At 41.5% G+C, this 56022-nt stretch overlaps 1 protein-coding gene across 2 annotated transcripts; it reads right to left on the minus strand.

The window, feature by feature from the left end:
* Positions 1-12319: 12319 nt before the first annotated feature.
* NAMPT (nicotinamide phosphoribosyltransferase) lies at positions 12320-41963 on the minus strand. Of its 2 annotated transcripts, XM_042872404.1 has the most exons (12): positions 32484-32520; positions 31908-31999; positions 31391-31547; positions 30079-30182; positions 27505-27633; positions 26885-27043; positions 26392-26528; positions 24108-24333; positions 22897-23016; positions 17387-17527; positions 17111-17245; positions 12320-15211 (listed from the first exon to the last, which is right to left on the minus strand). In XM_042872404.1, exons 1-12 carry the CDS (start codon positions 32503-32505, stop codon positions 15098-15100), a joined length of 1536 nt encoding a protein of 511 aa, XP_042728338.1. In that variant the 5' UTR covers positions 32506-32520; the 3' UTR covers positions 12320-15097. The 2 variants fall into 2 exon arrangements, with proteins under 2 accessions (XP_042728338.1, XP_042728339.1); XM_042872405.1 differs by lacking the exons at positions 31908-31999; positions 32484-32520 and adding an exon at positions 41839-41963.
* Between the last annotated feature and the right edge of the window lie 14059 nt (positions 41964-56022).

The following is a 56022-nucleotide window of genomic DNA, read 5'->3' on the forward strand; positions in this document are numbered from 1 at the left end:
AGTTCTTTTATCTTATTGAAATTATTACTGTTATTATTAAGGGAAAAAAAAGCAAGGAGGGGAATGTCAGTAGGTTTTGTTGTTTTTCTCCACTATTTGCACCACCACCAGAGGGCTTCATGCTCTAGGTTCTGGAGCAATCTGATTGAAGAATAAGCTGAAGGTTGGATTTCTTGTTCCCACTTCCACTGACTGCTCCAGGAGAAAGGGGCATATGCTGCAAGAAGGGCCCTCAGCTAATCCATGGCACCAGAAGATTGCCATGACAGCATGCTTCTGGGAAAGGCATTTGGAGCAACCAAAAAGAAGGCATTTAGGATGCAATTTTGCTTCTGTGATGTTTTCCCCCTGCCTTTCCCATGACAGAAGATGGGGTGAAGTGTCGCATTGCAAGGTGGGATGATACACACAGCTGTGGTTTTGCACAAAAATAAAATGCAGAGCGGTGAAACAAGCTCAGACAGGAAATCACTTATTTCCTTGTGCTGCTGCTATGACAGCAATGTTGATGTTGGATCTTCCCTACATGAAAAATAAAAAGCAAGTTCAACCAAAATAGGGCCCGATTCCTGTAAGGATGAGCCATTGCCTCCTCTGCAAGGTAGTTTTCTGCAGCCCCTGGGCACAGAGCATCAGCCATGCAAACTGTCAGAGGTGGATGGTAGTACATTTGTCATCCTTTATCTACAAGATGCACAGCTCTGAGTGGGAAAAAATTGTGATTTAATCATTTGGTTGAACACAGTAAGGAACAAGGAGGGATTTTCCAATAATACTTGAGGTGGTTTCATTCTTATTGCCCTTGAGACAGAGATTTATTGTCTTGTCACTTGATGGCAACTGCTTGCACTCTTAAGTTCTGTGGCACCTTGGGAAAGAGGGTAACAGTTTTTAATGACCAAAAAATCTCATGTCATTTCATAAGGGAACACTTAGGATTTCCTGGCACTGGAGTGCGCTCTGCTGTAGCTTTCACTGCAGCCTCTGTGCTTCCTCTGAGAAGATGCTGTGTGCTCTTTGCTCAGCCCATTGGCAAAAAGGGTGAACCTCATCTTGATTCTTCTTCCCTTGCAACTTTCTCTCGTTGTGTTGCCTAAGAAAGACAAGTAAAAAAGAACTATTGTTTCATCAGCCTTTTTTGCAGCACCACAGGCAAATTTGAACTTTCCAACAAAGTCGAAGCAGGGAGTATTTGCGAGGTTGTGTGGCAGCAGTTGACGGCAGAGGACAATCAATACTCCCCATCAAAACAGCTCAATAGCCTCATGCGCACCCACAGAGGTTTTCTTTCCAGATGCTATACTTTGTCCTGGTAACATTTCCAGTTGTCATCATGAACCTGAGTTCTTATTTCACCTGCAAACAATTTAGCTTGGTTGGTGTATTTGCAGACTCGGGTCAATCCACCTTCTTAAGAATGTGTGGAAGAGCAGACCTACACCAAAGAGCTGGCGATTTTGTGAAATAGTATACAGGGGACTGCACCGGTGTGCATCTACTGACTCAGTTTTAAGGCCCAGGAGAACAGTGGGCTGGGCACCCTGTCCTGATCTCCCATGGACCTTCCTGGAGCAGAAGCTCCGAAGCAGCCTTCCAGCTCCAGCCATTCGGTGGTTGTGTTCTCTCTTGTGCTGGGTTCACCAGTGTGAATCTGTACCAACTCAAAATATGAGTAATTTAAAATCAATGTAGTTTAAGTGAAACACTTTTATTTTTTATTTCTTCTTTCTGGAACAATCAGAAACTCAATCTTAACCATGAGGAGTACACTTTTCTTTTTTTTAAATGAAGGCTGAGGTTTTCACTTTGTCTCAGGTTTATGGCAAATGCAGCTCCTGCAGTAGAGCTGTGCTGGCACAGGACCATGCTCAGGCATCTCAGTGCTCAGCCCAGCCATGATAAACCTGCCTGCATCCCCTGCAGACAAGGCAGTCATAGCCAGTGACTGTGTGGGTTGGGAGATGCATGTCTGCCGCAGGAGAAGCACATGTCCACACAGCTCAAACTAACTGCTGCCAAATGCCAGCATGTCGACCACACCGCACACCTGGGTGCCATCCAGCAATCTTGCTGAGAGTGTGCGCAGCCCACTGTCTGTGTTACCAGCAAGGACGTTAAACAGTGTTGGTTCAGTACTGACCCCCAAAGAGCACCACTTGTCATTGGTCTCCACTGGGACATCAAGCCACTGACTGCAACTCTTTGGGTGTTACCATCGAGCCAATTCCTTATCCACCCAGTGGTCTTCGTCTTCCTATATCATCTGGATGAGTTAAAGGATGACTTTTACAAAGTTACAAAATATTTCACATTTGTAGACCTAATAAGAGAAGACTTGCAAAACCACCAGTAACAGCAACAACCAACCAGACAAAACCCAAGGGATTCCAACTGAAAGGCAAAGCCAAGCGTGAGACAGAGTACCTGTCACAGCTGAGCATTCTAAAGCAGAGGGAAGCAATCAGATCAGCCCCAGAGATGCTAGGTTGGCTCTAGTGTTTTTATAGCAGATTGATTGTCCTGGGAGCTTTGTGGCTCCTACAGGGTGAGTCAAGTTCATGATAGAAAGTATCAGCAATGAGCTTTTATGTCATGCCTTTGGTGTGCCATGGGGCAGAAGTCCAAAGGCAGCATCATTTTGTACAGCTGGGTAGAGCATTTAGCACCTCTCCAGTGCCAACTCTGGGAGGTGTTATTCCAGGGTGAAGCCTTTTTTTTTTTTTTTTTTTTTTTTTTTCTTTCTTTTAAAAAACAGTTTTTTGGTCCAAAATTGGAGTGAATGTAATTGGCTTTGTGTGTTTTCTCAAATCTTTCTCTGGTGTGGAAAGTGGAGGGTGAAAAGAAAGGAAAGACAGTTTACTCACTTATCTTTAATGATTTCCTTTGGTTTCCTCCACCCGTCAGTCATCCCCACCATATTTCCTGAAAAAGGACACTTTTAGCAGCGGGCAGGATTTTGACTGAACCTCGCACTAGTTTTAGCCCAGCACATATCCTTTTGGGGGATAAAAATCAGTAGGAAGACTGTATTAAGCCTTCTAACTTTTTAGCATAACAAGACATTTTTTTTAATTTGTTTTTTGTGGAAGGGGAGAGAGCCAGAAATGCTTCACCTGTTGCTTTGAAGCTGCACTATTCAGAGGAAACAAAACAAAACCATCGAACAGCAGCAGATCGGTGTAACAGGGACAAACAAGAGCAAGCCAACATCTCACCCACCCTCCCCGTGCCACGTAGGCTCAGACAAACCATCCGGTGGCTGTGTCCCATCTTCCAGCTGCGAAGGAAATACTAAGGCAGAAGGACTGCCTGATATCTTTTATTTTTGCTTCAATGTACTGGAAAGTACCGCTGCTGCTCAGTTTTGGCAGCTTTCTGTGCACCTCGGGATGCAGCCTCCCTTCTGGTCCCCACTCTCCTCCTAGGGCTGCTTACAAACCTTTTTTCTGCTCCCCAAAAGCAAAAATAACAACACGTTTGACTTCTGTCAGTTTAAACATTTTTGTTTTAAATTATGAAAAAATACCTCATTTTTATTTCAGATCCCTTTACCACTTTTACTTGTTCTATTTTCTTTTAACTAGCTGTGAATGAAGTTTCTGTCTGAAAAGTTGTGCTGACGAAGCCAGCTCAGTTCTGCAGTCTCAGAACTTATCTAACAGTGCACCAAATGGGCAGATTCATTGAAACCAAGCCTTTCTGCCAGCAGTTCTGTAACAAACTGGCATTTTTTAAGGAAAAATATGCTTCACAGGAGAAATTCCAGTTCTTTTTGCCCAAATCATTGTATAAAGGCTTTCGTAACAGTCAAAAGGTCAGTTTGTTTTTTCGGATAAAGAAAGTTCGTATTTTCTTCTAATCGTCTCTAACAGAAAGGGAAGTAAAAACAGGTAAGCACATTTTCGGTAGCTAAAATTGCACATTTAGATCCTTCATACATTTGAAACACTGTTGAAAAAGTATTTAAGTAGCTTAAGGTGTTCGTACCTGGGCTGGGGCACCTGGAGATTTGCCCAGGGCTCTGCATTTGGGCAGCCACAAAAGTGTGCAGTGCTTTCAAACGATTTGTTAACAGCTGGGCTCATGTAAAATGCACAGAACGTGATCTGCTGTGGGACGCTTCACACCAAAATCCATGCATCACCTAATGATGTGTGGGGGAATTACATTCTTTGCATGAAGCAAGAAGCTTCTTGCTTGCAAATGGGGCACAGGAATTGGCTTCCAGATGGACAGACCGACAGAGGGAGTGATCAGTTCAGTCTAACGAAGACTGGCCTTCCCCTGGCTCCATGCTTATTCATCTCTGTCATGGAGGAGCAACCTTGAGGGTATTTCCAAAGCAGCTGGTGGTGCTCTGCTTGCTGAGGCCTGTTTTTCAAGCACTGTTTGGACCCTCGCTGGCAGCACAGGGTATGTGTGCACTCCTCACCACTCAGCATGTTCCCAGCAGAAGGTTCCAAGTCACAAACAACTGAAAATAGCAAAATGATCTCATAGATCAGTTGCTAAAAATATAGAGAAGACTCTAGTTACAAACACTGTGGTCTGCTGGTTTCTTATTCAAGTGACAGAAGAAAGCATCACAGAATCCTGGATTCTGTCCCTTCTAGAATAATTTTTCCTTTCTGGTGTTACTTCTGTCCTTTCCTAAGCAACACTGAGGTCACACTGAGACTACTACAGAGGCCCTTATGCAGAAGGCAGTGCGGGGAGTGAGGTGGGCACATCTCACATGGCTCACCACTTTCACCCAGAGGTACCCTTGTTGCAGTCCTGCTCCAACAGCAGAGACCTCACATGCAGATCTGAGATGGCCGGTGTCTTCCCAGAGGACATAATCCCTATAAAACTTCCATGGGGGCAATAGTGTTGGCCAGCAGCCTGATGTCGCTTAAGGACCCCATGAAATTTTTGCATGCCTGGTGGTGGGAGAGGAGTCACTGTGGAGGTAGCTCCTTGCTTATGCTGGTCCCCAGCTTGGAAGCTGAAGGGTCAGTAGCAAAAGCACGCTGTGCAGAACTCCTTGGCTTTTCTGAGTCAAGCAGAGGGAGCTTGACTACAAACACAAATGCACCCTGCCAGGGCAGGTTGGCATGGTGGGACATGTTATGCTAGATGATTTCCCTTCCCTGCTCACACCTCATGAACAGGAGGTTTCCACACCTGGGATGGATCTAACTCACCACCTTGAATTTCACCCTGGTGTCAGCCATACTCTGTCACTCACTCTGGCACTGCCAGTGTCACAGTGGTACTGTGGCACTCTGGCCCCAGATCTGCCCACTGCTGCCTATACACTGCTGGAGCTCAGGGCCTGGCAGGACAGCACGGCAGGGCCTGCACAGTTGGAAACTGCTCCAAGCAAGAGCCTGTAAGGGATTTCACAGCCTCCAGGGAGATGCACAATGGGGCTGTTGTGGGTGTTCGAGCTCTTCTGCAGGAGAATTAAATTCCTGGTGATTGAGCAGCCCATGTCCCAGGACCCCCTCCAGTCTACCTGGTCTTCTGGCTTGGCAAGGTTGATCCAACGCAGGCATTTGCCCAGGGCGAGACAAGCTGCGAGGTCAGAGCTATGCTTGACAGCCCTGTGGTTGTGGTCTCCTCTTCCCATGTGACATTATTGAGTGAACTAAGGCTGACAAATATTTTCAGCACATTCTTTATCTAAAGGTATTTCCTTTCATAATTACGAATTGCAGCAGAGACAAGGATTTGGCCAGCAGCGCTTCCTGCTCAAAGCTAAATGGAGAAGGAGATCCTAAATGGGGAATATCATCTGTAGCTTTCCAGTTCAGAGCACTTTAATGGCCAGTAGTGACAAAGGGAATTAATAGAGCGTGGGTCTGAAAGCTGTTGTCTTTCTAATATTGGGAGTACATATCTGTAGAATAACAAAAACCATCAAGGTATGATGTTAATTCCTCCAGCGCATTAATAAAGTATTATGTTTTAAAAACTTGTGCAGTATGGAGTTATCAAGGAGTTAACTATAATGGGTTTAAAAAAGGTTCTTTCACTGATATCTCATCACTGATTCACATATCGATCACTGGAGACCATCAACAAGCATAACCACTTTATCAGAAATGCCAGAAGGTTGGCATCTTTTTGCTACAGTTCGGTTTATCAGTGAACTAGACAATGACGTAAAACTTCTGCTGGCAAAAGCTGTGGAAGAAGTGGAAACTGGGAGGTAGTGGAGAAGGAGAAAGATGGGTTACTGATATGCAAAATTGCCTTGTCTGGCCGCAGTCCCATGGCACCCACTGGCAGGTAGCTAAATTCCAACTTACGCAACACCAGAGGCAGACACGCAGACTGTCTTGGCAAGCAAGAATTCAAAGACAGATTTAAGTGTAACCATAGATGATCACTTCAGCATAAGCTGCCAGTCAGGTGGCAGCCAAAAAGGCTGATTACACAACTCTTCATGTACAAAATGAAGCTACTAGGAAGAAATGGGGCAAGGATGGATCCCTTTTCATGTTTGTGAAAGATCACAGCACGTGAAAGATCACCGTTAGAATGTCTTTAGTCTTTATAGACTTTTCTTCTATTTATAGAATATTTGTGAATCTATATGCGCCCATCTCTTGAGATACAGAGAGATTTGCGTATCTGTGTGTGATAGATACATATATATACAATTATACGTCAGTGATCTCAATACAGCCTGTATACATAAAAGAAAGATTTTCTTGTCCCAAAGGACTCTGCCGAAATAGGAGACTGCCGCCGTATAAATAAAACGGCAGAATTTTACCAGAATGTTGCCATTTACTACTGAGAAGTTTATTCTAATATAGCAAAGATAGCAGAAGAACAAGGATCAGTGTCACAAATTCCCTGAACTTTCTGAAGCTTGATTTTCCAATATTCAAGGGGCTTGTGATCTTGCTATCAAAGGCATAGAAAGGCCAAGTGGTTTGAAGTTGGACAAACTCAAGTTTGAAACTCTAATGGTAGGAAGGAAGTTACTGGGATGACTGCACACAATATTTCAAGAGGAAGTCAGTTCTCTGAAAGAATCAGCAGGTGTGTGCTAAGGGAGATCCTATAATGTAACTTATACTTTAATTCCAAAAAGGCATCCCACAAGATTCCTTACAGAAGTCTTTAAAGGATTATAGAATCACCAAGGTTGGAAAAGACCTCTAAGATCATCCAACTGCCCACCTACCAATATTTCCCCACTAAATCACATCCCTCAGTACAATATCTAAAGGTTTCTTGAACGCTTCCAAGGACGGTGACTCCTCCACCTCCCTGGGCAGCCTGTGCCAGTTCCTCACCAATCTTTCCGAGTTTTTCCTGATATTCAGCCTGAACTCCCCTGGTGCAACTTGAGGCCATTCCCTCTTGTCCTATTGATAGTTACGCAGGAGAAGGGTCCGACCCCGGCCCCCCCAACCAAATCCTCCCTTCAGGTAGTTGTAGAGAGCAATGAGGTGTCCCCTGAGCACCCTCCAGACTAAATAATCCCAGTTCCCTCAGCCCCTCAGCCCCTGTGCTCCAGGCCCCTCACCAGCTTTTTTGCCCTTCTCTGAATGCATTTCAGGGCCTCAACGTCTTCCATGTACTGACGGGCACGAAACTAAGAAGCTAAGAAGTTTTGTAAAATGAGGGGAGGTCTGTGGATCCAAAGATAGGAAATAGAGTAGAAAAAGTACTCAGCTTTCACAGACAGGAGTGGAGTTTCTTAGTGATCTGTGCTGTAACTCATGGTGCTCTGCATGTTATGAAACAGTCTGGAGAAGGATGAGTATGATGATAAGGAGATGCTGGAGTTGCCGAGTTATTTAAGGTAATAAAGATGTGTACCAATTGGGAAGAATTGCAAAAGGATCTTATGAAATGTTGTGACTACAGATTAAATTTGGAAATGAAATCCAGTGTAGAGAAACATAAACTGATGGGCATAAGACATAACCCTACTTTACATATGAAATGATGCATTATGAGTCATCTACTACCAGTTATACACAAAATCCTGGAGTTAAAAAAATAGTGTTATTAAAATGTCAGTACAAAGCTAACGAGCACAAAAAACAAGCAAACAAAAAAAAAAACCTGAGCAATTCAGATGCTACAAAAAAGCAGACGCTGTAACACTGAACTTAAAGCCACCTGGATTTCTGTTAGAAAAGGTTTAGAGAGAGACAAGAAGAATACAGAGCGGTGAAGAGCTTCTGTACAAAGAGTAACTATGTGGGTTGGGACGCTTCAGCCTGGAGTGGGACTACAGCACAGATCTACGTATGCCTGGATGGTGCGGATGGGTGAAACGTCCTTTCCTTTTCCAAAGGGGAGAATCAGATGGCACAAGAAAGTAGCAGTTGGCAGATTCAGACCAAACAAAAGTACCAGCTCTTAACACAGTGTTCAGTTGTGTGATTATCATGGATTGTTTCAGGTGCTGAAACACATTGATTTAAGGAGAGAAATTCAAATTCAAAATAGATCATTTACAAGTTACTAAACACAGTGTTTCCTGTGGCTTAGAAAATAAATGATCTGTGAACAAGGGGCAGTGGAGAAATGGAAGATGGCACTTCATGTTTCACTGTCAGCATGAGCACCATCCTGGCTTTTTTGCTTTGCTGGCTGTGGCTCACTCCACTTCAGCTGCTTGAGGCCTGCAGCACACTGAGCTCACCATGGAGGTAGCCACATGAGCTACAGCAATCTCTAATAAGCACAGCTTCAGATGGCAAGGCAGAATATCTAGTGTCAGCCTTTCTTATTTAGATGAAAGATTTATCAAAGAAAGTGTTTTAGGAAAATGGCACATGACTGCTTGGTGGAAGTGCATTTCATTCTCTTTCCTAATTCCAGGTGTTCTAAGGAGCTAGGGGGAAGTGAATTAGAGGCAGCCTTAGCCTACACACATCTCAATAGCCTTGCCTTTCCTGAAGTATAACAATCACCTCAATGATTGTCATTGTGCATAATTGATTGACTGGGGAGGGAATTATTATTTACCATCATATCACGACCTGCAAAGTCACTTCCATGCTCTTCTCACGCTGGTTTACAGCATACCATATATTCAGAGACTGTATGTGTCAAAGTGCCTTTGGGCTGGATCCCCTTGTAGCATGGGAGAAACTAACAAAACTCTTTCCACATCATCCCCAGTTCCATACAGACTGTACTGATCAGGGATGGAACATGAACGTGCTTTCTTACACAGGTAGAAACAGAGGCCCACCAAAAACGCAATTATGTTTTGCTCCAGGGATCAGGATGGCAGCAGGACACACATTTCATATAGTGTGCTGTACTTCCACAGTGGATACAAGACTCAGCATTGCAACCTGTGAACACTTGAGGACTTTGCCTTGCTGTTCTGCATGCAGTGCAGCCTCATTGTCTGATGGGTTCTGCCATGGGCGCAAAGCCTCTGGAGTCTGGCTGAGACAGGTGAGTTAAGAAGCAGCTGCAGAAATCAAGCTAAGTGAGCATTCAGCTACATTGTAGTAGTCCCTACAAGGATTATAACTGTATGTTTTGACATACGGCATCACTGCATGTATAGTTTTCAAGAAAACAAATACTCTCAGCTTTGCCAGACCCAGGTCTTCATTAGCATGTTCATGACCCTAAGTCAGGACATGAAAGGCTGCACAGGGACAGCTTTCTTTTCTGGTTTCACTGTGTTAATCTATTTGCTTTGGTCTGAAGGTGTGGTGTAAAGATTGCAAAACTTTGTATGGAGGTGAAATCTTTCTTTTATCTTGTGCAGATTTATTGATGCAATAAAAACAGGTAGTGGTCTTCAAGCAACAGTGCTGCAGGTGAAGCTGCAAAAAAAGACAGCATGGGATGAATGGCAGCTTTAATGAAGTTTGTCATTGGCATTTGGATTAACAAGTTGCTATAAGCCTTGAAAAATGGATTAAGGCTAAACTGGTGCACATTAACAGACCACTGCTTTGTTATCGCAGGGACGTGGCCACACTCTGCTTCGGTTGAACAGCCTCAATGCTTTGCAGTAGATTATAGGATAGACTTGAACCAGCTCAGCTGAGACAGAAATCACAGGGAGGCACCCTCACCAGAGGGAGATTAGCTGTCAAGCTCTGACCCTTCTGTGATTTACGGACATATCCCTACCCAAAGCCATTTAACCCACAGTTTATCCTCTTAAATTGCAGGAAAGGCCACCGTTCTGGCACCAAAAACCAAGCTGCAATTCCTTATGCATAAACCAGGTAGCATCTTTTGGATCATGGAAAACTCCCTGAAAGGGAAGTGTGCTCACTGCTGTCACTTCAATCAGCTGAGGAAATTGCATCACGGTGACCCTTGGAAAACAGCTTTCCTCTTTTCCCTTTTGCAGAAAAGGGAAGGAAGTTCAAGACTGATATTCTTCACTTTCTCTTAGAATGAAAGAAAGCCTTGCAAGACTTAAGAGTTCTCTCAATTCACCTGACATGAGAGTAATATTTTTATTAATCTCTTGGTGATAGGAATACTCAGTCTTCATAAAATAAGTTTCCTTGTCATAGAATCATAGAATCTGTAGAGTTGGAAGGGACCTTTAAGGATCTTGTAGTCCAACTTCCCTGCAATGAACAGGGACACCACAAGCAAAGTGCCAAGAACTGGATCATCAAAACTCCCAGGATTCATCAATGAAACATAAGAAAATACACACAGTTAAGTATACAGACTGATTAAAGTATGCTTGTGTAATTGCATGTAGAGATGCAGAAACCATGCTGTTTCAGATACAATCCCAATTGCTAAAGTTGTACAGCCCAGATGTTCTGACTTTTTTTCTCAGATGTAAACCAGCAATGAAGTTCTGCTACTGCCCTCCTCCTTGGAAGATTTGCAGGAAAGGGAAAAACAAACATTGCTGGAGATGCGATGGGCTCTTTCCTCCTGCTCCAGCCACGAGTGGGATAGAGAACTTCAGTCCTGAATTTAGGAAACTTCATCATAAATCGAAAAGCTTAAAAAATGTATTTAAAAAGCCGTTATGAGTAACCAGATAAAGAGCTGTAAGGAAATGCTACAAAGTACGTTACTTGAGAAGAGTTCTATGGCCTTCACTCCCAAATCCGTTTAATTGCTCTGCGTTGTCTTACAGCAGAAACCAGCAAAAATAACACTACAGGAAAGGAACTTTTGGAGGAGCTCTATGGCTGCAAGTTTTTCATCTCTTCCCATAAAAAGAAGCATTTCAGATAAATACAGCGAGTATTTTTAAATCATTAACAAGGCTGGCTGTGCTATCAGTAAAAAGAGGATAAAATGAACGTAATACCTGCAGAACGGTAGTGCTTCCACTAAGCATGACTTTACAGAGCATCTTTAATGTCAGTGTTTCCATACTTCTGACGGCTAGGTTCTTCAGGAGGCACTATGGTGTTCCCCGCATAACTTGCCTTTGTCTGTCACATTTAAGCCACGGGGGATCACCATGCACTAAGCTGCTCACCAGCTTCAAAGCAGGTGCGTGCCTACAGGATGCTGTTGGGAGTCTCATGGACAAGCAGAAGTACGCAGTGTTGCATAGAGATACAACTACCATTAATTAAATATCAGCAAGGCCCTTGCTGCAGGCTATAGGTGCCCTTTCCTGTATTCCAGTGTGATGGGAAGGGAAAAGCAACAAATAAAAAGAAATAATCTTTACACTTGTATTACAGATTGCATTTAAGGGACATTTTGTCATTTGAAGTTTTGTAGAAACTAACAGTGCAATTACTTCCAATTATGAAAACCCCATTCAAAGGGACTGGAGCTATTCGCTCCACTAAGAGATATTTTCAATAGATACCAAAACATTTTCACATGGCCATGTGAAAATTAAATCATCAGTCTTTATTTGAGGAAGGATTACGTGAAGTGTAGACAGTGGATAGGACCTTATAGCGAGTCCAATCACAAGTGCTCCATCTTCCCCATCCCTGGAGGCATTCAAGGCCCAGCTGGATGTGGCTCTGGGCAGCCTGGTCTGGTGGTTGGCGACCTGCACATAGCAGGGGGGTTGAAACTAGATGAGCATTGAGATCCTTTTCAACCCAGGCCATTCTACAACTCTATGCTCTTTAAGCAGAACACACACAATAGTGAACCACAGATACACTTGCACTCTGCAAGAAAAATACTGAGAAGGAAGGAGAGTTCAGTTTTCCTTCTCTTCTTTAGAGCAGAGTTGACCACGAACTGCACGGCAGCTGTCAGATCAGTTCTACAGCAGACCGTGACAGCACAGCTATGCTCCCATCTGTTTGGCAACAAAGAGCACATGAATGAAGTCTGATGCCCAACATCACAACTTTAAGACACAGGCAAATGGCTCTTATTTTCACTGCCAGAACTAAACTTTATTTCCATGTGTATTACATACTGGTATTTGATGCCAAGTACATTAGAATTACTTTAACAGAGGATTTAAGTGAGGAATATTTATTCTCACTGAACAGGTTAAGAAGGAATGTAAAAACCTACAGGAAAAAGAAAATGTTTCAACTTAGTTTTGATTTTGGCAATCCAAACAGTTAAGTACTCTTCTATTCTCTCCTCCCATCCTTTAAAGTAGGAAAAAAACATCTTTTCATAATCATGCAGCTCAAGAAAAATAGTTTTATAAAATCCATTTCTTATGCTAAATATGGTTACAAATAAGGTATTAACACAAAACTCCCAGTTCCTATTTTTAAATACAAATACTGTGTTATATTATGAAATGGGGATAATTAAAATATATCGATGACTACAAATCTAGTAATTTAAAGCAAGCTTAAACATGCTGTTTGCTTTTATGTGGAAGAATTAGGATACTGTATGGTTTAAGCACTGCAGTAACTTCTGTCAACTCCTTGATGCCCAAAACGACAAACCGTCAAACAGAGAAACACGTATTTGGGTCTGAATAGCACCGGGTGTTTTTCTCCCCAAGTCCCCTCTTTTGAAATATATCAGCAACTACCAAGATGAGTGACATGACAACTTCCAAGGGTGACGTGCACACACACAGAATTTGATCTAAGACTCCAACAAGCAAGCTACATTTGAGACAACACTGACAAATACTGATGCACATTGTGATACAAAAGAAAACAGTGCTTCCACAGCGTATCCTCAGTTCCCAAATACAAAAATATCAGTTATGGGTAGTTAATAGTTATCAAAATTTTTATTGGTACAGAATGAAAGCAGCATTTCTTTTTTTTAAACTGTACATCATAAAATTCCCTAGTGTGGAGGAGCAAAATAGGCTCTGTACTATTTACCTGCTATTGGTACTAAGTCCAGATTTAAATCCCTTCTTGGCCAAATACAAACAGTATCACTAATAGCAAAGGGAAGGCAGTTCCTCAGTGTGAAAGGTCAGCATTTAAAATTTTACTAAAGCGCTATTTTTGAAACAATACATCACTTAAATGTATAATTACATACACTAACAGTGGAAAACAAGTTTTCATGAACAAGAACTATTGAGACCGGGCATAAATATCTTAACCACAAACCCTAGAGAGATTCTGAATGCTTTGATGTGGCCCTTTTTGGTGAGAGAATAAAAACAATGAAGTATGGCTTTTCAATCTTCCTTTAAATGCATGTTTCATATAACTTTTGTAGGCTTAAATTATTTCAGAGGACTTCAAACATTTTCCTTTACTGTCATTTCCTAATTAGAAGCATTAATTATATAGTATATGAACTCATTGATCATTAAAATACAGCAGCCATTTGCTTTTGCTGTTGTATTTGCACGTTTGTTTAAGTAAGGGAGGTATTCCTTCTGTAGCGAGAGCCAGCCTACAGTACTAACGTTTCAGAGGTTACTACATAGCTTCTCAAATGAAATCCTCAACAGTTTTGTTTTCCAGCAGATATTTAAATCAGGCATATGCAGAGAGCTCGTACAATCAAGTGCAGACAGTTCAGAAATCTCTCAAGCACTGCTTACAGTTACCCTCTGCAGAATGAGAGCCCCTCCTCACCCCAGTGAGATGGGGGAGGAGGGGAAACAGCTCTGCCATTCGTGTAGGAGTTTGGCTAGCATAAAGTTTTATTAAAGTTGTTAACAAAAATAGTTAAACATTTTTTACAATTTAACATCCAGTCTGACAAAAGGCAAATCAATGAAAAAAATACAAAAAAGTAAAAAAGTGCACTACCGAGTCCAGTATTCTGCTTTAAAGTCATGTCACTTACAGTATATGAAAAATAAACCCAGAAGTGTAATTACTTTAAAATACACCGCTTCCATATTTCAATATTTTACACATATATTCTATAGTGGAAGAGGAGATCTCTTAAAAACTTTACTATTAAAATATTGAGGTGCATACGCCAAGTGGGATAGACTTGGCAAGTTAAGTTGCAGTAGAGAATCCTTTCAAATTTGGCATTCCATTTACATACCTCACTGTGCCAGCAAGGCCTGTAAGTACCTAAACCTTCTAAAAAGAACAGTAACTTTCTTTGATGCAGATTAACTAATACAGACAACTACAAGAAACGGTGAGGTCAGCAATTCTAAAGGATCTTAAGGAGATACAAGTCCTGATTTAGTCGTCAAATGGTACAATGTCACAACAAACTTTAAGGCCGTGTTTTATTTGCTGATTAATGGACAAAAGGCAATGGATTCCCCCCCCACCAAATATTTTCTTGAAAGTCTGTGCTCATAAAAATCATGAAAAGTTGGAAAGACTTACTTATTGAAACTTTAAATATATTTTACACAATCTTGTTTGTACAAAAATACAAGTTAAATATAAACATAAAGCAATCATGATAATTTTATGTAAATCCATTTTGTGATATTCTGTTATATATAAAAAAGTTCAGCTCTGTCTCATTTGTGAAAAGATCAATACCAGATTGAATCACTACTGGCAAAGGGCCCTAAAAAGCACACTTTAGCATTAAATATGTTTTACAATGTAAGTACCATTTCCTGATTTTATCTTTTCTAAAGGCTGGCAAAAGATAGGGCAGTATGTCCATAAACCAACAAATAATTTGGCTACAATGTCATAAAACACAAACACACAAATCTGTACAGTAAATCCAGTAGCTATGCAGTACATACTTGTTACACACATACACAGACGTGGAATGAAACTTAGTGAGACGCTGTTTCTAGTTCACTGTTCTTCAGCCTGGCATTTTGTCTTACTTCATCAAATGAATATGACTTCGTTACTTTCCCATTCTTAAATACTGTATGAAGGAGATCCTGCAAGAAACACCACCGATTTAGCAACGGTCAATGCACAAACAATACAGGTTACACAAATTACACAGAAACTCAAATGCAAGGACCCAAATCAAAACTGATGAGACTAGAGCTCGTGCCTCCCATCACACCCAATCTTTTCACCTTCTGTCTCTCATTGCCACACAGAAGAAAGGATTTAAGTTACCCTACACACAGACAGAAGTTCAGTGCAGAGTAGTCCCCGAAGTAAGCTGTCCACACATGGCTAAAGACAGAACAACATAAGCTAAATAGACTCTGCTAGATTAGCTAGGAGAGGAGGCACCAACCAAATCTTACGTACAATTCAACTGCAGAAATTTAGATGAAGTCTTTGTTTTCTATACACAACTATGAAAGATATCTTTCTTGACAGTCAGTCTCCTTTGCATAAAAATTCTGTAATACAGCACATCGAGAAGTGCTCACAAACAGCACACTGAAAGCAACAGGCAGAGCTTTGTGCAGAAAACTTAGCATAAAGCAACGTCAGGCAGCTGCTATGCCTGCAGACCTATCACATAGACCCATGGCTTTAGGGAAGCAGGGCCTGCAAAAGAGTGCATCTCTCCATCATTCCCCAGGGAGCCACAGAACCTGCACCACACATACAGCCCTGTCCAACATCCCATTACAGAAAACATCTTTACGTTATGACAGAAATGAAGGAACCATATACTGTCTTATTTCAGGCCCCAAGTCTTATGACTGAGTTGAAGAGATTTCTCAACTCTCTTAACAGAGATTCTTACTATTATCTAATCTAGACCTCCCCTCTTTTAGTTTAAAACCATTATCACTTGTCCAATCATCATACTTCCAGAGAGTCTGTTTCTTAGGTCTTTGCATCCACTGCATGTTATCTATGGAGATTGTCTGCTTTCTGTGTTTACATTTCTCAGAGATGTCAGTTTTATGATTATTGTTGCATAAAAACTTTGTGCCTAATAGTATTCCTCTGACTTGTAGCACAGAAATGTGTCTCCAAGTACCAGAAAACACAAGAATCTTCCAGCTTTTAATGGCTGAAGTACAATTTGATAGCTTGCTTATTTTCAAACCTCTTAATTCAGGAAGAGACACGCAGTTAAACAGTTTAGTGCTCATACAATGAAAAATTAAAGAGATTTCCAGCTGAAAGCCTGGAGACTGGCCTAAAAAGCATGTTTATTTTACTGAAATAGCACTTAATTTTGTGATTGCAAAAAATTAACAAGGAAACTGAATTTGTGGATTAATTTACATCTTTGAAAACTGGGAAAATCCAGGCACAGAACATTAACACCTGAAGGAACTGTTTTACAAATCTCAAATTGGAAAGCAAATATAAGTTCAATAAAAATCTACCCTTCTCCCCCTTCACCTCAGGATGTTACTTGAATTGCAGAGCATGGCTCATACAGAAGTACTTGGCTAGCATAACACTCTCACAGAACATCTCAAGTGGGAAAGGATCCAGAAGGATCAGTGTCTTGCCCTCTAGACCTTTCACCATCTTTGTTGTCCCCTTTTGGAGGTTCTCCAATAGCTTTATATCCTTCTAATGTTCTATTACATTAAGTAGATATTACATTAATTATTATAATTATATATTACATTAAGTACATTAACTAGTTTTGGGAAAAAAACAGTATCTCTTGTTTCTGAACAGAGGTGGATAACTGTACAATCTGGACATTCTAACAACATCCTAACATTTTACTGGTACTGAATTTTGCACTGGAGATGCTTCTGAAGTACTGAGGACAGAAGTTGAACTGATTAAAAATATAAAATTTAAACTATTAAAAACATAATTTCACAGTTTGTTTTCAATTAACTTTCTTTCCAGTCTACTTCTGCATGAAGAGCAATGTAATAAGCCTTGAAAATTCATACCTGCCCATACTCTTCAAGATCTCCCTTTCCTTCTTCAAGTGTCACAAAATCTCCAGCAGGTGTCCTGTGCAAAGACAGTCGGCCTTTCTTTGACCTTTTGTTTGGATCAGCTACCGGATCCTTGAAGACATTTACCTAAAATCAAAAGTACATTGGGCTTTGTTGGAGTTGCGTACCTTGCGTAGATGGCAGTAATCTAACAGGAGGTATGAAAAAGTTTGTCAAGTGGGGAGGCCCTGGCTGAAAACATGATGGTAGAAGTAGTATAAGACATACCCCAAGACCGTTGGTTACCACGTAGCTACATTTGAAGGAACAGTTTAAGAGATCTCTAGTTAGCTTCTGCAACAAAGCTCCACCAGATCCAAAGGCGATATTTTCAATACTCCATTTATTCTTCTTCATTCCCTCCACAATCTAATAGAAAAAGAAAATTATGTTAGAATATGCTCTTAGCCATGCTGTTTTTCCATCAAAATAACACACTACTTAAACAAAATGCTTTTTACAAACAATTGAACCAACTAACATTCAGTTTCCAGGAGACATACGTAACAATCCTGTCAATACTTGGCATGCAGCAGTTCACTTAAAATTTAAAAATCACAGTGTCTAGAATTAAGAGTAGCAATCTAGAAATGGAAATACATAAAGCTACTAAGAACATGTTTTGGCACCTTCTCAAGCAGATACAGATTAATGTGAACTGCACTGGTATCAATAAGTCAACTTAAAGCTTACTACAGCATTCCCCTCATCCCATTCTACCTATACAAACATGACATCCCCTAGCCTAGAGTCATGGGTGCTAGTTTAGTCACACTCATAAATGGCCAAGATTTGTTTCCCTTGTTACCCCTACGTAAGGCTAAAAAGGTAATGACAGCCCCACTAAGAATGTTTGATCTCATATCTCCTAAATGTTTCACTAATAGAAGTACAAGTGAAAGCTTCAGATCCAAAGGCAACATTTTCAATACTTCATTTATTTTTCTTCATTCCTTCCACAATCTAATAGAAAAAGAAAATTACAACAGAATATGCTCTTCGGCCATGCTATTTTTCCATCAAAATGGAAATAGCATGGAAATGGAAAATGGTTAAATAGCGAAGTCCCATCCATCCAGATAAAAGGAAGCTGAGGAACAGAACGGAAGGATATAACCTATGGGCAACAGTGCAGTTTCAGAAACCAACATCCTGAGAAATCTGGTAATTTTTTGTGCACCAAAAAGAAATTCCACAGTAACAGATAATACCACTGTTCCAGGAGATGCTGATGTGAAGTCATTTCTTTTAGAGACAGCTAAGGTAAAATGAAGCTTTCTAAAGGAAGGGAGCGGGGGTGGAAAGAAGTGACAACTTTCATATAGTAGTAAATGGATAGCTAATGTAAACAGAGTATATTTATCCATTTTGTTGCATGTAGGCTGTCTCAATGGATACCCAATGTTACCAAGGCCCTTTGGGCTGCCAGGGCACACTGCTGGCTCGTGTTTAACTTGCCATCAGCCAGAACCCCTGGATCCTAACTACGAGAGGGACTAACTACAAGAAAACAAAAAACAAAACAAAACAAAAAAAAGCCAACGGAAACCCACCTATGGGCATTTGCACTTGCTTTCAGAGACCTAGATATGAGAGAATATTTTGAACAATCTTCCACAAGATATTTAACAGAGATTTATTCCACAGAGATCTTTCAATAGGCTTTCCTCAATCTAACAGTAGCTGCTTACTCAGCCTCATCCAAGGTAGCAAGTAGAAGGACTCTCAGGCCCCACTCCCATGACCTTTGCCTAGGGAAGGAACCCTTCAAAAACTGTGTCTTGAGTAAACAGTGCCTGTGGATGCAGAAATCCTGTGCAATTTAGTAGTAGTTACCTCATCATTCTCAACAGCAACCCTGTATAAGAACGTGTATTTTCAGGTGATTAGGTTCTCCTGGAAGCAGTTTTGAAAGGAGTATCCATAAAGGACAAAGGGCTTAAGATCATTACAGTGCAAATACAATTCTTCCTGATGCATTTCAGAAGCTACGTACACGACAAAGAAAGGATAATAAAGAGAACTTTCAATATCCTCTCATCATGCATAATACCCAGTAAGACAGAAAGAAACTAGCCTTGACTCACAGATAAGGACTCTGCTTATTTACTGCTGTTTTTTGATAAGGCAAATGTTGGTAAACCCCACCTGGACTCTGATCCAGTTCTATCCTTCTGTTCTGAAGCCTTCCAGAGGAAAAACCAATGGAGAACAATAGAACAGTTCTGGTGTTAAGGTTTTGACCACCTCCTGCTGACCATTATGAGCATGATTAACAATTATGACTCCAGGTTAGAGGATTTTCTTCCTTTATAACCATTTAAAGACATCTGGAAATTGAATGTTCAAAAGGAAGTCCTTTGAGAGTGTAGTATATTGTGGAGTTAGCAGATTGGAATGATTTTTAAAGTGAAAATACTAGAAGAAAGTCAGAAAAGGTTCCTTACCTGTTCTACCAGCATTCCCTATTAAAACAAAGAATTTTAAAATCCAGTTTATACTGAGTTGTTTTCTATATTTTTCTTTCAGCTAGTTAAAAAGTTCTGATCTGCAATTACTCATTTTAGCTTTCCTCTTACACCCATTACTCTCACTAGATCCATAACTGGTCATGCCTAGAATCTAAGGCTGATACGGAATAATTAGAATGATCACTTCCATAGGGGTTTAGAGTGAAAAAAAGACAGCCACAACAGTGCATTTGTTTATGTAAACTCCTTTTTAACAAGTATGAATTATATTTCAAGATTTTTTTTGTTTAAATAGCAAGCTATTATCCATTCTTTCACAAGTCAGCATAGTAACCTTGGTTTTGCTGACATAGAAGGAAAGAAAAATCCATGAAATTTTAAACATGACTAAAATAGGCTGCAAGCTTGTGGTCTTTTTGCTCCAACGTAACTTGCTGCTGCCAAATTAGAAGCGTTGCTTTCCTCCTTTTCTGCTTCCCCTAGCTCAAGACAACAGTTTCTATTTCTCTTGTATTGTGCCAGTGATTATTATCCTGTTTTATAGGACAATTTCATGCACTACAAAAACAGAAAAATTGATTCCTTTCAGCCAAGTTGGTTTGCTGCTACATTACAGCATAAATTAGTTCAGTGGTCAGCAGTTCAACAATCAAAGCTGATGTGAGGTGCACAGCAAGATTACAGTTAGACAAGATGAGAAGGTGGCCAGTAAGCAGCAGTGAGTTACACCTATTCTGTGAGCCCCATGGAATTGGACACTTTATCCACTTCTACACATTACAGGTAAGACTTTCCTCACAGTCAGCAACAGTTTGAGGAAAATATCAGCAAAGAATCGCTCCTTCTGCCTTTTATCCTCTCCCATTAGCTACTGGAATTATTTTTCTGCTCTATTATAGAACTCTGAGAGCAGTGCATTTTATCCTTTAACATAAGTAACTTTAATAATGGTTTTGGTATTCCCAGAGACTGGCTGAGGTTAGCAGGGAATTCTGATTCCATCTGGCCCAGCCCATCCAAGCAGGGAGGCTCGGAGCAGGGTGCCCAGGGCCATGGCCAGGCGGCTTTGGAAGACCGCTAAGGAGGCTCCACAGCCTCTGGGTGACCTGCGCCGGGGCTCCATCACTGCACAGTAAAGAAATGCTTCCTGGAGCTCAGACACAACTTCCTGTGCTCCACATTGTGCCCACTGCCTCTTGTCCCGTCACTGGGCACCACTGAACAGCACGGCCCTGCTTTTTTCACACTCTCCCTTCAGGTATTTATAAAATCGATGAGATCCCCCCGAGCTTCCCCTTCTCCAAGCTGAACAGATCCATCTCTGTCCCTCCTCATATGAGAGGTGCTCATGTCCCCAATCACCTTTTATCTGAATGCAACCAATGCTCTATGAGCTTATTACCTCTTAGAACTTTGTCAAGTATAATTGACAAAATGAAAACTGAGTTCCTACAAGAAATAATGGTCCAACATTTTTTCATTCAGATTTTCACGAGTCTGTGACACATGTACGTATGTTGCCTAACAATAGCACCAGGTTGTATTTAAGTTCTGTTTTAAAGCCACTGAGAATAGTAAGCTTATTTATCAAGCCTCTTCCCTTAGAATCTAACCATAAGACTTATTTCTCATGCCTTGCTTCCTTAAGAACATTAGCATGGATTATTCTCGCAAAGCTACAGGAATAAAATTTGCTTTCAAGGCTATGGGGAGCAGGAACAAAACTGTGGTGTATGACTGTACTATCAGCAAACAACCTCAGTGTGAACTCTATTTTGAGTGACAAACATCTCAGAGTTCCATGGTTGAGGTTAACATGATGCATACATGTTAAATATGCAGATGTTTCCTAACAGAGTTGAAGTTTCAAGCCAGCTAATAAGAATCTGAAAATGTATCAACCTAAGATAAGCATCAAAATTAATTTTATTGGATTTAAGTTTGTCCAACATATTTCTGGTTTTGAACTGTTACAGTTAAAGATGAAAAATGCAGAACAAACCTTATGAAGTCAAGTCCACCTCCTCTTACTTATCCTCCTTATCTACATTACGTTAGCTAGAATCTCCTTCTAGCAAACAGCAATGAAGTTTTAACTAGCTTCTAATGCAGCAACCACTAAATAACTAGATTTTTGTCTTGCTGAAAGGGCACTTCAGTGTCATTTCTCAAAGACTATGTATATTTACCAGATTCAGGCATCAATGATCCAACATGGTCACTCTGACTCAGACCACAGCCTAATCTGTGTTCATTTGGGCTTTCAACAATCCTTACTCCATTAGTCACCAAACCAATGGACTCCTTAACCTCCCCTTACCTTTGTTTTTAACAAGTCACCTTTAAAATCCACACCTTCAAAATTCCAAGTACAAACACTCATCAGAGCACACATAACTAATGAACCCAACCAGTTAATTAGTATTATTGCTGTAGCACAGCAATCACGCAGCATGCTTTAGCTGTCAATGAGAGGACCAAATACTGTGTCATGGTTCTATGTTTTTATGGTTTCAGTATTCCACATCAAAACATCATGTAGTGTATGGGGCATTAAAGTGTCACTGCCCCAATCCCAAGTACCTATCCCTGTACATTACAGCAGTCACAGGATCTGGCCTTTCCAGGTGGGGGGGGCGCTCTCTTGCTGCCTGGCAGTGGGTGCTGGAGGTGCTTTCCTGGCCATTCCAAGCTTTTCAGGTTTGAATCGGTCCCGGGAACTCTCTCTCTCATCTTGTCTGATTTATTAATCTCAATTTCCATTAAATTGTATATATTGTGTTATCTTGTATTCCAGTATTATAGTAAAATAAGTTTTCCTCCATAGATTGTTGGATTGTTGCCGCTGTTTTTTTCCTCCCTTCCTTCCTTCCCATTTTTGTGGGACTGGGGTGGGGGGGGAGGGCAGAGGCCTGTCGCCCCTGTCACAGACATAGATTGATCTGGTCAACTCCATGACACACTGCCAGATTTTTATCTGAATAAGGTTTGACAGCAGGACAAAAGCAAACAAAAACGAGACAGCATGAGCAGAAGGGTTACAACACTAAGGTTAGGATATGCCTTTTAGCTATTTATCCATCTTAATTATTCTCTGTGAGGTTTTAACAAACGTGTTTTACACAGGAGGATATCACAGCCAGTGTCTGGGACAAAGGGCAGGGAGGGGTCAGTAGCAAAGCTGCAACACCTAACTAGTCATAACAGATTCCAGATTAAATAGCAACATGGCCAGTACCACCCTGACATGTGAACAGGATCTCTCACCTCTTGCAACGTGTTGATATCCACACCATCCCCTTGAATAACTCTGAGATAGGGTGGCAGCAATTTGTAGCCTTTAGAGTTCTCTGTGATGGGAAACTTCTTCCCTAAGATCTCCAAGACCTATGGGAAATAAGGTTCAAAATAAAAGTAAGAAAGTAAAAAAACAAATATATCTACCATAGGCACACAAACAAAACTCACACCAGCCATTGTGGCAGAAGCCATTAGCTCAAAGCAGTCATAGACCATGAAGCTTTTATAAACACGTATCCAAAAGCTAATCCAATCCATGCTTCCCTTCTTTCTCTCTTTGGTTGCTGTCATTTATTGCTATTCAGATGTCATCTGACTTTTTTTTTTTTTTTTTTTTTTAAATCACCTTTAAGATGGCAAAGGAGGCTTTCAGTTTTCTACAATTTTCTTAGCCAGCACTAACTTAAATGCAACTCTTCAGATGGGATTTTTCTTACTTACTATGATGAAGATAATTCAAAGTTCCTATTTGTGATGTCACTTGCCCAGAAGAAAGAAGTGTTAAAGCTGCATGGATTTGAGAGAATACCAGTATCCCCAGAGTCTACCAAATTTAATAAAACAGTGTGGATAGCTACTCAAATTCAGAGGTACCAACAGCTTTTATTATTTTAAAACTTCAACCATTTCTGCATACAACTAGACAGCCAGAAGTAATTTTCAACTTACAGTTCATTTGTCATTGACTTACATACAATTCTTACATATATACAAGTCCCATACAGGAAGAGAGAAGGGTGTTTAACTCATATTTACACCTTAAAATGGTAAATTATTCTAATACAGGACTCCAAGATACCTAATATTGGAGGAAAGAAGTCTTACCTGCTTGGCATTTGTATTAATACAAATAAAAAGAGGGAAATAAATAACTTTTTTTTTTTTTTTTTTTTTAAACTGATGAATCTTTCTAACATCATTAGAAGAGCAACACTGGTAACTGTTACAAAAGCTTCAAGAAATGGTATGCAAGAATGCATTTAATGAAAACAACGAAGCAATTTAGGCTGCAAAGGAGTTGCCGTATCTATATGTAAATGAGATACAAGTTCAGATTTTTCATAGGTATGCTTTTCAAGGCACACTAAGCTAGAACATTATGTTTACTGGCCAGCCAATCATTACAAAACAAACAATTGTCCTTCCTAATCTCATATATAGAGAACTTAAAGCATTACCTTTAAAACAGTGTCAAGGGGATTCCCAGAATCTGGTCTAATAATAAGTGGTGCCTCTGGACTTCGGCCTTCAATTATATGCCTTAAGTCGTCACCCCATATTTTTTCACAAGCATTGTAAATGTCGTAGCTGTCACTAACCACAGATACAGGCACTGAAGAAAACTGTGTCACTATGTGTTCAAAAGCATCTTTTTCGTGATCCTTCCCCCAAGCTGTTATGGTACTGTGAAGTCAATTGAAAAAAGAAAACGCATTAGAGCAGCATTTGTGTTAAACCACACGTTCTGCATTTCCTAACAGAAATAAACCAAGATAAGAATAGGCAGTGTGATTACAGGACAGCACAAATTACGTTCTTATGTGCTCTGTCTTGCGTGGATAGCAAATGTACTAACAGCAGCACAGATTCATCTCTGGTAGCTTAGACAAACACTGGATATGTAAAGCTTCTTTAACCTGTAACTTAGTTTTACTTATTTACTCTCTGTATTTGTGAGAGTTTCTCTTAGATCTGAAATGCAAACAATTAAGGAATTATAAATGCAAGAACAGATCATCTGCTCTGGAACTTCAGACTATCAAATGGGAAGTAGAGAATTAGCAGCATAAATTAGAAGAATCTTAACACTTTTTTTTTTAAATTTGATTTTGGATAACAATTTAAAACCACTAAGATCCCTATCACAAAGCTTCTTCCAGAAGAACCTCAGAGCTTTACCCTTGGTACAAGGGTACAGGCAAGCACATGAAACAGAGTTGCTAAAAGAAGGAGTAAGTTACTGCATGCCAGCTGATCAGCAGACGCCGTCTGTATGTGGCTGGCATAACTTACATCAATAACTTGTGTGTGAACAGATAAAACACTTGTATAAAACATAGGTGTGCAGTAAGAAATAACCTGCGTTGCAATTTTTCCCCAAAAATGCTAGCGTTAACTTTTAAGTGGACGAGCCCTGGCTCACAGGACCAAAGAGAGAAAACAAAATTACTTTCCAGGAGGCTGGGGCACCCACAGGAACAACACCTGGTGGTGGTGTGCCAGAAGGAAGCACCACACACAGCACCACCTCAGATTGGAAGCTGGGGAACAGCAGAACAATTCTGGAGAAATCCAGGTCTTTTGCAAAGAGCCACTTCGTGAACCAGCTTGAAAACAGAGACTGGTCTGCATTAGGCAGCACACACTCAAACAAAAGACAGTTTAAGACAAAGTATGCTCTCACACTACCCACTTCCGCACACTGTGCAAAAGATGCTTCCATGTGTTTTCTGTCATTATACAGAATTTTACAGTCACTTGCTCCATTGTTTGTTTGTTTGTTTTTTAAATCAATTGTGGGGTTCAGCCAAGAGATGTGCCAGGCAAATTTTGTTACTTCTATATCAAATAGCAGTTCTAGAACAGCATTACAGCAAGGATCCAGGAAGTGAAATGAAACAAAGTACCTTTAAAGCTGATCACTACCCTATTAGAACTATTCCTGTAACCTTTTCTGTTATCTTTCTTGCAATTCTGAATGAAAGCTTCTATTCAAAAGAGCTATATTTTGTACTAGCTAAGAAAAAAAAAAAAGGTCTTTCCTTCCTTTGTGCTCATTTCAGTATGCAGATGTACAAGTAATACCCAAAGATGTGCACTCAGTCTTGACTCTGTAGAAGATTCCAATATCAAAGCAGAGATCTTAAACAGGCATTTCAGATGAACTCCTTACTCTCAAATTCATTCACAACAAATAGAGGATTATACTATTGGCTGAATCTGTTATGTTGATAGGAAACTTTAGAATAAGGAAAATAGAGTGGGAAAGTTGTACCTCATATAGTTTTTCATTTTATTTTAAACAAAATTGTAAATGTGAAGTTCATAACACACATCCTCAGTATCTTTTTCTTGTAAGCTTACAGGTTCCATTTTAAAAATAATCATGTACGTTTAGAATCATATAATACTGTGAGTTAGAAGGGACCCACCACCAGGATCATCAACTACTTCACTCTGTTGGGAAGTTTATAGTTTAAAAACACTTGCAGTTAAGAACAACCACACCACTGTTGAGCCCCTAGAATGTACAGAGGTGTCAGTACAGAACTTTAGCTTCGTCATCTGCATCAGTCAAATACAGCATGGAATAAATGAAACAGCTTAAGATGAAGTGAAGCTTCCACTTTTCCTTTAAAGTGGAAAAAAACCAAACGCACATTCCTAGATATAAAGATGAGTAAGTTTAACCAAATGTACTTTTTCCTATTAAAAAAAAAAATTAATTGTCAAAAATCCTACCTGTGTTCAGCAGCTGGAACAGAATATCCTGGAACTGGATCTTTTGTTCCATAGTACTTCTTAATTAATGCAATTCCAGCTACAGTGTCTGTTCCTTTGAAGTTCACCAAATGAGCTGAAGCTCCTATTCCTGCAGTCTGAAAAAAGATGCAGCTCTCAGTTGCCAGGCCAAATATAGAAGCCTAAAATCAGTTACTGGCTAGCACCGATTTGAAACAGCAGAACTCTGACTTGGTTCCTCTTTTACTAATGCACTCTTCATGCATTTACAGGAATGACAATTTCCAAGGTGAAGGAAGCTCTCCCAGTCTAATTCTCAGAGTTCAGGCACACTCCACGCATCCAGATCCACTCCCTCCACATAAGTCCAAACACAGCACTCTATGAACTCACAATTTCACCGTTGCACACAGTTACCACTGTTAACAAATACACACTGCTGTCCACCATGATTGAGATCAAACTTCCCAGATTATTAGAAAAGCTGTATTACCTCTTGTGAAGAAACTCCCCTGTAGCCAAAGTCATGCAGTTTATACTCCAGTCCCTCCAAGCTGCCAGAAGTCTCCAGCAAATATTTGGCCAAAATCTTTTTCTGCTCTCTAGAATTTGTAGCCACTGTGATTGGATACCACGACTGAACAAGAATAGTCTGAAGCAAAAACCCAAACCATTATTAGGCACGCAGTGAGTGAGAATTTTTGAATCCTAAGTAAACATTTGCTCAGAAACAAAAGGGCTATTTATTTTCATCACCCATTCAGAAAGCCTCCAACAGTTTACTTTAGGTTAAAGTAATTAGTCTTTATAATACCTTTATAAGGCAGGGTAGTACCAGCCATCTCAAGAGTTACTGCTCCCAAGCTATGGACATACACGATTCCCTTCCTCCTCTTTCCCTTACAAAGGAACTACTGCTATAAAATTATTACAATCGCTTGCCAGGTAGAGAGGAAAGGTCTATGTATGAGTACTAAAGAAAGAATCGAGGCTTATTTGAAGCAGAAAATGAAAGCTGTCACAGACTTCCCTTAAGACAATATGGGATTCAACCCTTAATTTAAGTGCATTAATTTTTATTTAGAAAAAAATATGCTACTTTCCAAGACTGACCTCAATCCAATTTGTGAGCCAGTAGCATTCCGGATCTGTGTTTTCTACTGTGAAGAGAACATTTCCTCTGGGAATGACAGAGCCCTCGGGAACAGCTTTTATTTCTATAGGAAGATGGCCATCATATTTCTATGTGAGAAAGAACAATGTCATTAGGCAACAGGAAGGATACATATTATTTCTCTTACTTGATTGCAGATAATAATCAGTCTGTGAGTTTTCTGACTAAGCCACTTCATCAAATCAAACGAAGGTTTTCAGTTGCATTCCTTGTGCAAATTGAGACAAAAGGGTTTAAATATTACCTAAAAATACATAGACTCATAGAAATAAGAAATACTAGGTATTCATTTTTCTTCAGTGTTTTTGATCTGAAGAAAAAAAGTTTAGCTGCTATCTAAGCCTTCAAAAAGCTGTAGTAGTTTTGCTCAGTGCAGATTAGAATCTACTAGAACCTATTTGAAAGAACATTTTATCACCTCAAATATTCACTAAACACAAAATCCAGTTTTGAAGTATCATTCTTCTGTCAAATTCAGTCTTTCATCCCTGAAAGACTGAATATTCTATGGAATATCCCTTCCACAAAAAGTCGTGCTCAGTAGCTCCAGAACAGTAATTATAACTTTCTGAAACAACATTGCCAGATAAACCAACAACACTTAAAACATTTGGAACATCAATACTTTTTGACAAAAAGCTTCATATGAGATATTACTTCTTTAAAGGCAACAAAGGTTGCATAACTTCAGAGAAATTACAGAGATTCTTAACTGCTATCAATACATATTCTCCAGTGCCCAAAACACATTTACAAAAATCCCCTACACACTGCAGTTAAGGTTTCTTCTGAAGTGCACTATGCTGTAGCTAATTGCATTCATGTGCCACACAGGTTGGGGTTCTTCAGACTTGGAGATGATTGTGCTAGTTTAATAAATAAAGGACAGTAAGACCGTCCAAAAGGCTCAAAAATATTCAATAATGATTCTATGAAGACAGAAGTATAATTAAAAGGAAAAAAAAGCCCAGGAGATTTGAAAGTCCCTTAGGTGTTCATTTTATCCATGAAAAGCAATAAGGTCATATCACAACAGTATAGTATCATCATTTTCAGATGTTTTAGGTAGTAAGCTTCTCTTTTGTAATAATGTGTCTTCCCAGCAAACACTGAGTACATCTGGTACATATTTTAGACAAAATGCATAATATTTTTCCTCTACACTTTACCTAGCATAAGAAATTAGATAACAGAGCCAGAAAGCAAGCAGTGGTAGGTTTATAGAGGTAATAAAAAGCAGAAGGATCTCAGTGTGCACATAAGGGCATAAAGCACGCAAAGGGAACATACTCTTCCAGGTCGACAGACATTCACATCTAAGATTAAAAAAGGGGAAATCATATTTGTTTTTCTATAAACTGTTTTGGCAAGAAAACCTGAGCAGTGACAAACAATGTTCACAGGGGGCATGTGGAATGGCTGCTTTAACTAAGCCAAAAGCACTGAAATGGGATTAGTTAAGTGTTAAAACTCAGTGTGGACAGACACGCCGCATAACAAGTTCAATTCAGTTTAGCAAAAGCAGGATCAGGATTACTTTAAATACATGAGAGAGCAGTCCACAAGTATAATGTAGCTTAAATAAGAATACAGTTCGAATTCACATCTGTAGTTATTTCAAAAGTGGATAAGACTTCTATGAATCAATCTGCATTAAGTATCTCTTCGTGAACAGTGGTTCTCCTGCACACCTTGTGGCTCAGCCTTGCTGCTAGATGACATCCAGATATATATATCTCCAGATTACCAACAGATGCCACCATACAATGCATTCAGTCAGGGTATCAATAGGATAATAAACCCAAGGAGCTAAAAATTGTTTCCAAGGGTCAAATGCCATTCATTAGAATTCATAGTACTTAACTCATCCACAGTGATTAGAACAGCTCTGAAGAATGCTATTAGTCTGAATATGGACAGAGATGTTTGCAATTACTTGAAGATGGACATACATACAAACAAAAAAGAAAGAGTATAAAATGTGGAAAGACTTGGAGGGATTTATGTCTCAAGTCTTGTATTTCATAATAGATTTGAACTGAAGCATTTCTGAAAAAACTTGGGAAACAATTGAACAAAACACATTTACACATTTTCTGGAACTATTTACACATGCAAAAAAAGTTGTAATGCTTCCTGCATTAGAATTACAACAGCTATGATTAGTTACAGACAGCAGTACAGATGATGCAACCAACCACTAGGCACCAAATTATGAACGGAGACTGGTCAACAAGCCCCTGCTTAATCTAACCTGGCTGATAGCAGCCGTAAGTCCTTATCTCCTGCAAAGCCATGTCTATCATCCAAAAGGATGGACACTGCTTTTCTCTTACAATTATATGATCATTCTTTGACAGTTACCAATCCCTGTACACTGTACATAAAAAGCTACACTTACCCACTCTTCGCTATTATGGCTAAAATATCTTGGTCTAAAGAGACTGCCGTATCTATTTTATTGTTGACTCAGAAATCCTTTCTTATCTTGTATTATTTTCATTAAGTTTTACCTCCAGAATATAGTTCCATCCCTTCTCATTGAAGACATCATCTTGAAAGTGCTCCCTATACACTTCTTTGGCTTCCTTGATTTTTTCTTTGGTCACCACTTTACCTGTGGTTTCAGAAACAAATGAAAGCTTAGAAAATAAGTAACAAGAGGTTTAGATACAGAAGACTTACTTTGCTTGGAAAAAAAAAAAAAAAAAAAAAAGACATGGAGAACACATCAAATGCAGTATAGTAGCTTGTTTAAACCAAATTTAATTTATCATGTAGATTATGATGCTCGTGAAGCCAACAGCACAAAATAGACTTCTGGTCTGCAGGTGGCTCAAGGACAATTTCAGATCTTTTGTCTTTTATGATAGCTAATAAGTCATCATGAGTTTTGTTTATCACTGGAATAGTATAGCAATTATGAAACTCAACACACTCAACAAGACACAGCCTGCCTAGCACAAGTCTCCAGCTATACTGCTCCAGGAGAATCCCTGAGGAGATGCCTTAAAAAAAAAAAAAAAGTCTCTGATTAATTACTTTTGTGATAGAAGCAGACAAACTAACTGATTACTTGAGTAAGCACTGCTACTGCTTTAGGACTAATTGTCTATTTGCAATGTTAGAGAACAATCCTAAGATTGCTAGAGAAAAGAAGTAAGATTATTAAGTGCTTTGATTTTAGTTCAATTCCAACACGTGGCAGAGATATTTATGGATTCTGGATAATGCAAAAGCATGCAAACTGCATGGCTACAGTTTTCGTTCTAAAGCTTGGCAAGTGCAATTTGCATGGTCAGAAAAGGTGATATTTGCACAACGCAAAAAAAAGAAAAAAAAAAAAAGATCTTAAAATACCACCACAGAATTTTCAAATGTTACTGTTAAGATCAGCCAGCATTGAAAACAAGTTCACACACAGCTGCCGTATTAAATAACCTGAGCAACAAGGGAAACATAAGGGAAATTAAAGTTACTACCTCACATAGCAAATACAGATTAAAACGTGCATTCAAAAATGTGAAATGGATCTTCTTGTGATTTTGTGAAGCTTGTTTTGTTTCCATTCAATTTCAAGGTGGGGAAGGAACACCTCTTCATTTCTAATAATTCACCGTCATAAAGAAAAGTAGTAGGATGGTTCCTGAAGTTAGAAGTCAGTATCACTTTATTGGGGTGGTCACCTCAATTTCAGAATCACATAAATATGTACCAACCAAGATAATCTGCAATTGTTTAAACCATAAGATTGCAGTAAGGCTTGGGAAAAATTAAGGTATTTATATTTACAGGTATATTTTTACTGGAATTTGAGATAGTTACCTTTCAAGTACTTATTCAGAATGTACTGCAAACCATAAAAAACAGTTTCTTCATACTTCACTTTCCGTAACTTGGAATTTTCAGTCTTCTTCTCACGACATTCAAAGTAGGAATATACTTTGCTTGTATTAGGTGGATATTGCTTGTAGTGTGTAACCTACATTAAGAAAGACGTCAGTAAGTGCTTGAAACAACACTATAAAGCACAAGAGAAATCAAAAGTCATTGGGCAGAGCTCTACCTTCGTTAGAGCTTACAGGCACTCCAATTCTTCTGACCTATTCCTCCATTAACACCCTACACAGTAAGCCCTTAGGGGATGTCCCCTCCTGTATTTTTCTTAGATTTTCAGTTCAGAAGTCTGTATCCCTTATCTTACTTTCTTTGTTTCTGCAACAAAACTTTTGTTCCCCCAGTACCCTTCATGGTCAACTCTTCCACTGCCCCCACAACTTCGCTTTGATTAACTGGGGAAGTTTTCATTGCTTGGGTTTTAGGAGCAGCACTGAGCACTCACCTGCCCAACCAGTTTTCTCTCCACCACACTTTGCTTCCTGCAGCTACCCGGCTTGGCCACAAAGTTGTCTGCCACTTCCAACCCAGAGGTATCTGCTTGCATTTAATTGAAGGGTTAAGGCTGTAGTCATGTAGTTCAAGTGAAAGCCATTCAGGCTCAAGAAGGCACTGACAGTGGCATTTACTCCAATGTCTTGTTCACCATGGCCAGAGAGGATTTCCCAAACCCACATTGCATTAATGACAGCTCACAAGCCTGTTACTGTTGGGAATGCTGTTAGAAGAGTTGCCTGAGGTTTGTACCTGCTCACAACCTCTCATCCTTCGGCAGTCAAGCACCACCACGCAACAAAATCTGAAAAGGTGCTAAAGGCACATCCAAATTTTTCTCAAAGGCCCATATTTAACCACAAGATTAAGTGTAACTTAATTGCTGCTGCTACTTGCCTCAAATAATCTTTAAAAGTGTCATTTCCAATACCACAAGAATCCAGGAAAGGAGTAGCTGAACATTTCTCTTGTCTTTCTAAACTGCACCTTTGACACATTCAAAACAAAGCATCTGAGTTCCCATTACCTGTATTGCTAAAGCTGTACATTAAGAACTTAAAAAACAGCGGGTTCTTTTCCTCTCAAATGTCACTTCTATTTAGTAGTTCGCTCAGCTTGAATAATCAACTAGACTGTGCAATTGCATTTTCTGGTTCTTCTATTGCAGCAGTTGTGTTTGGGTTTCCAATGCTGCAAGGAACAGTCAAATAAACGAAAAGGTCAATTTATAGATCTTTCCATTATCTTCACTTGTATGAAGTTTCCAAGGCCAATCAAATAAAATCCAAGCTTGTAATGGCAAGCTATCTGCCTTCATTTCAAACAAAGCACTGCTGAGCGGACATCAACGGAGCACAACCTATTCTGCTCCAATTCCACAGCCACTCCAAAGGGAGAACTACCAACTAGTTCTTAGACTCAGTTCTAGCTATCAGAAACATCTCACTCCATGAACTGTGACATACCTGTCCCCAGCTCTAGGCAGAACTTCCAAAAAACTAACAATGCCAGCTGATACAGTTCTGTTCACACATAAACACACAAACACAAAGCCCACCACCACAAAGCCTCCTATGGAGCATTCTGAAGAAAATATTGCATTCTTCTGACTAATGGGAGTGTGAATGTACACACAGCTCCCTTACAAAAAAAAATTATTAAATGGTCTCAGAGGAAAACATAACAAATCAGAAGGATCATTTACTTCAACAGAGAGCAGAACTCCTTGCTTCACGCTGTTACCACACAAGTTACTGTGACTGCATGAGAAGTTTTGGTCTTTTTTGTGACCATGCAAGGGACCAGCCTTTAAGCTGGAACTTCATTTTATCATATTGCTTCAGAACACTGTCTGACTTTGTTTTCATTCTTCATCCTGCTGGGATGCTACAGCTTTGCGATTTCAGAGTGAGCACTCAGCACAGAGCTGACAAATGAAGACGAATACGGCAGACACTCCAAGAACAATTCCCAAAAGAGCACCTGAATTCCTGGAATGTGCTCTGGAACAAAACAATGTAATGCTGTTGTTTTATCCACAACAATTCAAGCAAGGCACTACATCCATGTGAGAATGCATACTTAAGTCTCTAATAAAGTTTAATGACCCAAGTTACTAAGACAGGCAGGTATTTGCAGTTAACATTTGCCTTATAATGAAAGCTTGCATGATCTCCCGCTACTGTCTTTGAAACAACCTCTGGCTTCAGTCATTTAAAGACATCTCCTCCAGCCAGACATTTTTGTCTATCAAATGAGTTACAGGTCTCAGATTAACATACGGAGCACAGTGCACACACTGAGTTGGTGCCACCTTCTCCTGATGCATTTAAACACTTTTTCATAGAGTCTTCCCATTCTAGCTCTGGTTTGAAGCATAACTGCAGAACAGGGTGCTCTGGCAGTACGTGAGCAGAACCTGAGGGCTGAAAGCCAACTGGAAAGCCAACAGCTAGAAGTATCCTTTATGCAGCATGCCTGGGGAGACTGCTCCTCCAGACTACCTTGCAACAGTTTCAGCCAAAGAAAAAAACAAAACAGAGAGAAAACAAACCAAGAAAAATTAAAAAACAAACAAAAAAAAACCCAAATGCAAATCCATCAAATATGCAGGTTCTGCTATTTTTGTAACTTTAGATTAGACCTCAAACTGAAAACAAATAGCTATTACTGTCCACAAAAATATTATTTCTAAGGATGCAAATTTAAATAAGTTTGAATGAAATTGATACACTTATAAATTAAACTTCACCAAGTATTTGACAGAGATAATTTGTTTTACAAGTTATAAATGTAAGATGTAGCTCTATTCCTCACATATTAGAATCCATTTAAACAGTAAAAAAAAAAACCAAACTGCCTCCCTCACAATTAAGTTACTTCACACCTAACCAGTCTTTGTGATTTTGAATAATTTGGGCTGCCTTTAATATTCCACGAAGCCACGGGTTTCCTCTATAAAACCAGAGCACCCACTGGGTGCCCACAAGGCTCCCATGGACTCTGTGGTACTCAGACACAACCTCAATCTTACAGCACCACCCCTTCCAACCACTCCAGGCACACAGTACATGTAGGTGAGAAGAAACCACCAGACCCATTTTCCCTCACTCTTGATGTGTTTAACTGTAACAGGAAGGCTCCAGATCCACCATGCTAAGCCACATCATCATCCCACACCTCAAGGACTCATAGCCTCTGCTGTGCTTGCAAGCTACCAGGCAGGGCGCTGAACCTAAACGGCACATCTGTCTACAGGGCATGATGATGGCTCTACTCATTACTGGGGATTCTTGGATATTTAGGGCATGGGGAATAACACACATTCACCACAATGATGGTGCAGGGAAGTCAAACAGCAGTTTCATTTGGTGGGCGATAACCCTGCTTTCAACAGGGAGGAACTGAATGGGCTTTGAGGTCCCTTCCAACCCAGTCCATGCTGAGATTCTATGAAATGTCTGGTGCTAAAAAATAAGTATTAAAAAAAAATCCAAAAAAGGATCAAGCCCTAGGAAACAGGAACATCTCACAGAAGAGATAGAAAACACCTCTGAGAAAACAAAACAGCAAAAAAAGAAAAACAAGAAACCCAACACAACACAATCGATGATACAAAAGAGGCTACAAGGCACTTGGAAAATAAAAGCTATGCTTTCAAAACTGCCTGAGCTTTCCTTGTTGTCAGATGATATTCTGCACCTCCCTGTATGCTACACAGTGTAGAAAGAACAACTGATGACAATAGATGGCAGTTGAAATGTATTTCATGCAACTTACAGATTGAGACAGCATTGATAAAGCTGTGCTTTCAGGTAGTGGGTGACAGAAGCTGGACCTGTACAGACAGGCTCTTGATAAGCAGCAGTGACTCTAAGCTCTATAGGAAACCCCCGTTTCTACAGAAACAAAGACCAAGCAGGAGTTCCTACCGAGATTAAGAGACCCTTACAAGAAAACAGAACTCCAAAACATGTTCAAAGGTCTTTTGATACTCAGTTCAAAGACTGTGGCTTAGGTTTTGTTTCCACGAATTTCAACAAACAGCCCTGGAACAACCATCTACAACAAGGTTATAAATTACATCTGAAATAGAGCACTTTTATTCTCCAGTTGTGACAGCTCCTTATTACATTTAATCCAAACAAAGGTGTATGCTGGATAAAGAATACTTCTATTCAACTAGATGTAGTAGAAAAATAATATGAAGCACAAAACAGATTTAGAGCAGCCATCCAAGAAAATACACCAACTGTAAGAAGTTAAATTTTAAGAGAAATGAATTAAGAGTACTCGTGACAAAAAAACGAGAAGGAGACAAAGGTGGGGTTTTTTTTTGTTGTTTGTTTTAAATAGGTAACAAACTCTCTGGAATAAGAGTCTGTTTACAAACTTTACTGTAAAAGAGTCTGCAAAGAAATTCTTTTAAAATGTTACTTAAGGCCATACATGCCAGCCATTTGAGAATATGAGAAACCCAGCTCTAACCTCAGCAGAGAAATCTGGTGTGCTCACATTCCTGCTGCTCAGCTGGGTGCTATCATGAACCATCAGAAAGATGCTTCTAAGCTCTGTCTGTAGCAAAGCAAACAATACCCTGCATATCTAGCCTGCAGGGGCTGGTCTGAATTTTACCTCTACAAGAGAGAATACCAGCACAACTAAGAAGGTACTTGACATTTTTGTAGTTAGTTCGAAAACTCTTCACTGCAAAATGGGTATAAAAGAGTCCAGTTCTTGAAAGATAGATACTGTAGCCAAGCTCAAAGAAGCAGCGTCCTTGTGGACCACTCAACTGGGGCACTTCAGGATCTAGGGCACATCACAGAGGGCATGGATTACGGGCTAGTCAATATCCTGCCAGCCTTGTTCACATGCCAAAATGGGCTAGATCCATGACAGCGTAGGTGAAAATTGACCCATGCTCCTTTATAAGCGACAAACAAAAAGGAGAGCCACACTGTGGGATGTGGTATCGGAATAGGTGTTGAATTAACTGGTACTGGAAAATATTTATCTGGGGGATCCTCACCCCCACGTACAGTATGCTGAGTTAGATAACTTCCCCGCAGCAGTCCCTCAAGCATTTATCCTGGAGAGACTTGTATGAAGCTCCTCTAAGACTCTCTCTTGTTGTGGCACTACCTACCATTTGAAAACTCGCAGGAAAAGACAGAGGTCATGATCTGAAGGACCATTTCACCTAACAATATTGGGTTTAACTGATAGAGTGGTTCAAAGCAAAGGTTGCCAATAACTTACATGGAAGGCACAGTTAACAAACAGCAGAGGAAATGAAGCAGTATTTAGGACAAACGCAGGCTATGACCGAAACTGAAGGGTGACCCTGTACCACATCTAATGCCTCTGTATTTTAGCATACCATTATCTCTTACAGGCTGAAAAATAAGAGAGTGAGCAAGAAAACCTAAGGCATCGGTCAGTACTACAATAAATAATGAGAGTATGTGCACAGAGGCACATTTATATGTAATCTGCACACAACAGCAAGAGGTGCTCTTAAGGACGATGTTCACATTCACCTACAAAACAAGGTCAAGTGTAAGCACTGTAACCAAAGGTATTCTGAAATGCTCAAAAAATATGATGTTTTAGAAGTAGCACTCTGCAGCAGATTTGTCACCAAAAATTCCCATGTTTTACAAGCAAGATTACCACAACAAAGATGACAGAAATGCCTTATGCTTACTGTTTACACATTTTTTGAGTAGCAGTAGAATTTCATGTACTGCTACAAGCTTCACGTTCCTTAATTAAAAGTGAAAAAGCATTTAGCTTTTCAACAATGAAAGTTAATTTAATTAATTTAAAAATTGTCCAAATCCCACACAGTGGCAGCATTCCCATAGAGCAATGATGATTTGAGGGATGGAACACGACTATGTGACCGAGTTAAAAGGTGGAAGAAAACAGACCCTGACACAGCAAAGACTGCTTTGTACATGGAATGTCAGGCCTGAAGCTTCTGACCCTTCCGTTGCCAGAATTACAGGAGGTAACAGAACGCGTCCACATCCCCACCAAAAGATTTTAATTAAAATAAACAGATATATATGTGCTGCTAAGAATAGTTTGCCATCATTAAGTACTAATCAAAACCAATAAAGAATACTCATGACACTTCCTTGCATACCCACAGCCTTATAAATAAAGAACGTAGCTGCTGTCAGAGCCTGAGAATAAACACACTCACATGAAACACTTCAGAAGTGCTCTTCTGCATCCACGTGGAGTAAAAGAAGTCATTAAAATTCAACATGGAAGATGCACACCATTTTTTTTGTTTTGTTTTAAAAGGAAAAATAAAAGAAAGAAGAAAATATGTTTAAGCTTCCTTGAAGCATCCAGAAAGAACTGAATTCTGACACAGATCTCATTTGCAGTCTAGATATCAAGTCAGTTCCTCCTATGGGGTAATTGCATGGCAGCTTATTATAGCTATCAGCTTAATTACAAAACACTCCAACCAGCGGTAATAGGGTCCATTGCTGGTAACAACATAAGCTATTACTGGTATAGCAAACGAGGTTCAGTCCTCCTGACAGCCCTTCTCCACTCACAGCTCACACTGCGGCCTGGCCAGCTGTGGGTCCATGCCTGACACCTACCCACCAAAACACCCTGCCAGGCCAGCCCTCCCCTGGCTCTCAGGTGATGTATTGTCTGGAAGGTTTGCAGCCTGTGCTCAAACCAACACGGGACAAACAGAGAGCTGGGAAGCAAAGAGAAAACAGGGACAGTGTGTCAGCAGCATCAGAGATGAAGAAGGTGGAAGGCTTCACTGGGAAGCGCAGGGAGTCACAAGGGGCGCAAGAAGGGCAGGACAACACATGGCCCTGATGGGAGGAAGGGCAAGAGCGGGATAAACTGACCCCTGATGAATTGAAAACAACCAAAAAAAGAACCCCAAAAAAATCAGATTATGGAGACTTCTTAGTATCAACAGATCATTAGGACAGCAGCCAGTACATTCAGTTGAAGAACAGTGAACTTCAAGGAGTCTACCTGCATCCATTCCCTCAGCTGCAGCTTTCCAACTAGCAGCCAGAATTTGGACTTCAAGTACTTCCCTCTTCCAGCAAATATTGTGTTACCAGTGAGAAATTTCACCACTAAAAGCATAGTGCCTCTACTGGACACTGTCACAGAGCAGTTCCCCAGGCACCACTGCACAAATTAATTTCTTGCAAGTCTTATGATCCAAAGAATTAACAACTGCTTTCACTCACCAGTGAGATACAAACACACCACTCTGTGTGACCACCACAGGCCTGGCAGCAGAGGCACGTAATAGGGAAATCACTGCTGGAGAACTTGGGGAAGCTTAAGAATCTGCAACAAAGTACTCAGATTTTTTTTTTCCATCTAACTGACGTAAAAACGTTTGTATTGTTATTGGGGGGTAGAGAGACACTGGGCAATTTGAAGCCCTGCACCAAAATCATGAAGCACTGGTACAGATCTGCAAGCCTCAGCTCAAAAAAGGAAGCTCAGCACTGGGTATGGAGCATAGCATGTCTCTGAAATCACCCTCTGGGAATTATTCCTGCCCAGAAAAAAAAGGAGCATACTAGAAAAATAAGCACAGTATTGAAAGTGGGAGTTTGATAAGCTTCTGTGACTTAAGAGGAAATGTTCTACGATAGGCACACAAACAGGAAAACTGTTGAGGGGGAAGAGGAATTGGATCAGCTCTTAAAAGAAAGCTCTACCAAACCACTTTGCCATACACCACTTGTTTCTAACTCCTAGTAGGCTCTTAAACCAGTAATCAGTTTTCTTTCCAGCCCAGATTTCCTACCTCAGCGCAGAACTGGGACACTGGAGCCAATAGCACCCAAACACAAACAAACAAGCAGTGCCAGATCACAGCTCAGACACCAGAACTTGTTACTCTCAGACAGCTGTCTCGGATGGGGCCGCACTGTTTGAGACACTGCACATTTTTCCCCAGCAGAGCTGTTTATCTGCATGTGACTTCTGTCACCACCATTAGTTTGTACAGATCTGTGCCTACTGCAATGGAATTGTGAAGTAAACTTCTGAACACAAGTGGATGTTTTCCATTATAGCTTGATTGTCACATATTGCATACAAACCAATGCTATAACAGTGGATATAGCAGAAATATTGAGGGAGGAATAAAGAAAAAAAAAAACAAAACACATGAGATCAGTTTGTTCTAATAGTGCATCAGAGTGTTTGGTAACTCTTGCAAAAAGCTTGATGTTGTGGACTACCAGATCTTTTAGTGCAGTCATACTGAAAGTGCTTTCAGTAAGTGAGCTTCATTGATTAGGAAATGACAGTATCACACAGGGAGCAGATAAGCGATGTGTGCCCCTGTTACCTAACAGGATAAAAGCAACTACTTAGGTGTTGCTCAAAGATCTAAGAGTTCTTAAGGATTGGAACAAAGCATGGGGAGGCAATTTGCAAAGTCCTAACAGAACCAAGCAGGTAACTCCAACTACTTTCGATATAAAGTAAAACACTCCAAACTGTCACAGAGAACTTAACCCCAATTCAGCCTGAACTAGAAAGAACTCAGTCTTTACTTACTCCTGTAAGGTTTTTACCACTAGCAGAAAGTCACTACATCAGCCTTCCTACAGAGCAGCAAGCAGAAAAAACAGTGTGGTCTGCCATTCCAGTGCCCCTCACTTCTACTGATCCCAGAACAGATCTGGTGGATTTAAGAGAAGTTGCGTGCAAATGAGATGGAAAATGGACACTGCCTAAATGCAAGCCTACAGTACTTAACATGATTAGACTCAAGCATGGAAAAAAAGTGGATCTTCCATGTTTGCATTAAATTTAAACATAGAATGGCTTGGATTTTAAACCCCACCAGCTCCAACCCCTGCCATGGGCTGGGGCACCCACAGCTCTATGGGCAGCTGTGCCAGGGCCTCACTGCCCTCTGAGTAATGAGCTTCACCCTAACATCTATCCCAAATCTCCCTACTCTTAGTGTAAAGCCATTCCCCCTTGTCCTGTCACTATTCAGCTGTCCCTCTCCTGTTCATAAACTCCCTTCAAGTACTGAAAGACTATCAGGTTTTGCCAGAGCCTTCTCTTCTCCATTCTGAAGAAGTCCTGCTCCCTCAGCCTGTCTTCACAGGAGAAGGCACTCCAGCCCCCTTAACACAGAAGACCAAAATGTAGTTCTTAAGGAATGTCGCCAGATTGAGCCTTTAATGAAAGTGGTTTCCAGAGCCTTGTTGAGAGAGCCGCTCTAATGTTCTATTGGTGTCTCCTATGTTCCAGCTCACCTGTTCGCAGACTGCGGTGGTATGCACTACCAACTCCTTTACAAAAAGAGTTCCTTTGTATAACATCAAACAGTAATAGTAGCATCATATCCTCAGAGACGAGCTGGTAGAGATAGCAATATGAGCCAGCAAAGAGACTCCTCCAGGAGTTTGCCAGTGACAGGAGCTGGCCGTGATATAACATCTCCTGTTTCCAGCTCCGTTGGGTTATCAGCACACGCCCAACCCCATACCAGCGGTCAGTGCTTTAAGGGACGACAGTGTTAACAAACGCTTTCACCGCAATCGGTGGTGCGACCGCGGCGGCGTTCAGCACACCGACCGCCTCCCTGACAGCGCAATTCGGCTCCTGAAGAGGAAAAAGTTCATTTGTCACTCCCGGAGTCACTGCGGGCCGGACCGGGGGCTGCCCGCCATGGCTGCGCCCGGAACCCCGCGCTGAGCCCGAAGCCCCGCGCTCGCGGTAAGCAGTCACGGGGCTCGCGCCCGAGCGCGCTCACGTTCCGATGCGCCTAAAGGGCTTCTGGGTCACACCCCGCGGAACGGCAGCGGGGAGGTCGTGCAGCGAGATCTCCCCGCCGGGCAGCGCCATCGCTCAAAGTGCCGCCTCCGAACGGAGACTCGACGCAAGGAGCCACTGCCGCAGCGAGCGGCCGCCCCGCACGCGCGTCTCCGGCCGGCGGCTCCTCGGGGCCGATGCCGCCCCGCTACGGCGCGGGAGGGACAGCGCCGCCCCAGGGCCGCACGTGCGCCGCCGCCGTCCCCACCGCGGCCGGGGGCCGCCCGGTGCCGCCATGGCCGCCGCCGCCGGGCCGCGCCGCTTTCACTTTCTCTCTCGCCCCTCAGGCACCGGGGCCGCGGGGCCCCGCGGAGCCCCACCGACGGTCCTCCCGCACCGCCCCGAGGCCGGGCGCGCTCTCTTCCTCCCTCCCGCCGCGGGGCCCTTCCGGCCTCGACCGGGCCGGCAGAGAACGGCAGCCGGCGGCGGCCCGGCTCCGAGCCTCAGCCGCCTGCAGGCTCGCGGGTCCGGAACGGAGCCCGCAGAGGTGACCCCCCCTCCGGCTCCGTCCCTCCCGCCGTGCCCACCTTGTAGGAGTCGGTGGCGAGGAGAATGTTGAACTCGGCGCCCGCCGCCGCACACTCCATGCCGCCGAGCCCCAAGCAGGCGCCGCCGCCGGCACGGACAGGACTAGGCTGTGCTGCCCGCCGCCGCCAGGCGCTCGGTGCTGGGAGGGGGCAGAGAGGAGAAAGGGGGGATGGCGGGAGGCGGAGCCGGGCGGGAGGCGGAGCCGGACGGATGATGGCCGGGCGGGCGGGACCTCGCTCGGCTTCCGAGCGCCGATTGGCCGCGCCGCCGAGCCGCCAGAGGCTGTGCCGTGAGGTCAGCGCGCGCGTGGGCGGGGCCAGGGCCGGGGCGGCCTCTGATTGGTCAGGCGGTGCCGGGGGGAGGAGGGGGACGGTGTGACACCGCGAGTGCGGGGGAGAGCCCCGAGCCGCACGTTCTCTTTCATCGGAGTCCGGGCGGAGGGCGGAGGGGAGGGGCCGGGCACGTGACGTCACCGCGCGGCCGGTGCGCGCTCTCTCCCGATTTGCCGAGGCATCGGGGGCGGGGCGAGTGCGGAGCTCGGTGGCGCGAGGGGTCGCGCGGTTCGCGGGTACGCGCCCAGGGGCTCCAGTTTCGATTCCTGCGGGCGCCGCCTGTGGGCGCGATTCTGGGAAGGGGCGGGTCGGGGCGTAACCCAGGGCCTTGCAGGAATGCGGGCACGGGAGGGGCCCTTCTGACAGGTGAACGGACTGTGTGCCTGCTGCTCGTCAGCGCTGCGCTAGGAAACGCTTTAATTAGCCCTTCCTGAAACACCGGGGAGTTTGGTGGTGTGTGGATCCAAGCCCCAAGTATGTACAGAGATCCCAGTGTATGCTTCGAGTTTCTGGATGGGCAGAGCTGCAGTGTGCTGTTGTTGTTTCCCTATTTCGTTTTCCTGTTGTAAGAAGTCACCATTTTCAGAGCAAGGACTAGGATGGGTGGACTGCACTGGTCAGGTTGTCACTGGAGCACAGGCGTCTCCAGAATCTCAGGCACACGATGGGGACAGAGGCCACTGTGGGGCTGTGTGTGTCTGTGCGTGCTGCCCCAGGCCCTGCCCTGGGCCCTGCTCCACTTGGCCTGGCAGCAGAGATGGCAGCAGCCTGTTCTATAGGCAGAGCACTGGAAGGTTTGGACCAGGAGCTGTTGCCCTTTCACTTTACCAGCACCTCTCCCCAGCACAGGCCTTCCTTCTGCTTGCTCTGTTGCTGCTTGCAAGGTTATCTCCCTGCAGCAAAAATATTGGCATCTCCCACCTGCAGTTCCTCCCTTGGGGCTTTCTGTGGCTCTCCCTTTGTTTGAGGAGAGCCAACTGCCCTCTTCCATTAGCAAAACTCATCTTAAAATGCTTTTTACCAAATGTCAGTCTAGGAAGCTTATCTGCCTTGAAATGCTTTTGCTGAAGTTCTCTTGACTTGACTTAATTCCTTCTCCCCCAAGGAGTGTGCCATCAATGCAGGACCATGATTACGGGGCAGTGTGAAATTGTCTTTACACACAACTCTGCCGTGCTCTGTTCCCAAACTTTACGTTGTGATCTCATTTACACCTGATTTTTCTCCTTGTCCTTCCTCCATGTGTTCTTTCCTGGTGACATTGTGGCAAAAGACAAATCTCCATTTTTGTTTGGAAAGTCTATTTTAATGTAAGTCAGATCACTGAAAAGAAAAATAGATTAATTTGATCAGATCCGTCTTTTATCTTAAGTGTTCCAAGAAATTAGAAAAGTCAGAGACATACCACAGGGCTTGTTGTTTTTTAAAAACTGACATTTCTCGCTACAGAGTTCTGCTGATAAATCTTCAAGCCTTCAATAGCAAAATTAATGATGATTTGCTCAGACAGAATTTTTGTCAGCATCTTCCCCCTCCTCCTGCTGGCTCTTTCTTGGATCTTACAATGTGCCTGAACTTGAAGAATGGTTTAATTTAGCTCATGTGAGCAAATCTAAAGCTGTATCTGTAATGAAATATTGTAAAGTTAGGACACTTCAGCGTATTAATAGAAAATAGTATTATGCTGAATAGAAGTATATTACATCACACTTTGCTGGTTACAAGAACATATTTTAAATTTGGATAAAAAGGAAATACTCCAGCTGTTGTTGCAGTGGGAGTGTATTGCAATGGGGGAAGAGAGGTGAAGAGTGGGGACCTCAAGCACTGGATGCCTGTGCTTTATTTGTCTGTTATCTTTCTAAATGACTTTGGGCTCTTCATCTGACTTACTGAAACCAGAATTTGTAATTTAAATAGGCATAACTTCTCTTTTCAGATGGAACCACATTAAGAAATTGTGTTCTTCAATTTAAATGGAATTTCAGCTGATTTTTTTTCTGACAGCATTTAGCCTGATGATATAACTAAATGCTCTGTTGGTGAGCATCTTCAGTGAGTGAGATCTTCACAAATGATTTCTATCACTGTCCTTTGATATATAAGACACTTTTAGAGGTACTCATTTTACATGTTTTCAATAAACAAAACAGTAATGGTAGGTTTTATAAAGTCATATTAATGCAGGGACATGTTTTTGTCCTCCAGGATTTCTGATAAGAAATTATATTGAGTAGTAGAAGTATCCATTAGCAGTTTATATTTTTAAATATATATATATTTATATGTACATAAAGTCTGTCATGTAGTCTATTGCTGCTTTTGAAGGAATTCTGTCCTGCAAATATGTTCTCAGGTTGGTGTATTGTATACAAGATCAGCCAAATTAAGATAGAGATTAGATTGTATCACTTTGATAACCATTGCAAAACTGGATATTTATTTCATCTAGCTGTGAGAGTTGTGTCGCATCTACACAGAAAATCCACGTGAGTGAAATTTCTGCACATGAATTTTTCATCTCACCTGAAGAGTTTCTGGTTCTTTTGTTGTTTTCTTTTGTGGGTTTTTTTGGTTTGTTTGTTTTGTTTTGTTTTGTTTTTTTTCTGGGATGCCATTCAGAGGGACCAAGACAGGCTTGAGCAGTGCACCCAGGTGAACTTCATGAGGTCGAGGCAGCGCTCACTACCAATACAAGCTGGGGGATGAAAGGATTGAGTTCAGCCCTACTGAAAACGATCTGGAGGGTACTGGAGGATGGGAAGCTGGCCGTGAGCCAGCAATGTGCCCTTGCAGCCCAGAAAGCCAACCATATCCTGGGCTGTATCAGAAGCAGCACAGCTAGCAGGGTGAGGGAGGTGATCCTGACCCTCTGCTCTGCAAGACCTCACCTGGAGTACTGTGTCCAGATGTGGTGTCCTCAGGACAGCAGAGACATGGACCTGTTGGAGTGCATCCAGAAGAGGTTTCACAGAAATGATCCCAGGAATGGAACACCTCTCCTATGAGGACAGGCTGAGAGAGCTGAGGCTGTTCAGCCTGGAGAAGACCTGAGAGTGGCCTTTGAGTATCTAAAGAGGAGCTACAGGAAAGAAGAGGACAGACTCTTTAGCAGAGTCTGTGGTGATAGAACAAGGGGAAATGGCTTCAAGCTTAAAGAGGGTAGATTTAGGTTGCATATAAGGAAAATGTCATTTACAGTGAAGGTGAGGAGGCATTGGAACAGGTTGCCCAGAGATGTGATGGATGCCCTGTCCCTGGAGACTTTCAAGGCAAGGCTGGATAAGGCTATGGTCAACCTGATCTGGCTGTGCACGTGCCTGATCATTGCAGGGGGGTTGGCCTTTAAAGGTCTTTTTCAACTCTAAGGATTCTATGATTCTTTTGATAATTAGTTCTCAGCCTGCACCAATCCCTCATTCTCTGTTTATCTTGGTGATAATTCCAAAGCATATTGGTGAATCTGGGATTGTTCAGTCTAGAGAAGACGCTCAGGTGAATCCTTATCACTCTCCACAACCACCTGAAAGGAGGGGCCGGGGGTGTCTTGGTCTCTTCTCCCAGGTAACATGGGATGGGATGTAATGGCCTCAGTTTGCATCAGGTTGTATATTAGGAACAATTTATTCTCACAAAGAGAGTCAAGTGCTGGAACAGGCTGCCCAGTGAGGTGGTGGAGTCACTCTCCCTGGAGGAACATTTAGATGTATTAAGACATGATTTTGTGGGCTTATATTGGTGGTAGGTGGATAGTTGGACCAGAGGTCTTTTCCAACCTTGGAATTCTATGATTCTATAAATTAGATGCCAGCATTATATTTTAAAACTGATAATTTCTGTTTAAATATGTAGATATAGCTGGTCTCCTTTCTGCTTTAGGTTTGCACAGGTTGGTGCAGCCAGTGCTCGTGGTGGTGTTGAAGCTTTTAACAATTGGCAGCAGATGTCTTCCCCCAGCTCAGTGCACCCTTCATTGTGAAACTATGAAGAGAACAGAGTGGAACCTGGAGACTTTTCATCAGGACTAAGTCTCCTAAATTTTCTCTTGTCCTTCCTAAAGCTTCTTACCCTACACCTTTCTGCAGCACCTCAGTACTTCCTCTGTATAGTTAATGGCATTCTTTCACCATGGATGAAGCTCCAGAGATGATCAGTGCATAACTGGCTCAGGTGTTAGTACCATCTAAGTAGATTACAGCAGGCTTGAGAATTTTATTCTCATTGCTAAATGGCATCCATCAGTAGTCTTGTAAAATAGTATCCTAATCACAAGGAATCATGGAACAGTGGATTATTTTGCATAAAGCAAATAAAAGAAAATCCTGACACATCACTTTAAATCATATTCAGCGTGAAGCAAGCACTAGTATTTCTCTCCTGTAATTTATCCAAACACTTGTGCAGAAGTCTAATTAACTTGTAACTCAAAATAATCTTTAAAAATTCTGTGTTATGCAGGCTGTGTAAATAACTGACCATACTGTGTAAGAAAATAAGATGTGCTATAGGATAAGGTTAAATCCAGTGCAAGATTCTACTTAGGGGAAATGGCAGAGCTTTTCGGTGGGCAGCCACACTAGATTATATGTAGTTTGATACTCAGATTCTTGGATCTCTGTACATACAATATATATATAATTATGTATGTAAGATATATTTATGTATATATACAGAAACTAATATTCTATTAAAATACTGCTTGGTGGTCTGTCTACTGAAGTTGCTGTTGAGTTCATGGTATAGCAGCTCTTTCCTAAATTCCAGCTTAGCAAGAGATGTTTGTCTGTCTGCAAGACCTGGGTCAACAAGAATTTTATCTCAGGATGGCTGTCCTTCAAGAACTTATTAGATTTTGTGGTTCAAAGTGTGTATTACAGCAAGCCAGTTTTTCTTTATACTTTCCTAAGAGCTCTATCTCATCATTGGATCTTATCTCTGGGAGGAGATGCACGTATTTCTCCTGGGGGTAGATTCCTACCCTTCCAGATGTGCTGCAAGACCTCTTGCCTTGGTTTTTGGAAGAAGTGAATTTCAGTTTTGTGAGGCTAACCTGACTTCAGGTTATGATTATGGCTTTATTTAGCTCATACAGTATATGTCAAGAAATAAAAAATGATAAGCAGTGCTGAGGCTTTTGCTTGCTCTTCAAAGAGTAAAAGAAGTTCAATCATTCACTTCCCTGTTCAGAATAACATGAAGCTGAGTTAACTTGAAGATGCTGTCGCACAGGTGGACAAATGCCACAGGATCCTTTGAAGCTTCTGAAGCATTGAGATACTTGACTGCTTCTGCATAGTTGCTGCGGATCCATGACAGTTCCTCTGCTTTGGCTGAGTCCTGAGGCTCTCTCCATCGAGAGCCACTCAGGTTTCTCTGCTTTGTTTCACCATTGCTCAATATTTTTCATGAATTAAGTGTTGTGCATGGATATTTGAGTGCAACTCCCTAGAACCAGCTTAGATCAGGACAGACCTTCCTGAGCGAAAGCTTGCTGGGTTTAACGGGGCTCCATGAGTAAAGGTGCCTGTGCCATACTTCTGAATCTTCCCGGGGTCCAGACATACAGTGAACAACACTAGCTTGGGTCAGTAGAGTTTATTTTATATTATTATGTTCCAGATAACATAAAAATGGATAAACTGCTTCTAGATCTAATCTGACACTGCTTAACTTTGTGCAGTGCAGTGCAGCACCTGAGCCAATAAACTTTGTGTGAGTAACCTCTGAGCTGAGTCCATGGCACATACAGGCTGAGTCCATGGCACAATCTGCAGCTGAAATAACCCTCTACGGCCAATTAAGGGGTGGCTGTGGACTGTGGCATGCAGTGAGTAGTGATGTGAACATTAAACTGGATCACCAGTGCCCACGCATCAAGGTCCACAGGCATCTGAGCAGCTGGATTTCCTTTTCTTTTAAATTGAGTAAGTAGAGAGTGTTTTCTTTGCCTCTCAAACCAAATTTTCTCTGCTTCATTACTGTGCCCTGAGGCTCAGCTTGGGCAAATAGAGTTCATGTTAATTAATGCATCTGGCTTTTACAGGAAGAAGAGTGAACTATTTCCAGTAAATATATTCCAGGATTCAGAAGTACTTCTAAATAGTTTCCCCAGCAGTGTTTGGCTGAGAATTTTTGATGTTATGGCATAGCGTGAAGATTTTACTGCCATTTTTCTAGAATGAAGTTTGTAATTTAATCACTTCTCATTGCTCTGGAGTAAAACAATAGAAAGTGAGTCCTCTGGAGCTGAGACCACTTCAGTTCTGTGTTTGTTTATCCCCCAAGGTGCCAAGGACTGATTCTATCCAGAGCCTCTGCACTGCCATAATAACAGTGACTGCAGCGTCCATAGGGCGAGATTGAGCTTTGCATGGGTGGAGGAATAAGAGACCTCAAACAAAACAGATTGCTTTTCTATTGTATGTTTGAAAGGATGATTTTCAAAGGGAGTTAGATGTACAATTGTGCGTCCTGGTAAAAACATGTGGTTCACAATATCCACAGCACCATTGCATTAGCAAAATTTGTGAAGTTCAACCACGCCACCACACTTATGTCTGAGGACCAAGTGCCAGCTGTCAGGCTGAGAGCCTTGCTAATGGTCTCCATGCTCATTCTAGAAAGGTGGAGGCTATGCCTACCTTTGTTTTCTTTCTACACACTTAGGAAGAAAAGGAAAAACCAGGAGCCTCCTAAAAACACTGATTCCCCCCAGTTTCCATTGTTGCTGTGTTGGCAACATGGAAGATCGGACATATTTAGTGACTGCCTAGTTTCTGTAGCATTCGCACTAGCTTTGCAGGAAAACTCCGGAAGCAAAACGAGAAAAATCAGTGCATTTGTAAAAGCCAGCAGCCAGCCCTGCCGCTTAGCCATGTGCTCCAGCCCCGCCGTTACACTCGTGGCTCCTCAGCTGATGACCTCAACCAGTCTCCTCGCATGAACTTCAGCCCTGAGCTGGTGCTGTGCTAACACGCTCAGGCGTGCTCTGTTAGGCGTGATCCGCAGCAAGCACTGCTTCTCCCATGAGAACCCTGAGCTGCCGCTGACTTTGATAAGCTCAGCATCTTGCCTACTGTTTCTTTAAAGGGAGAAAAGAATGAATAATTAATTGCTGCTCTCTGGAAGAGTGGTATGGAGGGCAAGCAGTACTGAACAGACAGCTTTCTGTCAAAAAAATATCACATTTGGTGCACTACATGTCTTTAAAAAATGTGTTATTTTTTCCTTTGCCCACTTTCTCAGTGAGATCTGGGAAATTTATCAGGGAAAGATCTTGCTCCTGCTGTTCCCAAGGAGTGTGAATGCTTAGATTGCAGAGGGATCAGGACTGAGCCCCAAGTGATGCCCATTTCTGTAACAGCTCACCACAGGCTTGGGGTTTGACCATGGGACAAATCAAGGCTCTTTCAGGCAGTCAGCAAGGATGTTGGTGGCTGGAGCTGAGGTGCTGCAGGGATGCAGGGCTGTTCTGCTAAGTCATCCTAGCTCGAGGTGAGCAAACCCTGCAGACAGATGCAGCGTCATTTCTGCTCACTCAGTGCTGGTGCATTCAAACTGCTGCTGGGCTGTGCCATGGGTTGTGCTTCTCCTGTGCAGAGATGGAAATAAATAAAGACCTGGGAATTAGCAAGGACAGCACCTTCAAAACCAGGGAATTTCCAATGGAATTTGATGGAAATTAATGTTTGGGTTTGCATTCTGTTGATTCTTAAGATAACAATGAATGAAAAGAATGAATGAATTTAGAATGAAGAATGAATTTAGAATATTAACCGAAATCCAGCAAAAAACTACTTTGTATACTTAAATTTAGAGTGTCAGCAGTTTTATTGACTTGAGCAGGATTAAAATCAGCATGTGTGGTGAATAATTGCAGAGGTGATGAAGCAGCGTAGAAGTGTGTGCACTCTTTTGTGGAGCTGGAAATCTTTCTTTTTGCTGTCCCAGGCAGGAATGATCTCTGCCAAAAAGTTATTTTTCTAACAGTGGTCTTGCACAATATTTGTACTGGCACAGGGCACTGAGCTTTGCAAGTTCTGCACTGGCTGGTTTATGGGAAATGCCATCACTGGCACGGGAACAGGGATCCCTGCATTCTGCCCACTGTCTTTACAATATATACACAGGTTTTTCTGCTCTCTTTCAACCCCAATCCATCGTAAATTCTCTGTCCAGCAGACAACCTGGGGCAGGCGGACAGGCAGCCTGCGCTGTCTGAGCCAACTGGTCGGGGCTGTGCTGGAGGGCACGTGCTGAAGCTGCCTCATTCTGCAGGGCTGCCAGTTACACAGTGGGCAGTGACAGCAGAAAGCTCTCCATGCAGGAATAGATTGCAGCAGTGCTTTGTGAAGAGCTTAATCCCATTAGTGTGTGTGAAGCGTGGCCTAGAAATCCTCTATGGATGAAAGCTGAGGGATGTTGTGTGCGGATGCTGATGGGCGGAGGTTCTGGGGCAGCTGTGAGCATGCACAGAAGCAAACTGATGGGCACCAAGAAAGCCTTTGACTCGAACAGATACTTACCTGCTATGTTATACACAGCTGCATAGTGCTTTCTATGAATACTATGTTTGGATTTTGTCTTTGTATAAATCAAATTCTACTTGATTCATCTTTATTGTGATTTCAATTTAATACTTCGTTATGAAACATGAAATGAAAACTGGAGATGAGAGTTTACCCTGTGACCAGAGGAGACAGGGATGAAGTTTGTGCACCCATTTGTGATCGATACAGATCAGATTGATGCATATACAATAAAAAACCCATTACCTAGAATTATGAGGAGCTACAAGAAATGCTGAACAGTGGAACAGGAGGAAAAGCTGCCTGAGCTCTGTAGGAAGAGGTGGCAGCCATGCTATGTGACAGCTTGTACTGCATTTGGAATCAACATGAGATCCCAGTTTGAGCTGTTTTATTTGGATTACACCTACCCAACAAGTACCTGTAGGGTCTGGCTCTTCTCTTTCACTTTGGCAACATCTGGGGAGTTTGTCAATCTGATAAACTGCTGAACTGAACTGAATCACAGCACAGCCCCCTGCACACAGCATTTTCTTGCCAGCATCTCTTCCCATCCCGGTTTGCCAGGCTCCCCAATCACAGTTCCTGCATATGGTCTCATTCCTTCCTCAGTGCTCTCAAGAAATGAACCAAATAATTAAAACACGCCCCTGAAATCCCCACTTGTTTACAGCTAGTCCTTCCTCTGGGATCATGAGCAAGGTGTCTTTTCTATTTATTTCTCTGTAGATTAGATCCTGAGATCCCAAAGTGAGTGGAAACTGGAGGGAGATTTTAGATTGCTGATTTTAGAGATAGGATTTGTGTCTCAAATCAGCACTGAAGGTATTGCCTGAAATGAAGCAATAATCAGCTCTCTGGCAACATTACTTCTTACACATGAAATGTGATAATCTTTAGCACAAAATTAAAAAGCCAGGCCTTTAGCTGATTGGGCAGCAAGTAATAATCGTTCCACAAATGTTTTGAGTAATTCCTAGTGTATGTTTAAGTAATTCCTTACTTAGTGAAGTAAATACTTGGCTTTATGACAAACTTCAGTTTCAAACAAAACATGGACCTTTCCATAGCCACTGTTAATTTTGCTACGCAGTATCAGTCCCTTCCGTGTGTTTTCATTTTCTCATTCGTTTTCTCTATCTCAGGTATGCATTTTCCTGCTTCTGGAAGTAGTTTCTTTCTTCTTGCTGGGGTGGCAGATGGTATCTGATCATTTTTTTCTCTGCAGATTACTCCTTCTATGGTCTACATAGTAATGTTTTCTCTCTTTTATAACCTGATCATAGTAGTAGGAATTAATCCATATTCCTATTAAGAGGATTTATTTCTGTATCACTCACCTTATATTTATTAGTTCTAATTTATTATACCCATAAAAAAAAAAACCTGACACTGTCACAAGGATCTTCCATTTGATAAGACCAAGTTGATTCCAATTAGAAGGATTAAATTTACAAGACTTTTAAGGTATATACAATTAACTGAAAGATATTATACAGTTGTTAATCCCAAAGGTCTCTTTTACAGAGAGAATGAAAATGCCCTAGGAATTGGAGGGAATAAGGAAATACCTGAGTGTAGCTCAAGAAATAACGTTCTTCTTGATGCTGAAATATTAAAGACTCAAAAATATTCCTCCCAAAGGGAAATGTTTAGAAGATAGTAAGGGTAAATTGTCTAGCCTGGAGCAATGCAAAAAAGTGGAAGTGAAATTAAAGATGGAAAATAAATGATCCAGAAGACAACAGTGAGAATATATATGTAGAAGAAATGGTCATTTGTCCTTGTTTATGTGAAGTTTGCTGCAGTAATCTTTGCCATAGTCATATGAGTCTTATGAGTCATAGCTGTGGGGAGGTTCTCAGGAGTTCCATTAAATCAGGAAAGCAATACAGGAATTGTATCTTGATTTAAATTCACACCATGGCAGGTACATGGGTGTTTAAGCTGCTGACTGTTCAGTTTACCATCTATTGTATCAGATCGGCTTTCCAAGAGGCGTACGTGGGATTGTTTTTGTGATGTGCAAGGTGGAGTCAGGGCAAGGAGAACTGCTAATTTCCAGTCTCACAAGGGTGACATGAGAGCTCCAGATACAGTCAGGATGTGGTATGGTTCTGGATTCACACCTGGGAATTAGAGAGTGTTCCTGGATGCAATAGTGCGCATGTATTTTGTAAAAACATTGTATGACTTTGATGTGCTGGCTCATCAGGAAGGGAAAAAGTGAAGTCTTGGCAAATAACCGAGCCCATTACTTTTCTCTCCACATTCTGATGGGTATCTGGCAACTCACTTTAAACTCTCTGTGATAATTCATAAAACCATCCAGGCTGGAAGGGACCTTGGAAGATCTCTATCCTGGTCTTCTGCTCAAAGTGGGTCGATGTGGAATTTGGACCAGGTTTCCAGGGCTTTGTCACGTCAGTTCTTGAACATTTTCCAAGGACCAAGGCTCTCTAATTTCTCTCAACCAATGTTCCAGTATTTCATTATCCTTCTAGTGATCTTTGTCCCTGTTTCAATGTCCTTGTATGCACTGGAAAGCTGCTATTGGGTGCGCCCTAAAGCCTTCTCCAGGCTAAGCAATCTCAGCCTCACCTGGCAGAGTGTGTGGGATCTGATCACATCGGATGAGACAAGGTTCCTCAAGAAATACTTGCCTCAATCCTCTCCCATGGGGAAGGCTCTTCCCCTTTGTTCCTGCCTATAGACATAGTGGCCTGAGAGACCTTTCTGGTGATGACTGAGGCAAAGGAAGCCTTGAGTATTTTAGCCATATCTGTGCCTACCCATCTCATTCAGCAGCAGGCCCATATTTGTGTATTCTGTTAATACTAATGTAGCAGTAGAAACTTTTGTTGTCCCTGATGCCTCCCACCATGTTTCAACTTTGGCTTTCCCAAAATCATCCACGAGTTCCTGAGCAATGGTTTAATATTTCTTTTGACAGCCTTTGTCTGTCCATCCACCCAGCCAACCAAACATCCCAGAATTCTGCTGGTATGACTGATCTCATAATGTTTCAGTGATTCAAGTGATGTCATAGATGTGGAGTCTTGTTGCTTCAGTTTGTTTGTCTGGCAGCGTGCTTGCGTATGGGTATTTGAGATTGCTTCTTTATATCTATTTCATCCTTCCCAAGGGCTCTCTTTCTCCTATTACCTTGTCCCATTACTTACCAACCTGACCTCCCTTACTTAATTGCAAACTATTATCACTGTTCCCTGGTGTACTGTTTAAAGTCCTCTTTACCAGCTGGCAAGCCTGCTGTCTATTTCTTCCATGTAACATGAGGATGGTTGTAGTTTTCTATAGTACAAGCATAACATAATTGTAGATACATTAAAAAAGTGAGAAGAGATGGTGAAAAAAAGTGTCTGCCTTGTGGGAAAATTCTGTGCAATGAAAAATCTGTACATAGTAGTTGGGTCATCCATACCTTTGGGATTCCTGGATGTCCAAGCATGCTCTTTTCTCACAAACTGGTTGCTAGTAAGCAAGAAGAGGCCTTATTTGAACTTCTCTTTTAATAATAAACTCTTGTCTGTTCAATCAAAAAACTCCTAACCAGTTGCTCTGCTAATATAGTGCGGAGGGACAGTGACCATACAGCTGGTGAGTAGACCCAAGGCTGGTTGGCAGCTGGAGGCATTCTGGGAGCTCTCTGTCAAACGGTTAGCTCATAGAACCTGCCTAGCTCCTTGTACAGGTTACAGTAAAAGCTGCTGGGAGCACAATAAATAGTGGTTTCTGTCATCACAAAAGCAGAGATTGTGAAAGCATTAAATGTTGTGCTAACAAGGGAGGAAGATGGCTACCAGGTGGAACTTGAATCAGCCATTCCCCCTTTACTGTGCATAGGCAGTAACTTTTCCATGAAAGTAATTGATTATTGTCTTGATGAGCCAAATGAGCTGACTGGAGCACCCATCAGAGCAGTGAGTGTAGTGGGCAAGTGCAGAGATCTCTAGAAGAACACAACAATGTAAATATCTTCAACCACTCACTGCAGTCGCTGTCTCCTCTGATTGATGTATTTTATGTTAAAGTAAGAATGACTCTGATTCAGGAGAGGAGCTTAAGATGGATGAGTCTGTCTGTACAAGCAATGTACTGATCTTTCTCGAGATAGATATTTCTGTATACTTCTTGAGAAAGATTTTAAAGTTTCTAAATTCTTCATAAGGAGCCAGCAATTCCAACATTTCTTTGAATACTGCTGTGAATTATTCATGAATAAAAGATTATGTTGTATTTTATCTTCTATAAAATTTCTGATGTTCATCTGGTCTATCTAGAAAATCGTAGTGAATTCCTGCATAGCTTTAATGCTCTTGATTATAGGCAACTAGGGAACATGAAGTTCACTCAACTTTTTCTGAGCAACTCCTAGTTGTTGTCACAGAAGCAGCAAGATGGAAGTGTTTTAATCTTCTACAGCTCTACCTGATACCTACTGGCAATCAAGCAAGTGCAGGTCCTCTGTTTTTTAAAGGCACTGCTGGAACATGAACTTTTACTCCTTCCATACGTATTAATTACATTCAACTTATCTCAGTGAATAGGGAAGGCTAAGAAAAATAAAACTAAAATACTTGCAGCCTGTTTCATTCTCTGTTACGCTGATATAAATGAGGCATAAACATACTGAAGTTTCACATACTCTTATGTGAAACTGGCGTGATGATTACAGAACTGGGCAAGTTTAAGTTTAAATTTTCCTCTCATGGTGTAAGTAAAATGGATTATTGGATGTGAACTCTGATTCAAAAAAAGGCACAAGTAGGTTGTTCTATGGACTATTGTTCTATGTTCAAAGGTCTGCATTTTTACTTTACAAGTGTCACACACTGATTGTGCAATTATCATGTAGCCTTTCATAATAAAATGAAATTAAGAGTCCACATCACTATATCGCCATGTAGAAATTGTTGTAAGGGTTAGTTAATATCATCAATGCAGTTAGCTATTGGAAGACATTTTCACTGGAAATTTGATTGCAGTCACATTCCTTGGTAAACAGCTTTTTACTTACCACACAAATTCCTTTAATAGGTTGCATCTGCAAGAACTGAAGCTTAACATTTTTTTCTGTCTCTTCATGCAGCCAAATCAGAAGTATTAAGAGATTTTGGAAAAAAATATACTTTGAATTATTTGTGGGTTTATTATCTTACAGAATCTTACAGATTTTTTAAAAATAAGAATATTAATTCAGTGTTCTGAATAAATTTTCTGTACTCTACATAGTAATTGGAATATAAGTCTTCAGGATATAATATAATATAATATAATATAATATAATATAATATAATATAAT

Source organism: Lagopus leucura, unplaced genomic scaffold, assembly GCF_019238085.1.
Source record: "Lagopus leucura isolate 7727_CA_CO unplaced genomic scaffold, USGS_WTPT01 Super-Scaffold_100008, whole genome shotgun sequence".
NCBI classification, from domain to species: domain Eukaryota; kingdom Metazoa; phylum Chordata; class Aves; order Galliformes; family Phasianidae; genus Lagopus; species Lagopus leucura.

Bases quoted from the DNA above. Each gene is read 5' to 3' on its own strand.
- NAMPT (XM_042872404.1), bottom strand. From the start codon at position 32,505: ATGTACAGCTTTAGCAATACAG. The intron at 27,634-30,078 runs GTAAAACTTAAT...TTTCTCACATAG, and splicing joins GATGGAACTATATTCTGGAG to AAATATGATGGCCATCTTCC. The intron at 26,529-26,884 runs GTAATACAGCTT...ATCTTTTTTCAG, and splicing joins GGGGAGTTTCTTCACAAGAG to ACTGCAGGAATAGGAGCTTC.